Raw genomic sequence first — 61,589 nt, 5'->3', positions numbered from 1 at the left:
AAGGGGAGGGGAGGGGAGGGGAGGGGAGGGGAGGGGAGGGGAGGGGAAGGGAAGGGAAGGGAAGGGAGGCCAAGTGTGTCCCGTAGAGTTACTGTGTATTGGGGGGGCGCACAGGGGTGCCACGAATTGAGCTGCCTGCTCCTTCCAGATGCAAGGTTCTCACCTGGGTAGGTGAGAACGGGGTGAGACGGAGGAATCACGAGTGGGTGGCTGGATTAGTTCCTGATGTCCTCTGACTCCCTACAACTTCTTCAGCCCCGTTCTAACCCCCTTCCTCAGGCTTATAGGAAAGTGTGGAAGAGAGACACGGAGAGACTGAGCATAAGACTTTTTTGGAAGAAACATCAGTAAACGAAAATAGAATTACAATAAAAATAACGAGCCGGGCGCGGTGGCTCAAGCCTGTAATCCCAGCACTTTGGGAGGCCGAGATGGGCGGATCACGAGGTCAGGAGATCGAGACCATCCTGGCGAACACAGTGAAACCCCGTCTCTACTAAGAAATACAAAAAATAGCCGGGCGAGATGGCGGGCGCCTGTAGTCCCAGCTACTCGGGAGGCTGAGGCCGGAGAATGGCGTGAACCCGGGAGGCGGAGCTTGCAGTGAGCAGAGATCCGGCCACTGCACTCCAGCCTGGGCTACAGAGCGAGACTCCGTCTCAAAAAAAAAAAAAAAAAAAAAAAAAAAAAAAAAAAAAAAAAAAAATAACGAAAGCAATAAACTCTTGACCTCAGTCACAATCATTTTAGTTAACACGCCAGCTCTAATAACAAACACGAGACCGCAACCCCTCGGGCACCGCGGGGCGTGCAGGTCTGGGCGGGCGGCGCAGCCTCCCCTGGCGGCTGACCCCGGGAACGCCGGGAGAGCGGAGCCTCTTCCAGCGCTCACTTCGCGCTGGCTCCTGCGCTCGCCTGGCTGCTGGCGCGGGGAAGGGGCGGGGCCTGCCTGGGCTCCTCCCGGGTCGGAGCCCGGAGCCGGAGGGGGGCAGAGCGCGCCGGGCGCTGGTTAAAGAGGCGCGCGGAGGCGGGAGCGGCTCATACAGCTAGTGGAGCGCGGAGGAGCGGCGCGTGGAGAAGCGATCCACGTGTCTGCCCAGAGTCAAGTCCGGTGTTCCTCCCGTTCCTTACGCATCCGCGGTCCAGGGCGCCCCTTCAGCCCCCCTGGTTTTCGCCCACCCCGGGCCTCGTGAGTGGGGCCCCACGCAGCTCCCCGCGCTCCGTTGGCCAACTTGGCCGAGAAACTTTGTCCGGAGAGCGGTGCTTGCGGGGGGGAGTATCGGGCACTGCGCATGCGGAGCTCCAAATTCAAACAGCTGTTTTCAGAGGCTGGCGGGCGGGCGGACTGGGAGCAGCTGGGGCTAGGAGAGGCTTTCTCTAGGAGGCGGCTGCTGGGGAGCCATGGTGGACCGGGGCCCTCTGCTTACCTCGGCCATCATCTTCTACCTGGCCATCGGGGCGGCGATCTTCGAAGTGCTGGAGGAGCCACACTGGAAGGAGGCCAAGAAAAACTACTACACACAGAAGCTGCATCTGCTCAAGGAGTTCCCGTGCCTGGGTCAGGAGGGCCTGGACAAGATTCTAGAGGTCAGTCGCCGCCTGTACCCCCATATACATCTGAAGCTGGCTTGAACTTTAGGGGGCGCTGAAAGGAAGACCCCTTCACAGCTTTGGGTGACCCTCAGTCCCTGTGGAAGGTCCAGGGGGTGATGAGAGAGCATGTCTCATCATGGATCAGGCTTCGAGGATCCGTCGTTCACCCGAGGGACATGGGGGTCCCCCAAGCGCGGAGACTCTTTGGAACTTAGTTTGGCCGGAGATAAATTGGAGTTGATTCCCGGGTGAACTGGGCTCCATAGTGTTTCAGTGTGGGTGTGACGGTACCTCCCTCCTTGGAAAGAGGCTGTGGGGCGGATAAAGGCGTTTATCTTTCCCTGGAGACGCTCCCGGAGTCTGGGAGTCAAGCCTGGTGCCATCCCCTCGTGTCTTCACCTCCCCGCTCCAGGGCCAGTGCCAAGCCTGCTAGGCTTTTCTTAAGAAACGTGAACCCGGCAGAGCGGCGGGAGGGTCCCCCAGCCTGAGCCTGGGCAAAGTCTTCCCGCCCCCAGCAGGGTTCCGGAGAGGAGCTGGGGGCTCTGTGGGGCCCGAACCCACGGGATGAGGGGTGGTGCCTGGAATGCTGGGGACGCGCTCAGGCTTCCGGGAAGGCTTATCTCGCGGAGACATCCTTCAAGGGCTTGAAGTAAAACTTTGTGAAAGTAGCAGGTTGCACAAACGAATAATACCCGGGTAGTCCCTTTGCGAGTGGGGAGGAGAGAGTGTGCGGAATTGGGGTGGGTGGGGGACTTCCCTCCGTGCTGGCATTGGGAACCGCTTATCTTCTGGTGCACAGCCCAATGGGTGACATTGACCTCACTTAGGATAAAAGGGCTGCCTATCCTGGCTGAGACTTTGGGGCCAATTTGGGGACCGAGGCCCTCTACACCAGTTTCTCGAGGGCTCAGCTTCATCCACCAACTCTTCTTGGCCTGCTCTCCGGGTGCAGGGAATGACCAGGACCTGGGTGAAAGTTCTAGATTGCAGCAGGTGGGGAGTGGGGTAGATTGTCCAAGGTGTTCTATTGCTTTCAGGGTGAAAGATGCCAGAAAGGAGGTCTGATGAGCAACGTTTAGTCTACAGCGGCACCCCAATACTTTATGCCTATCTAATTGTCGCTCATTTTCCAGCCTCTGTTTCCCCATGTGAGAAATAGGAATGAGCCCATCCTCCTCATTCCTTATTTCTGCCGTGCACTTTTAGGTTGGAAGCATTTGGAAAACATCAAAACCTTGTCCCCAGATCGATGGGCATCATACAGATGAGCATATAGGTGTTTGCTGGCAGCAGTGTGTGGGGAGACTTGTCCTCTGAGGGGTCCCGTGGAAGGGGAGGTTTAGTCCAGTAGGCTTAGTGTTGGGTTTTAGTGGAGAATCTCTTGCCCTGTAGCAGTTTCCCGGGTAGAGGCAGTTGGGAGGTGATGGTGGGGAGGATAAGCTAAAGCAGGTGGTTGGTTGGTTTACCTCCTAGCGGCAGGAGTCCTGGCATGAAGAGTCTACACGGCTTCCTTCTGAGGGGCATCTACCCTGGGGGGGGGGTGTTATGGGGAGGGGGTCACTTTATGATTTCCCTTGAGGAAACAATTCCTCTAGAGAACAAGTTTTTGTTTAGTTTGTTACAGGGCTTTGTTTAGAGGGGGAAGAGGGCAGGCAAGGATGATAAAGCCTGGAGCTGCCCTCGAAGTGTTTCCCTCTAAGCTGTTGCTCCAGCACTGCAGGGGAAGGAAGGAAAGAATTCAAGGCTAAATGTGGGAAAATAAACTTCAAAACACAAGGAGAAGGGAAAGGCGGGGGCCGGGTGGTGGTGGGGTGGGTCCAGAGGTTAGGCAGCCGGGTGCAGCTGGTGGTCATAGTTTTGGAGGCTAGATGGCTTCTTAAGGTATTTGAACAAACAAAATGCCTCTTATTTAGCGATCCTGTTAAATCTGTCAACATTTACCTCCCCCCCCCCCCAAAAAAAAGTAATGGGCAGGTAATTTTTAGAAAAAGGATTTCGGCATCAAGCCAGTCTGCTTTGGAGATGATTATAGATTAGTTCTTGAACAAGGAAGGCCCTGTCCTCAACCCCGGCCAAAAAAACTCCCAAACCAACCCCAACTGGGTGAGTCCCCTCCCATCATAGGAAAAACCCAAGAAATGAAAATGGACAAGTGGAAGCATTTGCTGGCATCAGTTTTAATCTGCAGAAATCTGCCTTGCTCTGCTTTCTTGTGACTTGGGGTACTGCCTCAGGCCTCAGGATATTGGTTTGAGGAAAAAGGAAAACTCAAAAATCTTCTTTCCCATCTGGCTGCTTGGGCATTTTCCACCTGAGGCTCTGTGTTTTAGCTGGTTCTGAATCACCTTGGAATCATGAAGGAGCCCCTAGCTAGGAATTCCTGGGGTAGGACAAAGATTGTTGGAAGAGATGGGGTGCAGTCTGGGTTGGGATTTCTCTTACCCTGGAAGTTGTGTGTGCTCTTTCAAATGTGTGAGAAAGGGAGTTAAGTCACCTTTCTTTAGAAATACCCGCCGAATGTCAGGTTCTTCCTTCCCTCCGCTGTGGTTGAAGTGAGGTGCAGACTGACTTTCAAGTGCTCAGTGACCCGCCAGCCTGGGGCCACGTGATCATCCTCTTTCCTGCCTTCAGAACCATCTCGAACCCCTGCTCTCAAGCAAGATCTTTGGTGACTCATTCTCCAAACCTCTTCCTAAATTGCAGAAACTCTCACAAGGGAAGTTAACATTTACAGCAAACCTACTCTGTGTTGGGCATTGTGGGTGCTGTTATCCTCATTTTATGAGAGAGGGCACAGGCTGGTTTTGCTATCTGGCTTGGCCATTTACCCATCAAGCCATGTAACTTAACTTTGCCTTCCTTTCCTCATCTGCAAAATGAGTGTTTGGTGAGGCTCCAATAAAGTAGAAACATTAGGCAAGATGTCTATAAAAAGTGAACAGGTCTCCTGACCCTAGCATTTATTGAGGAAGGCAGCTTTACCTACCTGCCTTATTTCAGGTACTCTTTACAGTATGTATTCAAGTAAGCAAGCTGAAGCCCAGAGAAGATAGAGTGGCCACAGGGACACCACAGGAGGCACAGCCCGTGGGGCGGGACGGGGAGGGGGAATGACCAGGCAGTCTGCCCCAGGAGCTTGCACCTCCCTCTTGGGCCTGTGAAGATTGTTGCTCTGTGACTGAGCTTAGGAAATTGGTTCAGCTGGACGCTGATCTGCTGGAAAATTCTATTTTCTATTTCCCCTAGCACAGGGAATGGCATACAGGCGTCTCCTGTGTTGTTGCCTGGCTGACCCGGCCTCTGTTACTGAAGTAATGTATCAGTCCACCCCTCTGCACTTCTCATTTCAGAAGCCCCCAACCCCTACCCCACCGAAAAACAGTGGGGGTGGGACTGAAGGGGAGGAGTGACAGCCCTTCTCAGCCTTCTGCCTCTGGTGGTCAGTGATCAGAAACAGGAAGGATTTGAGAGCCACCATGCGCCAGACCACTTTGAATAAGCATTTTATATACATTCTTATTTTAATTTAATCTTGAAGACCACCCCATAAATGAGGAAAATTAGGGGAAAAGGTGATGTAACTTGTCTGGGATCACATAGAGCAGAGTCAGGTTTCAAATCTAAGTTTCATGTTTCAAAGTACATGGAAATTAGCAAGCATTTATTAAGCATCCACCATGTGCCAGACACTGGGCAAGACTCTCAGAATACAAAGAATTAGGCTGGGCTCGGAGCTGCTGGACAAAAGGATACATAAACCCACTGGGAACAAGACTGTGGGTGTGGGCTACGGCAGAGGTTTTCAGGAGGTCACTTACCGAGGGGCTGGTCCAGCCTGAGGGGTTAGGGAGGGCTCTCAGGAGATGATCTCAAGCCAGAGTGGGGTCTTGGATTAGAAAGAGCAGCTAGGAACCTGGGAGGTCAAAGCTGCAGTTAGCCTGGCTTGCACCACTGCACTCCAGCCTGGGCGACAGAGCAAGACCTTGTCTCAAAAAAGAAAGAAAGAAAAAAAAAAAAAACCTAACTGGGAAAGGAAGGGAGAAGAGACTCCTGACAGAAGACGGAGACTGGCCCTTTCTCCTAGCCTGGGGAAGGCAGACTGTGGCCTTCTTGCTGTGGCTCTAGAGAGTCCCTTGTCTCCTGGGGGTGGAGTAGGGTTGCCCTAGGTCCTGCCCTCTGTCTAGCATCCCAGACCAAAGTCCAGGTTTTGCTTGACTGCTCATATAGCTGACCTGTTCCCGGAAGCCTCTTGGATCCTACTGGCCTCCTTCCTTCCTAAGCTCCAAAGTGCTTTCTTGTGTTCTAAGGTTTTCCACATGTACCTCCTTTCATTTTCTGAACCCTTTGGACTGGTCTATACACACTCCAGTCCAAAGTAGTAAGGCTAGTTCCAATTTTGAGGTTCTGACACTCTTTTAACACCAATCCTGCTCCCCAGATTTGAAAAATAAAAACATGGAATATATGACAAAATTACATGTGACCGAAATATTTAGAATGGGGTATGCTGAATTTTTTGGAAAGCTGAGGGTTACTATGAACACCCTCTTTGTCTCAAGCCTTGTTGGAAATTGTAAAATGCACTGGTCCACTTCACTGCCTTTGTAAGTAAAGGGAACACAATAGCTCTTTTGGTTAGAGAGGATCTTGGAGGCCTCCACATCCTTGGGTCCGAGCTTGAGTTCTTACTGGCTAGAACTGCAGAAGTGGAAAGTGGATAAGCTGGTTTTTTGAGAGGAAATTGAAGAGGTCCCTTCCTAATGGCTTGTTTCTTATTTATGTTCCACTCGAAAGTTGAGGACAGCCAAAAAAAAAGCCTTAGTCTGCCTTAGTTAACTGCTCTGGTCAGAGTTTTTTAACAGTGAAAGTGAATGTTTATTAAATTGCTTTGAGAGTTTTACTAGAACCCTTAGGATGATTACAGATGGCACAGTAATAGAGAATTATGGAGGGCAGAAATTAGCAAGTGTTGAAAGTTTCCAGTGGGGGTGGGGGATGCAAAGGAGGTGATGATTGTTGCTTTTAAATATTTTCCTGGGGTTTTGCCCTATTTATAGTCTGGCGTTTAAAAGAAACACAATCCCCCGGTTTTGGATGTTGTGCTTGACTGGCCCTGACCTCGGGCCAAAGGCTTTCATCTTGAACTTGGCTGTTTGCTAGCAGATTGGGCTCAGCCTCTGAACTGTGTGTGTGGTTGGTGGTGGTGGGAAGAGGGAGAGAAGTGCAAAGTTTTGGGGAGCAGAGGAGCCAGACCCCTGAGTGGAGCCTCCAAGACAGTCTTTGTCCAAATTGGGATGCTGTATTTGCATGGTGCTGCAAGAACCAGTTGGCCAGAACTGGGGTGGTACAGAGAAGTGAGGTAGGAGACCATAGGAAAGCACACGAAATAGGTTTGCCTCCTTCCAATATTCCTTTTAGGGATTGGAGAAGATGGAAGCAAATCTCTTTGAAATTTCTTTGAGTCCCCAGGGACCTCTGGAATAATGCAGAAGAGCCCTTGCCTGTTCCGTTCTTCCCAAGGATGGCTGTACATGGAGACAGGATGTGCTGCCCTCGTTAGGGATCTTTCTCCAGCTGCCACTGCAGGGCCTTGGTGGTGTTGCTGAAGGAATCACCATCCAAGCAGTACGCCTGATGGTTGTGGGAGTGGCCTCTGAAGCCACACCATAGTTTGCTTAGAATAGTCTGTGGCACGTCGTAAATGCTAAGTGTTAGCTGCCATTTCTGCTATGCCCAGATATTCCTATGCTGCAATGGAGCAGTGTCTGCACAGGTGTCGTGGGCATCTCATTGGTATTACAAAGAATCAGGAAGATCTTCCTAGAATAGAGAGAATGTCAACTGAATTTTTTAAATGCAAAAAACACAGAAACATATAATTTACCATGTTAGCCACGGTTAAAAGCCCAGCTCAGCAGTATTAAGTAAATTTACAGTTATGAAACAGATCTCCAGAACTTTTTCATTTTGCAACACTGAAATTATACCCCCTTCAACAACAGTTCTTCTTCCCCCTCTCTACCCAGCCCCTGGTAACCACCATTCTACTTTCTGTTTCTGTGAACTTAACTACTTTAGATGTCTCCTAAGTGGAGTCATGTAGTCTTTCTTTTGCTTTGCACAGTGGTACAACCACTGTGAAAAATAGTATGGAGGCTAACATGGTGAAACCCCGTCTCTACTAAAAATACAAAAAACTAGCCGGGCGTGGTGGCGGGCGCCTGTAGTCCCAGCTACTCGGAGGCTGAGGCAGGAGAATGGCATAAACCCGGGAGGCGGAGCTTGCAGTGAGCCGAGATCGCGCCACTGCACTCCAGCCTGGGTGACACAGCGAGACTCCGTCTCAAAAAAAAAAAAAAAAAAAAAAAAAATAAAACTACTGAGTGATGCAGTGATCCTACTTCTGGGTGTGTATCAACCAAACTTCTAAAGAACTGGAAACGGGATGGGGATGGTGGCTGTCTCTTGCCCGTAGCCCTTGGGGAGGTGTTCTGCAGGATGGACCCACCAGGCTGTAGCCACAGGCCAGGGAGGTGAGAGTCACATGACTAAGCTCTTCTGTGTTGCCAAGGAATTTGAACTCCATCAAAGTTTTGCATTTTTCAAGTAGGGGAGGGAACAACATTTCAGAAAGTTTCCTCCACAGCCATTTACAGCATAAAAGAAGTGGAACATTCTACTCTAACGACTTTTCTGTGGGCTGATGCCTTCACTCTGTGGGTGTTCTGATAAGGACACCCCCTCCTTCCTCTCTCCTGCTGATGTGATGTAGTGTGGGTTTTCCCAGAAAGCCCGTAGAGCCTGCAGCCCCCAGAAAAACCCACTGACCTTCACACTCTAGTTTGAGCCCCACTGGGAGGTCCAGGTCTGGGTCCCTGGCCCAGCCAAAGACATTCCCTCTCCCGTTTGGTGACCTTCCCAGATTGCATCTTCGCTGTCCCTTTATGTAGAAGTGGGGGTGGTGTGCTCCAGCTGTAGCTCTGTTCAGCTGCCTAAGGCCTCTAGGTTTCTGGTGAGCCGTTATCCCAATCTCTGGACCTCAGAGACCTGGATGCAGTGGAGTTGGAAACACAGAAGGGGCCCTGCCTACTGGCTATCCTTTCTGCGCTTGGTGAAGCCTCAGATATTGGAGAGTCGTTAACCCTCTGGAGCTCGGTGCAGCTGAGGAAAGATAATTGGGCTGCAGTGGTAAAATGAGAGGAAATAACAGTCCGGAGTGCTCAGTGGTGGGTTGTAGATGGAAGAGGCTGGAGAGATGGGCAAAGGTTCAAGGGGCTGGGGGGATTCATTTTCTGTTTTCTGAGGCCTGTAGCCAAACTCCTTGGCCTGTGGAAGACCTGGCTCCAAACAAAACACAGCCCCTGCCCTCAGGGGGCCCCTAACCTGGAGGAAGAATAGTAAGGAGCTGTTACCAGATTGATGTTGGTAAGTGCACCTGGGGGCTCCAGGTGTGCACCAGGGCAAGAGATGAATTTTTACTCCTGCACTTAGAAGAAGGCAGGCTTGAAGGGTTGAAGGGTGAGTGGCATGGGCAGTAGCCCTGTGAGCATGCTGTGGAGTGCCTACCAGGTGTCTCCTTGAACCAGTTCTGTGGGCTAGGTATTGCTATTCCCATTGGACAGGAAACCAGAGGCCAGGTGACTTGCCTAGGTCTACACTGCTGGGTAGAGGACTGAGATTCAATCCCCCTTGTTGACTCCGAGCCTTCGATCTTGTCCGTAAGTGGAGGTGGAGCCAGGGGCTGGGAGCGACAGGCTTGGGCAACCAATAGTTACAAGCACTTACATGGCCCCAGGCTGTGGGAGCCACTGATGTGCATCATCTCATTGTATCATGGCAGCCACCCTTTGCAGTAGGTGCCATGATCAGCTCGACCTCACAGTAGAAGCAACAGAATGGACCATAGAGGTTGAATAACTTGTCTGAGGCTGCATAGCTAGGAAGTGGAAGGACGAGGTTTTGAACCCAGAGCTCACACTATGAACTATTCTCTTCTGTGTGAGGCTACCTTGAAGGTGGGAAAAGCAGGGAGCAAAGCATAGAGGCAAGAAAGTACAGGGCATATGTGGTGTCCTCAGAGTCTCAGGGTGCATGGCGCTAAGAGTTCAGGATACTGAGCTGTATGACCTCATTGAGCAAGTCATCTCATCTGCGAAATGGGGTAATAGTACAGTATGTCCCTCATGCCCATAGAATCTATGTTAACATGTTAACATGTTTAGCACAGGTAACAGGTGACCGGCTACGTATTAGCTGCTGTTCCTGTACCCAGTTCCTCTGTGTACTCTGTCCCTGACACCACCCTGCAGGACCCACCATGCAGTGAGCTCCTAATCTGGGGATGGGGACAAGGGAAGATGATAAAACCCATCAAGTTTCTCCTAGTGGAGTCAGTCACCCACTGTTTTCTATTTCCTGCAAATTAACCACCTAAAACTGTTGATGGTCAACACCTAAAAATAGGGATGGTTTCCTTCTTTCTCTGTTCTAGCAGGGCTCTGCTCAGGTCTGGCTTGTCCCAGGCCTTGGTTAAAACTTTTCTGGAGAATTCCTGGGACCAGATGGTCTCACGGGTGTTCTCCCTGGCTGATGGTTACCCAGGGTCTGGGATCAGAGCTGGGCCCTCACTCGGGGCAGATACTACCCGCCTCCCCTCTCATCTTCGATTGGCTTTGAAATGTGCATTCTTTTTCCTCTCCTCCATCTAAATATTTGGGTTTCCTGCTGAAATATTTAGGCAGGGATGTGTACTTATGACTGTTGTCACCTCCCGTGCCCCACTGTAATCTGGCTGCAGCTGCTTTGCTGGGCCCCTCCTGTGAGCGGGGATGCTGGCCCCCTGAGTCTGGGAGAGAAGCTGTGCAGGACAGCTGGTAGCAGGACCTGCTTCGCTCAGTGGTGTAGTCTCCAGTCCTATAGGGCTGCCAGGGGCCTTGTTGGCCACATTGGGTGGGGAGGACACAGCAGAGCCCCCTTCCATTTGTCCGAGTGCTTCCGTGCTTGGGGCTAGGGATAAGGAACCCTCATCTGAACTACTGTGTAGGAAAAAACTTATTCTAACCTGGGTTCTACTTTTACCTGTAAACTGGTTTATGCTGTGTGCCCCTGGCCAGATTTTCCCTCTCTGGACTCATCCATTCATTCAAAAAGGCTTAGAGTGCTTGTTAGGTCCAGCTAGACCGTTTGCAACCTTCGTGGGCAGTGGCCATGTCTTCCCAGCCCTGGGCCTGTGTTGCCAGGCCTGGCTCTCAGGATGCTCAGTGAGTGTGTGGATTTCAGTCCTGCTCCGTTTGTTGTGTCCGTCTGTCTGGCACTGTGCTCAGCTCAGGGGGATGCCAAAAGCTGTGTGTCCCTTTTGGTTGGAAGTCTAGTCAGTGTAGCCAAGCCTCTTGCAAGGTCACAGCCCAGTGAATGAAGCCAGGTGCCCCAGACCCGGACTCTGGTCCTTGGTCTCACAGGCTCTAAGTCGTGGAAGGAGTAGGGGTGCCATTATTTTATTTTTATTATTATTTTTTGAAACAGAGTCTCACTCTGTTGCCCAGGCTGGAGTGGAACCTGGTTAAGGACCAGCATTCAAGTCACACCTGGGATTTAATACCACCTCTCTGCCTTTACAAATTGTGAGCCCTTGAGCCCATTGCATCATCTGAAAATGGAACTAATTATACCCACCTTGCAAGAGGAAATGCCTGTAAGACTCACTCAGTGCAGCTTCCAGCTGGAGGCAGCCTTCAAGACCAGCTTATTATTATCCTCTCCCCTTTGATGGAGGGACTTTACAGAATAAACTGCTCTCCCTGCCTGAGTCTGTTTATCACCAGGAGCCCCCTCTTCTTCTTCCCCTACCCCCATCCCTTGTTCCATCAACTTTTCCCAAATTCCTTTCCCCTGTGAAATAAGGCCCAGGCAGCAGAGGTCAGCAAGAGCATATTGAGCAGGTCTGCCCTTGGTGCTGGAGGGGAGCCGTGGTTTTTGCTTTCAAGGAACTTGAGACAGAGCAAACCATCCAGTTGCTCATTCAGCACATCTTTTACTAAGCACATACTGTGTACCCAGACCTGTTGAAGGACTGCTCCAAGAGAATGAGCCCTGGTCCCTGCCTCTCTGTGGAAACCAGGAGGGCAAGTGGATGAGCTGGGGTGGGAGAAAAACCGCCTCCTGGCCCCTTCCTTGTGGAGACTTCTTTGATCTTCAGAGGCTTCTGAGAAGCGGAGTTGGCGGGGAGGCCCACAGCGTTTGCCGTGGAGAAGGGCAGCTCCCTAGCTGGGGGCACCTTTGGCATGACTGGAGCCTGCACCACTCCAGGGGGAAGGAGCAAAGTATTTGCGGGGTGTTGCCAGCAGCACCAGGTACACCACCCAGTCCTCTAAGACGCCTGCAGCTACACAGACTGTGCTCATGTGCACCCCAACCTGCCCTTACCACGGGTCTCTGCGGACCCATTCTTCTGAGACCTTCCTTCTATGACTTTGTGGGCCTGACTCTGGGAGGTCTGGCAGCCAAATGGATGCCATCCCCTTTGCTGGATGGGGACACCAAGGCCTGGTGAGGATTAGCTGGGGGCAGAACAATGTCTAGAACCAAGTTCAGCTTACTCTAACAGCACAGCCTACCCAGATCCAGGCCTTTCATCCCTGGGCCATTCTTACTTTATTTCTAATCCCTTTTAAAATGGCCTTTAGGCTGGGCACAGTGACTCACGCTTGTAATCCCAGCACTTTGGGAGGCCTGAGTGGGTGGATCAGGAGGTCAGGAGTTCAAGACCAGCCTGGCCAACACAGTGAAACCCTGTCTCTACTAAAAATACAAAAATTAGCTGGACGTGGTGGTGGGCACCTGAACTCGCAGCTACTCAGGAGACTGAGGCAGGAGAATTGCTTGAACCTGGGAGGCGGAGGTGGCAGTGAGCCGAAATTACGCCACTGCACTCTAGCCTGGGTGACAGAGCTAGACTCCGTCTCAAAAAAAAAAGGCCTTTAAGTTGAAAAAGCTCTTGATGGTATTTTGGGGTGCAGACTACTTCTACTTACACTAAACTGGCCTACCTGATTTCCTAACCTGCTCCAACACGCCCCTTCCTGTGATCTTGAGCACCAGCTTCCCCTCCCACTAGTTTCCCAGATAAGAGGCAAAAGTTGAAATTGTGTTGAACCCCAGGCTGGGAAAGGAGGATGTTTTTCTGGGCCAGCCAGGGCCTCAGGCAGAAAGGATGTGATGCCTGCCTGCTCCCCAGGGAGTCTCTCCAGCCCTGGACTTTGCTCCTCCTGCGTCTGCACCTAAGGAGCTGTTGGCTGGTTTCTCCAGCCTGTCTTGGAGGTTGGCAGGGGGTGGCTCATGCTCTGGGCACCAGTCGTGGCAGCAAGTCATAAAATGTGAGGCCGAGGGAGCTTAGTGGTTATTTAACTGGCCTCCAGCCTCCTGAGTCAAGGCCCAGACCTTGGGAGGTTATGTAACTTGCCCAAGGTTACTCTGCTCACCAGGGGTGGGGGAAGTACAATAAAGGAGCAATTAGAGCTAAGTGGGGCAATTAGGGAAGGCTTCTTGGAAGCTGTGCCCCAAAGAAAGGTGATTGCCACATCTCCTAGTAGGGTTCCCATCAGATCACTGCCCCAGCAGTCAGGGATCCTGATAGTGAGATCGTGATCTCAAAACTCAGAAGACCCTCCAACATCTCCTCTTTAGTTCTTAGACTAAACCAAAGCCCTGGCTGTGGCCCTGAGTGATTTGGACTCTCCAGCTTGTGTGTTCCCGCCTCTTTCTGGACCCCTGCCGTTGATCCCAGTCAGCCACACTACAGACAGGAAACTCCAGGGGCCAGCTTCCAACGGAGGAGATTCATTTTACACCCCTGCACACGAATAGTGTGTTTGTTTGTTTGTTTGTTTGTTTGAGACGGAGTCTCACTGCCGCCCAGGCTGGAGTGCAGTGGCCGGATCTCAGCTCACTGCAAGCTCCGCCTCCCGGGTTCCCGCCATTCTCCTGCCTCAGCCTCCCGAGTAGCTGGGACTACAGGCGCCCGTCACCGCGCCCGGCTAGTTTTTTATATTTTTTAGTAGAGACGGGGTTTCACCATGTTAGCCAGGATGGTCTCGATCTCCTGACCTCGTGATCCGCCCGTCTCGGCCTCCCAAAGTGCTGGGATTACAGGCTTGAGCCACCGCGCCCGGCAGTGTTTGTTTGTTTTTTGAGATGGAGTTTTGCTCTTGTTGCCCAGGCTAGAGTACAATGGTAGGCTCACTGCAATCTCCGCCTCCCGGGTTTAAGAGATTCTCCCGCCTCAGCCTCCCAAGGAGTAGCTGGGATTACAGGCATGCACCACCACACCCAGCTAATTTTGTATTTTTAGTAGAAACAGGGTTTCTCCATGTTGGTCAGGCTGGTCTCGAACTCCCAAACTCAGGTGATCTGCATACCTTGGCCTCCCAAAGTGCTGGGATTACAGGCGTGAGCCACCGCACCTGGCAGTGAGTTTCAACTTTTACAAAGAACTCGACGTTCGTATCCACTGATGACAGAAAGGACTTTGGGAGGTGGTAGCAAGGAGAGTCACACCAGCCCCGCATGTCAGCCATAATGGCAGCTGCCGTGGCCTACATTGTCTCGATTTCCCAACAACGCTAAGTGACAGGCACTGTGGGGAACCTAATTTTGCAAGGCAACCGAGGCAGAGGGTAACTTAGTCGAGGTCACAGAGCTAGTTAGTGGCTTGAACCCAGGCCCTCTGAGTCCAGAGCCAGAGCTTTGCAGTTGCCTCACGTAGAGGCTGTCGTGTCCTAAATTGCTGCCAGTCTTTCGAATCTTGCTAGGCTACAAGCTACTCCTTGAGACTGGGTTTTCCACACACACCTCATTCTCAGCACCCAGGAGGTGCCCCGTGCATGTGTTAGCTGGCCCCTTTGCTGCCCGGCTCTGCACTGTTCAGTCTTCTGAGTTCTGACCCCAAAGTACTGCTGTTTCCTGACCACATCGACCATATATAGTTTTTTTGTTACATTTTGTTTTGAGGCGGAGTCTCACTCTGTCACCCAGGCTGGGGTGCAGTGGTACGATCTCAGCTCACTGCAACCTCCACCTCCCAGGTTCAAGTGATTCTCCAGGCTCAGCCTCCTGAGTAGCTGGGATTACAGGTGCGCACCACCACGTCTGGCAATTTTTTTTTGTATTTTTAGTGGAGACACAGGTTCGCCATGTTGGCCAGGCTGGTCTCCAACTCCTGACCTCAGGTGATCTGGCCGCCTTGGCCTCCCAAGGTGCTGGGATTACAGGCGCGAGGCACCACGCCCAGCCCCATATATAGTTTTGTTTGACATTTTGGCTACATAAGTGGGTGCCACAGCTCAGAGGTGGGACTGTTAACTCAATCCCCAGCCCCTCCCCCACACCTATCCTGACAGCCCTAATAGGCCCCTGACTTTTGTTGAGTGCTTCTAACCCCTACTGCTTGACAGGTCTGTGGTCAGGGGACCCTGAGACTAAAATCCCCAAGGAAGAATCAGGTAGTGGAGATCTAATTGCCTCTTCGCTGTGTTTCTGTCTGACCTCCCAGTCAGCTAAACCCGTGCTGTGTCACATCCACCCGCTTTGTTTCCTAGGGTTAACCTCTAGCTGGACTCTGGTCTGCACCTTGGGAGGGTATCGCTTTAGTCTTGCCCACATGGTTTGGAACAGGTTATTCTGTAGCATGCCAAGGACTTCAGGGCGGGGCCCTGTATGGATGTTTACTTTGGCTTGGGTACCCTTTGTGTCTAATGCAAGGTTCCTGCTCCTCTCATGCCCCCGGTGCAGGAGGGAGGTAGGCACCTATTCACAGACTCTCTGGAGGAGAAAGACGTCCATCCCCTACCTTCCCTATCACTCCTGTTCAAATAAAATTCTCACCTCCCGGGCAGTGGAATGCATCCTGACAGTGTTAGCTTTGGAAGGGTGCCCTTCTCTTCTCAGCATCCCTGCCCCCTTCGGAGCAGCGAGTGGAAGGGCTGCTTCTCGCCAAGGGGATAAGTGCTGAGTGGGCGAAGCGGGGCGAGCCGAGGCAGTAGTGTCTTGTCAGCACCCCCCGGCCTAGCAGGAAAAGGGAGGGTGTTCTGATTAACAGCTTTTCAACACCCCACCTCCCCCATCTCCCAGACTCTAGCCTCAGCCCTGCAATCCACCCAAATGCATGGCCCAGAGAGTTGCACTCACCCACAGTTGGGGGACTAGAAGACAGCTGAGTCCTGGGCCAGCTCTGCTGATTTGCTGTGTGTTTAGTCCAGGTCACTGCACCTCTCTGAGCTGAGCACGTGTTCAATAAGGCCAAAAACACTTAGTAAGTGCCAGCTGTATGCCCATTGCTGGATTAAGGTTGTGGGAATGAATTACTGGACATCATTTCTGCGTTTGAGGTTGGTGGGGCCATACCGTGGTGGGAGCAGGTCACCATGCAATGCATATTATGGATTGAGTTGGGGTGGGGCATATTGTGAGGGCCCGTGTGCTTCAGGGTAGAAAAGTTCCTCTAGGCTTGGGCTGTTTAGGTGGCTCCCCTGACCCTGGCCTGGGGGTTACCTCCTTTCTAGCTCCATTACCCCCTAGGCTCCTCTGCCCTGGGTCAGAGGACATTGCACGGGGGCTGTTGCCTGGTCTCCACCCTTCTCTCCCCTCCCTCCCTCCCTGCAAGCCCTGGGTTTGTACCTGATTGGATCTAAAACCTAGCACCAAGCATGAGGGTAATTATTAATGAATGTCCTGAACCATGAAGCCGTGTTTCTCTCTCTCATTTGGCCTCTCTCCCAACAGCCCCCAAACCCAGAGGCAGCACCGACAGAGCCCCCCTCTGCCCTTCAGCCGGGCCCACCTCCTGGGAAACAATCTGGAAAACTGTCACTAGCCCCTGCAGTGGGCGTCCTGCCGGGCCAGATTCTCCCCCAAGCCAACAGATGTGCTGGGTGCTAACCATACCCCTCTGCCCATCATCCATGCAGTGCCCTCCTAGCTGTGCTGACCATACCCCTCTGCCCATCATCCATGCAGTGCCCTCCTAGCTGGTCACACTCTGCTCTGTTTAGACAGGTCAATAGGTTGCCTGGTGAAAGCGTGTGTCAGCATTGCTCTGGGAGTATGTCTGTCTAAACCCAGGGCAGGCTCCCACAGCCGAGGCAGGTACTTTTGGGTCCTGTTCTAGAAAGTTCCTGTCACCACCAACCACACTGGAAATTCAGAGTTCACAGAACTGAGTTTTGGCACAGCCTCTCTTTTTGGAATGCTCTGAGACTGAAAGCTGCTGCATGTGGTCAGACCCTCTATCTCCACCTACCCAGTGTTGGGGTTATTGTGTACACATCTTTATTTTTTTTGAGACAGAGTCTCTCACTGTCACCCAGGCTGGAGTGCAGTGGTACGATCTCAGCTCACTGCAACCTCCACCTCCCGGGTTCACATGATTCTCCTGCCTCAGCCTCCCGAGTAGCTGGGATTACAGGCGCACACCGCCACACCTGGCTAATTTTTTTGTATTTTTAGTAGAAACAGGGTTTCACTATGTTGTCCAGACTGGTCTGGAACTTCTGACCTCGTGATCTGCCCACCTCAGCCTCCCAAAGTGCTGGGATTATAGGCATGAGCCACCACACCCGGCCTATGTACACATCTTAAAATTTTCCCTAGACTCTAAGCTGCCTGAGGCCAGCTTCCCACCTGTGTATACACACTCTTACACTCCTCTTCCCCACTGCTCTGCACACAATTTAATCGGTGCTTACTGAATTGGTGGGCTCTGGCCTGTGGCATGGGAGACCCTTTGACAGGCTGGAATAGGGACCTGGTGCTTCCATTTGGTGTTTCTCAAAGTGGGCCTGAGGCATGAACCAGACTTCAAGTTATACAAAAGCGAGATGAGGGGGTGCGGAAAGCAGGGAGATGCAAGTTAAAGCGTGTGGTTCTCTCCGTTAGTATTGAGTCATAGAAACTCAATTTAAAAACAGAAGCCAGGCAGGGCTGAGCTGGGGAGACAGGATTATTGATGACTTTTTCTTTCTCTGCCTCTCACATTTTCTGTAATGTGCTCGTGTTGCTTTTATAACAAATAACTCAATTTTTTAAGGGATAAAATATATGCTTGTACCATTAGCCACTTCCACACTGGTTATTTTTAATGTATGAGGTATACAAACCTCTGGTTTTAGCAGAACATACTCTGAAAACCAGTATCACTTCTATAATCACTAAAAGTGTATAGCTGACCCTTCGTATCTGTGAGCTCCAAAGGACTGACTGTGGGACTTGAGCACTGCAGATATGGGTGTCCACAGGGGGTCTTGGAACCAATCCCCCCCCAAGGATACCAACCTGGGTTGGTTCCTGGGGACTGTAGTGAACACCTGACTGGGAGATGCTCTGGTCCTAGTTCATTCATGTCTTTCAAGCCTAGTTCGTTCTTGTCTTTTGAGTCTTTAAATTTAGATAGCAGACTGCTAGCTTCCTGCACAGCAGTGCTGTGGAATGCTTTGAGGAGAAGGACAAGAGAAACTAGGTGAGCCTTTGGTCTGCAGACCAAGTTGGAGATAGGATACCAGGACAGAGAGTCACCGAGAAGAGAGTGTGGCAGGGCCAGAAACACCCATCCGGCTATTCCCAGTGTTGATCCGTGTCCCACACAAAGGTGGTGTGGTCTGGGAGGGGAGTCCTGCAGAGGCCCATGGACGAGTGCAGCCTTGGACCCAGTGTGCTCTCAGCTCCACCCAGTCCCATGGGGGCCCAAGACTTGCCCTGTCCTTCAGATGAACGGAAAACACAAGCACAGGCAAGACTTGAAACAGCACAGGACTGTGTGTAATCCAAAGTCAGGAACGTGCTATGGACAGTGGCCCATGACATGGGTCATCCTGAGGGTCCCGGGGAGGCAGGCTCTGCCAAAGGAGGCTGCAGGTAGGATGTGCTTGATACAATCTTGGTACTAGTATGGTAGTCATTACCCACATGCCGCTATACAATTTTACCTTTTTGACTTGATATTACTAATCATTATGCCTGCTTACTTACATATTTTTTGAGACAGAATCTCTCACCCACGCTGGAGTGCAGTGTTGCCATCTTGGCTCACTGCTACCTCCGCTTCCTGGGTTCAAGCCATTCTCCTGCCTCAAGCCTCCTGAGTAGCTGGGATTACAGGCATGCACCACCACACCCGGCTAATTTTTGTATGTTTTGTAGGGACGGAGTTTCACCATGTTGGCTAGGCTGGTCTTGAACTCCTGACTTCAAGTGATCTGCGTACCTCAGCCTCCCAAAGTGCTGGGATTACAGGCCTGAGCCACCATGCCCAGGCTGCCTGCTTAATTACATTTTTTCTTTTCTTTTTTGAGACAGAGTTTTGCTCTCGTTGTCCAGGCTGGACTGCAATGGTATGATCTCAGCTCACCACAACGTCCATCTCCTGGGTTCAAGTGATTCTCCTGCCTCAGCCTCCAGAGTAGCTGGGACTATAGGCATTCGCCACCATGCCCGGCTAATTTTTGTATTTTTAGTAGAGATGGGGTTTCACCATGTTGGTCAGGCTGGTCTCGAACTCCTGACCTCATGTGATCCACCCACGTCGGCCTCCCAAAGTGCTAGGATTGTAGGTGTGAGCCACCGCGCCCAGCCTGCCTGCTTAATTTAAAATTAAAACTAATAAAATTCAATTTTAGTTCTCCAGTCACTGGCTCCATTTCCAGTGCTCAGTAGCCACAGGGGACCGCACAGATACAGAGCATTTCCATCATGGGAGAGTTCTCCTGGGCAGTGCTAGAGTATTGGGTCAGAAGCCGAGGTTTCTAATGCCACATCTGGCCTCCCTCTGTGCCTCGTCAGCTTTCGTTCCTGCTCTGGTCCTATCCACTGGAAAACTTGTAAGCACAGCCGAGGAGAGCGCACCCCCCGGACCAGCTGACAGAAAGCATGTAGTTTGTGCAAGCCGTGTGATTGCCTTGCCAGGTCAGTCCTCGTGGACTCAGATTGTTCAGCAGTGGCTCCCTAGGAGGTAGACCGGGCTGTAGAAAGAGAATCCTTTTTCATTGATCTCTGACTTGTTTCCTTATAGTCTCCAGATTCCTTCTAATGGCCTGCTCCAGCCCAGCCTCTCAGCCTCCCTACTCTGCAGGGAAGCACCAACTATCCCTCAGCCCTTATGGTTCATAATGTACACTGATCAGGTGATTTTACCAGCTAAGCAGGTATTTCTCTTCTTAAGGTGAAAACTATGTGTGTATCTTCTCACCACAAATCTAGAAAGAATGGAAGAAGGGGGTGGCTAAAATTTTCAGGAGTTTTCCAGGTTTTTTTTAGGGTCCATGGTGGGGGTTGCAGGCCAGGAAAGGTGGAATAGGGGAAGGGGAGGAGGGCCGAGCACTGTTTTTAGAGTGGGTGGAACAGCTGACTGGGAGATTGCTCTGGTTCCTTGTTCATTCATGTCTTTTGAGCCTCATTTCCATCTGTGTTTGGGCTTCTTGCCCTGCTTCATGCACCGTTACTTGGGCTTGAAAGGGGCATGGAGTGAGCCCCTGGAACTGTCCTGGCCTCGCTATTGGTTTGTTGGCTGCTTTCTCTGCCATCTTCTGCTGTCATGTACCTCTTTCCTGACTGCTGCCTGTCTATTGTTAAACTATGAGATTCTCCTGGGCAGGGTCTGTGTCTTGCACTTCCTTTATTTTGCCCAGTGCCTGGGCACATTGTTGGTGTTCAGCAAACACTTAATGAATCAGTTGACCCTGGTTTGAGCTGCATTGAGCAGCGGAAGTTTGTCCATGACTCTGGTCCCATCTTTGTTGAGTTAATAGGTTGGGTGGGTTGCCCTGTGCATGGGTCAGGGAGCTGGTGCCTGGCTAGATCTGGCATTTATGGCAGGTGTGCACAGCTACATTTTATGTGCCTCCAAAGAGGGACATGGCTCAGGGGTCCCTAGGGGGAGTGAAGGTGAAGAGAACCGCCTGTTCTACACCTTGCCCTCCTGTTCCCCTACCCTTCCTGGGAAGTAGCCAGGAGCCTAATTTTACACATGGCGAGAGGGCCAAGGGGCATGAAGAGTACAGGCTGCGTCCTGGCAGTCCACTGCTTGGACAGTTGTTTAGCTCTCAGCAGCCCAGGATGAAGGGCTCTTTTTCAGCAGGCTTGAGGGGAGATGGACCTCCCTGGGCAAGTCTGAGAAGTGGCTGCCCCTGTTACCACTCACTGAAAACCGTTCACAGGGGGACAGGATGCCGCTCCCTGTGTAAGACATAGAGCCTGCTCCCTGCCTGACTTAGAAACCTGGCACATTACTCTCCCTTCTTTCATTGTCCTCCCAGCCGCATACAGAGCACTCTTACCCCACAACCATGGTCATTTGTAAACACGAAGTTCATGCATCGAGAGCATCTCTAACTTGCCTGTGCACCTGCCTTCATGCTCTTCATCGAGCCTTTTGATCCATAACCTTGAGAATTGATGAGGAGGTGGCATCATTCCCATTTTACAGGTGAAGAAAGCACAGTCATGACTCCAGGCTAGGGAGGAGCCAGTGCTATACAGGCTTGTCTGTCAAATGTTCTTTCATTCCACCAGGAAGGCTGAGGCCTTGCCAGAGCCTGGTTGGGTGTTAGGGGTTAAACAGGCTTGGAAACGTCTGTGCTTAGAATCCCAGCCCTTGTGGAGCAGAGAAAGGATGTGTGTGTGTCTGAGGCGTGGCCTCGTTCCTTCTGCCCCTCGCATCTCACAATGGGGCTGTGTCTCAGACTGAAGAGTTTCCATTTCCTGTTGCCTGACTTCTCATCCTGGGCCCCGGGTTAGGGGAGTTGGAGGTTTTTCCAACCCTCTCCCCATCCCTTGCCTCAGCCTAGCCTCTCTGTACTAGGAGGGCCTGGCAGTACTTTTCCATACCTTCAGCACAAAATGGCTCTCTGTTTCTTAATCCCAGTCACGTCCCACGCCCCAGTTGGCTGGGGATGGATGGTTGGCGGGGGGAAATGCATACAGGGCAGAAGAGGCGGGATGACTGTGCTTCTGGCATACCTGGGTAGTGAGGGCAGGGGTAGTGCATGGTCAGGGGACACCAGCCCCGTGTATAGGTTCCCTCTTCTTTCCCACACTATCTGGGGATCATCTTTGAACTGCAACCCTGTGGCTTCCAAATGGGGGCCTTGGTGGCCAGAGCCCCTAGGGTAACTGATGTGGCCTGAGATCTGAGTCAGGGAGCCTGAACTTTAGGGTAATACTCCTAAATACTCCTTTTGCTTTTCTATTTAGTTATTTTATGAGACTGAGTCTCACTCTGTCACTCAGACTGGAGTACAGTGGTGTGATCTCGGCTCACTGCAACCTCCACCTCCCAGATTCAAGCAGTTCTCCCTGTTTCAGCCTCCTGAGTAGCTGGGACCACAGGCATGCACCACCACGCCCGGCTAATTTTTGCATTTTTAGTAGAGACGGGGTTGCACCATGTTGGTCAGGCTGGTCTCAAACTCCTGACCTCAGGTGATCCGCCCGCCTCAGCCTCCCAAAGTGCTGGGATTACAGGCATGAGCCACCGCTCCCAGCCTCCTTTGCATTTTGCCCAGTGATTTTGAGGTTGTTGGGCATTGAGATCTTGCTCTTGTCTCTAATCATGACTCAGTCTTCTGGTGGGGTTTGCGTTCGGGATGTGGGGGTCATAATGGCAGAAAGCCCCCTCCCACCCTGCAAAGAATGCCATCCATCCCAAGATGTCTGTGCTGGTTTGCTGGTAGTTTCTTGTACAATTTATTCCAGAGAGGATGGAGGCCAGCTGTTGTCTGTCTCCAGACGCAGACTGAACCAAAGGAAATGGGCTTGGACTGCAGCCGGAGGGATTTAGGTTAGAGTCAGACAATAAGGAAGGATTTTGGGACAGGTGGTTGGCTCTCAGGAGGATCCTGCAGGGGGCTTTGAGAAGAAGGATGGGGGCAAGATCATGCTCAGAGGCCATGGTGGATGAGCAAACCAGCTCCTCGAATGAGCTCCTTGGGGTCCCGGTTTGAGTGGGAAGGGGAATGTTGTGTATTAAGCAGGCAGGGAGCATACTTCATAGGGGGAGAGAAACCCAGCGGCCCCACCCTTGGTACAGGATTAATCCCATCTCCTGGTTCCTCATGGGCTTTTCTTTTTTAATTAATGAAGAGGTTTACAGTTTAACCACTTGATAATCTTAAATTATAATAAATGGGTAGCGTTAATCATCTCTTATCAGAACCTCAGCCCTCAAGGATGGCAGTTACTTATTACCCGAAGCTGCCAGCCACAGGCATGGGGTGGGGGAGGAGGGAAGAGCAGGTGAGGAGGCCCCTGGGTTGGGGAATTTGCTAGGTTTGTCAGGGGAATTCTGAGAGGCGAGAGGTGTGGTGGCATCAGCTCCAACTGTGTTCAAGGGTACAGATGTAACCTAGAGAGACAAATGTGGCACAGGGGTCAGATGCCAGCTTCCTCCCAGGGAGGTAGGAGTCTGGCGGTATTGGCAGTGGTGAGCCTTGTCCTTAGAGCCCCCGGCAAGGGGGGCCAGGGCAGGCAGATGTGTCCAGGGGAACAGGACTGGCAGCCACCAGGACTAAGGAGCTTCATGGATCGGAGCATCCTTCCTTTCCGCTGCTGGGAGGGCAGGAAAGCAGCAGCATGCATGGGGAGAGCTGGGGCCATCAGGCCTTCAGACACCCAGACATCCCTCAGCTCCTCCCCACCCCTCCTCACCCACCTGCCTCCTTCCTCTGGAATCCTGATGGTTCCAGAGTCCGCAGGGGAACTGACTCACCAGGGCTAGAACCTTCCGGGGGCTTTGGGTTTGCAGACAGGTGGTGTAGGGAGGAGGCCCCAGGGCCTGGAAATGGTCATCAACCCGCACTGTACCTGCATCTGTCTGGGCTCCCTGCGTTCTCCAGTGGAGCCAGAGCCCACCGTCCTGCCTTGGAAGGCAGGCACACGTCTTGGAGACTCAGTCATTCATCTGGCAAATACTTGAGCACCTACTAGAGCTAGGCTCTGTTCTGTGATTAAGGAATGCATGAGTCTCTCCTTGTAGGGCTCATGATCTATTTAGGGTAGATAACTAGGAAGCCAGAGAAACAGATGCCTAGTAGAATGTCAGGTAGTGATCAGTGCAGTGAGGTGAGGAGCGGGAGCGGGACTGAGGCTTAGTGTTTCAGGTGTCATGATCTCTTTGAGGAGGAGACATTGAGATGAAACTTGGTTGAAGTGAGAGTGAGCTGCAGGAAGGCACCTGCAAAGCACAGGGGGGTGGAGAACTGCTGAGCCGGAGGGACTGGCCCATGCCCAGGAGGTGGTAAATGAAGGAAAGCATTGCTATCAACACCTAGCCCAACTCCCCAGCTCTGAAGGCCACGTTCAGTGGACACAGACCCTCAGAATGGAGGCATCCTCCCCAAGCCCCTTCTTCTATTCACAGATCAATAATAGTCACATTTACTTTCCTTCCCAGTGCTCATTTCTGGAACACGCCCCATGTGCCCAGCACTGAGCCGTTCATCATTTTTTGTAATCAACACAGTGAAGCCGTGATTCTTGTTTTCCAGATACAGACCATTAAGCTCAGAGACATGATAAGACATGCCCCACCCACTAGTGGATGCTGGAGTCAGGGTTTGGAACCCAGAAGTGACCATTCCCCTCTGCCATCTCCCCGTACTGCTCACAGAGCCCATGCATGATTTTTGTGTGGAGGGACTGGTCAGCCCAGCTTGTGTGCCAGTGTAGACCTGGGTTTGGGAGGACAGGAATCAGGCAAGCACGCGAGGGGCAGCCGAGCGGCCCGTGAACTGTACCTCCCTCAGGTCATTGGCCTGGGATGGGGAGCTGGTGAGTCAGCAGTTCCCATGGCCTCCTTTCTGGCCTGCTCCAAGGACTGTTTTTAGAAACCTTGAGTGGCTGGTGGCTTCCTGTGGCTGCTCCTTGACCCCACCTCAAGGTCAGGGTAAATCTGAGGCATCTGCAGGGGAATGGGGTAGGGAGCGTAGGCACTTGCTTACCCTAACTCGTAGTCAGGTCAGATCCGTGGGTGTGACCACACAGCACAGCCCTTTATCTCTGCTATGTCACCAGTGTCTACCTGCACCTTCCCTGCTGTGCTTTGGTTGGTGTTTCTCAGCCCACTTCCGGGTGGGGAGTGGAAGGCTGATTGTTCTGTGGACGGGGCCTCACCTGCTCTGTGCTCGGTCACCAGCTTGCTGTGTGGCTTCACCATCTTTCTAGCCTCTCTGTAGATTCCTCATCTACAGAATGGGAATAGTGTATCCATTTTGCCTGGTTTCCCTTCAGGGTCTTAGGTCTCAGATGAGACAGTGGTAGAGGAGTTATGGGTGAGAGGTACTTGATGAATGTGGGGCTTTGGTGCGGAGATGCTGACTCAGGCCCTCGTTAGCCAAGTCAGGGAGGAGTGAGCCAGGCCTGAGAGCTCTGCTGGCTTCCCTGGAAAGGACAATGGGCCAGGGGCCCAATCCAAGTGCAGGGGCTTGGGTTAGAGCTGCCTAACCCCACCTTAGAAGGAAAGCCTCTCCCTAGTGACCCACAGCCTTATGGAGGAATGGGGGAGGCTGCTCTGCCCAGCTGGACAGGCTCAAGGGGTCCCAGCTGAAACTGTTTCCTGCCCCTGCTGACACTGTTGTCCCACTAATTGGGAGACACCTCTTGGCATCAGTCAGGGCAGAGAGGCATCAGACACCCCTGGGATCTGAACTCTGGGAAGAGAAGGGGACAAAGTCACAAATCCAGGCCTCAGTGTCCCAGATAGGGCAGAGACACCAACACAGTACCACAGACCTGGGCCCCAGCCACCCTGGGCAGGGCAGTGGTTGTGAATTGGGGTAGAGAAGCTGCAGGTAGATGAAGGATGCCCCTCTTGTCATTTAAGCCTCCCTGGACACATTCTACCTTCCCTGAGAAGATGAGGCAGGGATAGATTTCGAGAGCTGATCTCAGAGGGTCATCTGCTACCTCTGGGAGGGAGGGGGGCTCTTTCCTGCTCCCCAGGGCCACTTCTCAGGCACACAGCGGTGTTGTGGGACCAGGAAGGGGCCCTCGAGGTCCCCTGTGTCTGCCCACACAGGAATTTCCACGGTCAGTCACTGATCAGCCCAGCCATCCAGGTGCCTGAGAGCACATGCTGACATTCCATCTGAGCTCGGGCCCCACCAGTCCTTCACTGCTTGCCTTAGCCAAACCTGCAACCTCAGGTCAGCTCTGCCCTGGGCTTGCTCTCACAGGAGGGATGCTCAGCTGCCCCCTGCCCCGGGGGATTACCGTCCCAGCCTGAGAACAATGCGGACAGGGTCACCTGCCTTGTTTTCTTTGTTCCTCCCAGTGAGGACAGGGCTCCCAGGCCTGTGAAAGTCGGAAGTCCAGAGGTTTCTGCTGAAAACCTGCTCCCATCTGGCAGGGGCTTGCCCTCTTGAGCGTGAGACCTAGCAGCGCCTCTGGGCTCTGCAGAGACTGCTGAGAGATGGCCCAGGAGGGTGGGCTGGGGGAAGCCCAAAGGTGGACAAGAGGACAGTTCCGCTTGTATGCATGCACAGCCAGCCTCGTGCTGATGTCAGGAGTGGGGCCGCACTCAAGTCCCTAACAAGGAGGGAGAATGGATTGGATCTAGGGCAGTGCTTTTGAAACCTGGCTGAACATAAGATTAGAATCACCTGGGGGAGCTTTGAAGCATCCTGGTTAACAGTTCAGGCCCCAGACTATTTCTTTCAACATCTCTAGGGGCAGGACCCGGGCAGGAGTATTTTTCCAAGCTCTCTCAGATGATCTCAGTTTGCAGTCCAGGTTAAAATAGTAGTATGGTGACCGATGAGCTAAATCCTGAGGATAGAAATGCACTTTCTTGAATGTACTGTGGAGGGAGGAGGTAGGCGAGGTATCACCTGCCCAGGCAGGGGGACTCCAGTAGTCATAGTCCAACCTCCTCATTTTACGGAGAAGTGGGCAGGCAAAGCAATCAAAGATTCTTGGAGGATCTCAAGATGGTACTGGCAGAGCTGAGCCAAGCCTGGGTCTTTAGGCCCTGTGCCGACGTCCTAGCACAGCAAAGCCACCAGCCATTGATTTGGCCTGCCTGCCTTCTTCTCAAATGTGATCAATACTCCAGACAGATATCAGAGCAAATCTGAGAAAACAGATAAGCAACCACAAGTTAACAAAGTCCGCTCTGCAACAGCCCAGCTCTGGTCTTGGAGGAGATGGGTGCGGCCCTGCTGCCTTTGGACCAGTATCTGCTCCTTCCCTGGGAGAGACAAAGCTCAGGCGAGCTGGACTGGCTGCTGGTGCAGGTATCAGGGTGGCACCACTGGGCCCTTGCCAATGTCTTGCTTGTAAACTACAGCTGCCCTCTGAGCCACACCCTGGTCACCTGACCCGGGGCGAGAGGCAGTGAGGAAAATACCAAGAATTCCTTCTCTCTGCCCTGCATACTCCATTTTAGACAGGAAGATGGAGAAGGCCTGAGCCTCCCTCCCCCTGTCAACTTCCACTAGGGCAGCGCCTGCATATTAGAATCAACTTCTGGAGCTTTTTAAAAGCCGTGCCAGGTCAACAGAATATCTGTGGCTGGGGACCAGGCATAGCATTTATTTGACCTCCAAGGGGATCCGCTGAGCAGCCTGTACTGCAAGGCACTGCCCATGTCTTGCTTCATGGTCACACTGGGTGGGGGCTGGGAGCGAGCTGGACTAGAGTTCCGAGAAGCTGCCATCTAACACGTCCTGGCCTCAGCCCCACCTGGGGAGGTACCCGGCGGCTGCCAGGGTGATGGCGGGGAAGCGGTGAAGACAGGATGGGACCAATGGTGGCATTTCTTTCCCTCAGCAGTCCTGCCCAACTTGCTTGGTTGGACGGGAAACTGGCCAGGGTGACTGTGAGCCTCTGGGGGGCAGAGGCCAGGAGAGATGGGGCTTCTGAGGGATGGGGTGGGGCATCTTGGGCTTGCCCGTTTCCCTCCGCCCCTGACTCCCAGCCATCAGGTGGCCAGGGAATATCTCTGGAGCCACAGTCCCTTCCTCCATGTGGCCTGAGGAGGATCAGGCTGAAAATCGACAGTTTTCTCTGTTAAAATGGGGAAATGGGAAGAGGTGGCAGTTGTGAAGAAGGTTAGGGACAGTGTTCTCACCCTTTCCTGTCTTCCAGGCACAAGACTTGAAACCCCTAGTCCTTCTCTACCGCTTGTCTGGGACGTGCCAGCCCCTCTGCTTCAGCTTTGGGGGTGAGCACCTTTGCTTCTGGGTCTCAGATCTCTGCAGGGTCTTGTTCCTGACGGACACACATGTGAATCACAGTATTGACTGCAGATACATTTATCCAGTGCTTACTGTGTCCTAGGTGCTTTTCATATGTGCAGAGTAGGTGTTATTTTGCGGACAGAGGAAGTAAGGCTGAGAGGCTAAGTTATTTACCCAGAGGTTTGTTGCCAACCATCGAGAGACCCCTCTGATTCAAATCCAGGTTGGTTCCACCTTTTCCATGAGCACAGGTCTGCATTTGAAAGATGGCCCTGTGGCTTCCTGGATAGAGCTCAGCCTGAGCTGCAGCGGCCCTGCTGCCAGTGGGATTGATTGAGTGTCCTCAGAGAGGAGGGGCTTCGGGATTCAGTAAGGAAAGTGGTCAGCCTGAGAACAACGCGGGCAGGGTCACCGGCCTTGTTTTCTTTGTTCCTCCTACTGAGGACAGGGCTCCCAGGCCTGTGAAAGTCAGAAGCCCAGAGGTTTCTGCTGAAAACCTGCTCCCATCTGGCAGGTTTTAGCTGGAAGTAGATGTGCAATTTCTACTGACTCTTCCGTTCCTTTGCCTGCTCTCGGTACATCCACTGCCCTCGTGGAGTTTCCCGAGGGAGTTTTCCGAGGGAGTTTCCTCCCTGCAGGAAGGACAGTCCCAGCCACCTGAGGGACCTCTCCCCCTCCACTGCTGATTACTCTCCCGTGTTGAACTCTCTCCTCTGGGCTCTTGTCTGCCTCCCTCACCTTGCCCCTTCCCCAGCTCCTGGCCCCCTGCCCTCTCCTCTCAGCCTGGTGGTCCCCGCCTCTTCAACCCAAGACCAGTTGGATGCTGGTGGTTTCAGCAGCCCTGTGAGCCCCGCTGCTGCTGGGGTCTGTGCCTCTTCTTCCTGCCCTCTTGTTCTTCAGGCCTCCACCTTGTTTAACTGATGAATTCAGTTAAAAGCCAACTGCAGAATGATGCTGGAAGTGGTTGGGGCTGGAGGGGCACTAGAGGACAAGTGAGTTGAGGCCAGGGAATATACCCTTATTTATTTAAATGTATTTATTCACTCATTCAATAAATATTTGTTGAATAGCTACTGTGTGCTAGGCAGTGCTCTAAGTTTGGGGAATACATCAGTGGAACACAAAACAAATAAAAGGCCCTGTCCCCACGAAGCTGACACTCTAGGGGAGTCTGCATGTCTGTGGATATTGCCTGGTAGGCCCTTTCACTTGTACCTAGAAGCCCACCTGCGTGCCTTTTCCCCCATCTCTAGATAGTGCAGAGGTCAGGAGCCATCTGGGCCCTCCTCCCAGCTCCACGACTAACTAGCTCTGTGACCTTGGGCAAATGCTTCTGTTTCCTCATCTGTACGATGGGGGTAGTAATAGTATCTACTTTAGAGGGTATTGACATTTTGTGAGATAAGTGAAGTGCTTAGATTTAGGTGCCTGTCTTCATAAGTGCTTAAATATCAATGTATTATTTATGAAATAAGAATGAATAAGCCATGCCTACATCCCTTACAAGGTGGCTGGGAGGGGAAGTGAGAGGAATGATAGGTTTCTTTCTGTACTGCCAAGCACCGTGCATGTAAGGAGATCAGCTCTATTTTCCTTTCCAGGGCCTGATTTTACTGTCCCTCCAGAGGGGCAAGTGAGCTTTGACACAGTGAATTAAGAACTGATGGCCGGGCGCGGTGGCTCATGCCTTGTAATCCCAGCACTTTGGGAGGCGGAGGCAGGTGGATCACCCGAGGTCAGGAGTTTGAGACCAGCCTGACCAACATGGAGAAACCTCGTCTCTACTAAAAATACAAAATTAGCTGGGCGTGGTGGCACGTGCCTATAGTCCCAGCTACTTGAGATGCTGAGGCAGGAGAATCGCTTGAACCCAGGAGGCTGAGGCTGCAGTGAGCTGAGATTGTACCACTGCACTCTAGCCTGGGTGACAGAGTGAGACTCTATCGCAAAAAAAAAAAAAAAAAAAAAAGGAAAAAAAGAAGGGAAAAGAAAAAAGAATTGATGCAGCTGGGAATGGTAAAGAAGGGTTGGCCCATGAACCCATGAACCACTGACAATCCAGGAGTCTAGCAGAGGCTGGAATTGAGGAAGATTGTTAAGGCTGCATCCTGCAGAGCAAGAAAGAATCCTGTGATCCTAAAGCGATGGCGGCTGCAGAGCTGGAGGCAGGGCCCGGAGTAGCTCTATGGGTTCCAGATAGCTGTGATCCCAACAGGCTAACATCTGGACTTTGGTTTCCCTTACCCCACCCCGTAGAGGGGAAGTGCCCACCTTGCCCTACCTGCCCATGTCTGAAGGTGGGCAGCATGTCCCAGAGTCCCAGTCTAGATCCCTCTCTCCAGGAAGGGGAAGCCCCACCACTGCCCAGGGAAGCCTCAGATCCTTGGGAGATGAGGGGATGTCTAGGAATCCAGATTACTCAGTCAGCACAGCGAGCGCCTGGGAAGGTAGGGTTGGGGCAGCTGGCCGTCTGAAGCTCTGGGCAAGGGCACACATGGCTGTTTCCTCGCTGGAGCAACAGAATGAGGGCTGGTCAGAGTGGCTGAACTGGTTTTAGGGGACTGTTTTTTCAGCTGGTGGGAAGGGGGTGGAAGTATGCACAGGCCTTTTTCCTGTGGCCTTGATGGGGACAGGAGATAGGAGAACAGCAGTTAGGACCCAGATGGGCCTGGGTTCTAGTCCTGGCTTCATTGTTTTTAGCACGTAACCCCTCTAAGCCTCAAATCCTCAGTTGCAAAGTGGAAAAAATTATAGTATCTTCCCAGCAGGATTCTGTCCTCACTAAATGAGCTAAAGGCACATAAAATGCTAAGCCCAACTCTTGACACATAGGAAGCCCTCTGTAAATCACAGCTGCTTTATGACGGTGACAGAGGCAGGGAACTCTACTCCGTTCCCAAACAAGAGCTGGGCCTGGGCTGTGTGCAGGCTCCCCTTTTCCCGTCACTCTCCAGGCTTGTATGGAAAATGAAAATATTGTCTCGTGTGAATTTGGGAGCCAAGTTAAAGAATCCAGCCAGTGAACAGGGGCCACCTCCTCCCGTGAAAGCTGTTTCCCTAACCCCGAGGACGGGACGCCTTGTCTGACAGGGTGTTTACCTGGCTCTCCTACGTCCCTCCCCCTAACCCAGTGATGGCCTCAGTCCTGGGTCAGCTTTTCTGTTCTAGAAGACCAATTAAAGCCCCCCCTCTTCCTGCATAATCCCAACCATGGTCACTGAGGTATCCACAGATACACATGGTGGGAATAGGGAGCTGGCACCCCAGATTCACATCCAGACCTCAGCTCCCTGAGCCCGGCTTTCCTCTTCTGCCAAGTGATGCCTGGCAGAATGACAGGAAGAGCCAGTTAGGTAACGTGTGTAAAAGCCCCGGCGAGGGGTGTCTGACATACAGCAGCCCTAGTACCGCTTCTCTCCACTAGCACTTGGATAGAGCCAGAGCATCTCCCATCACCCATTAGAATAAACATATGAGGAGGTCTGATATTCTGTCCATTCACTGCAGTATCCTCACTGCCTAGAACAGTGCCTGGCACATGCAACATTCCTCCTTAGAAAGCATTTCCAGACACTTCCAAAAGGCACTACCACCCCAGTGGAGAACCCCTGTTCCAGACATACCTTCCACAACACCCTTGATGGATGCTGGCTACCCCGGTCTAAATACTTTGCATTATCAGAAATTGATTACTACAAGGAGTAGCTCTTTGTAGACTCATTATCCAAAACAGCCACCCCATCTCGCCTTTGACTTTTGGCCTGTTGGATAGCATATCGTGTGAAGTCTGACACCCAGAATGAAACAAGGTGCCCCATATGTGGCCTGACCCTGCAAGGAACAGTGGGCTTGTTACCTCCCAGCCCTGGATAGACCTGGAGTTGACATAGCCTGAGATTGCATTTACTTTTCTTGTGACAGCCATCCTAGTGTTTGTTGATTCATGGTCAGCTAATATCCAGGGACTTTTCCCTTCAATCCTTTACCAGTCTTTTCCAATCCAAAGTGTAAGACTTAAACATTTAAGCAGATACTTGTATGTTGTTGATTTTGGCCCCTATATCCAGCCAGATGATTTTGAATCTTGATACTACCATTGCTGTGTGTTAGCTATCTTCCCATCCCATCCTTATCCCCAATTTTGCATCCACGGCACATTGGATTGGTAAGCCATCTCTGTCCTCATTGTGCTGTGGTTTAAAATATTGAAGAAAGCCAGGCCTTAAGCATGATGGTGGAGACAGTCTGGGTTGATAATGATCAATACCTCCCGGGGTTGTTTGTCTGCCTTTGAATGGACCCAATTAATCCTGGCTCCACTGACATTGCTGTGTCTTGTCCACATGAGTTTCTTTAAGCCCATCTGTTAGCTGCCTTGCTGATATCTAGATGGATTCCATTCCACAGAACTTCAAGGCTTTGCAACCCCTTTGAAAAGGAGATGCACTTAGCTGAGCATGACTTGTTCTGGGCAAATCTGTGCTAGTTTCTAGTGCCCACCACTTCCTCTTCTGCATGTTCCAAACATTCTCCTCTCCCCATTTTGAGGTTTGCAAGAGTTCAGGTTTGTTTTCTGAATTTCTAGAATCCACCTTTTTCCTTTTTGTGAAAAATGGGAACAGCTTGTCTTCCAACATCTTTCCTGTTCCCCATGATCCCATGGGGGATGACCAGAGGTGGTGCTGCAGACTCACCTTTGGTCAGTGATTCAATTATCATTTCAAGATGTTCTTGTACGTTCTTATATACTCTTTTCTTGTAGGCCAGTCCCGCTGAAGATCGATATCTGAGATAACAAAGGTAGATGCCAAAGGAGAGCTGAGTGGTTCCGCTTTCTCTGCCATCTGTTTAACATTAACGTGACCCTGGTACTTCCTCATTCTCTTGCTCCAAACAGATTTGATGTTTTCGGAAACCCATTGGATGGTCCTTAGTATTTGTTTTAGCTCTGCTTTTGGCCTGTTAGTATCTGAATGTCCTTTAGCCATTTCACATTGAAATGGTCTGGCCAGCTAGACAGAGAGCTCTCTGAGGGTAGGGGCTGCCTTGGCCAGAGTTGGATGCGATGGTCCCCACTTTCCACTTTGATGCTGCACAGCCTTCCCAGCCTTGGAGATGCTATGAAATGCCAGAGGAGGCAGGGCAGTGAGCAGTGTGGTTTGATGGTCTGACAGACAAACATGCCGTCATGGAACATTCTTTGCAGAGTGTGCAGATCCACTTACACAGGCCAGCTGCTGCTCTGCAAATTGCACATTCCTTCAGAACAACCCACCCATACCCTTTTTCCCACCAAACCTCAATCATGCCCTGGGTAGGTTAGAAACAAGGTTTTTCTGTCTCCCTCTGTTTCTATCCCTCACTCTTCTGTCTCTTCTTTCTCAGTCCTTGGTTTTTATAGGGAGTTTGGCTGAATGCCTAGCTTCTGGTCTGGATGGCCTACCCATCCTCAGCCCTTCCATGGGGGGGCCTGAGCCCCACGGAGCCCCAGATTTAGAGCCTCTTCTTAGGCGGCTTCTGGAGTCCAGGCCCTGCCAGCTGATAAAGCCCCATAGATAGGTTGAGGCCAGTGGTGATGGCAGAGTTAGGGCCTTGTCAGATGGAAACAGGTTTGCCGCTGTCAGTATTGCAGGAGTAGATAAGTTCCCCACACCTCTGCCCCACCGCCCCCTGCAGTCTCCAGGGGGACATCCCATCCCCAGGTGGCCTCTCACTTGCTATCCACAGTTACTGGAAGCTCTTTGGGGATTGATAGCACAATTATGAGTCACCCTGAAATATACTCACCTTCTGATCTGTCCCTTCCCAGAGAGTTGCTCAGTCCAGGGTAGAGAGAGAAAGGGCTACAGGGAAGGGAGGGAAGTGAGAGCCGGTAGGGAAGAGGGTAGAGTCCTAGGCTGGTGGAAAGGAGGACCTGCTGATTTGCACGCCCTCTGAGGACAAGTCAACAGGGCACTGAGCTGACCTCAGCAGGTATCCTACAGTGGGCTGAAGGGTATATGGGAGGCCCCTCCCCAGCCAACCCCAAACAAGGACCTGGTCTCTGCAGATAGAACACCCTCCATGGAGGGCTGGGTGGGGCACAGGGGACCTCCTTGTGTGTGTCTGCCTCACATATGCTTTTTTTGGGAGGCAGAATAATCTAGTGCAGTGGTTCTCAAAGTGTGGTCCCTGTCCATAGCATCACCTGGGAACGTGTTTAGAAGTGTTCCTTCTTGACCTCCTAAATAAGAAACTCGGGGTAGTAGGGGCCAGCAGTCTGTTGAACAAGATTTCCAGGTGATCCTGGTGCATGCTAGTAAGTTGGAGAATCATTGACTCAGTGAAAGAATGAACTCTGGAGCCAGATTGCCTGGGTTCATATCTTTACCTTGGGCAAATCAGGTAACCTCTCTGATTCTCTATACAATGTTTCATCTGTAACATGGAGACACTGCCACCTTCTTATTGTGATGATTAAATGAGAATGCTTACAAGGAGTTTAGTGCAGTTCTGTCAGTCAGCATCTGTTAAGTGTGGCTTCAGCTCTGACCTTTACTATTTCTCATTGTAGGTGGTATCTGATGCTGCAGGACAGGGTGTGGCCATCACAGGGAACCAGACCTTCAACAACTGGAACTGGCCCAATGCAATGATTTTTGCAGCGACTGTCATCACCACCATTGGTAAGTCTTCTGGGACCTGTAGGACACATACATCCATGTCCTAGCTCCTCAGAACCTTTCTAGAAACCCAACTCTGGTCACTCAGCCCTATTGGGGCTATAATCAGGCCAGTTGCAGGCTATTCTTTTGATACTTTCTTAGGGATTTAGTAAGTCCTTGGTAGCTGATCATGCCTGGGAAGGTTTCCATGAGTCTCAACCTGGGCTCTTTGAGCAGAAACAGTGACACAGCCTCATGGCCAGAGCCATGCAAGAGATTAACCAGATTGCTCATTGCAGAAACCCAGATCATGACTACTTACCAAGCTGGGTGTCTGTTTCATTTCTCAGGCTGCATAGCCAACCAGTCCAGAAGTTTGGCTCAAAATGCAGCTTCTTCTCTTTCACCATTCTGTGAGCTTGACTGGGCTCAGCTGGCCAGTTCTTGCTTGGGCTCCCAATGCAGTGGCAGTCAACCAATGGCTGGGCTGGAATCCTCTGAAAGCCAAACTCATCTGATGGCCCAGATGGCTCCTCCCATCACAGGTTTGACAGCTGATGCTGGCTGTTGGCTGGGAGCTCATCTGGGGATGAAAACACAAGGCCTCTGCATGTGTTTTCTACCTGCATGTGGGAACCAAGGCGAAAAGCAGCAGGCTTCTTAGACCTCACCTGTCCAGCATCACTTCCACTGCCTAGACTGCTTCTGTTGTGAAGCCACTAAAGCTCAGATTCCAAGGGAAGAGGATTAGACGACACGTTGGTGTGAGTAGTTGCATAAGAAGGAAGGGAATTGAGGATGGCTATCTTTGGAGACCATCTACCACAGTGCTTCTGGGGAATCTACACAGACAGCATGTCTTGTAACTTGCACAGTGGTACCATATGGACTAATGGAAGACCTGTTGACCAGGCTTAGTCCCTGCCTTCAGGGAGCTCCTTGTATGGAGGAGATACAGCTCATGTCATCATAATTGCTTTATCAATGATCATGATCAGAGTATGATCAAGGGAAATGTCATTACTTAAGTACTGATAATAGATCAGTATCAGTTTATCTTAGAGAATGGGCTGTGTGTGTGCTGGAAGCAAGGCCCATTGGTTCGACCACCCCTCCTGTTCTTGGCCTCACTCTCTCCTTCCTCAGGATATGGCAATGTGGCTCCCAAGACCCCTGCTGGTCGCCTCTTCTGTGTCTTCTATGGTCTCTTCGGGGTGCCGCTCTGCCTGACGTGGATCAGTGCCCTGGGCAAGTTCTTCGGGGGACGCGCCAAGAGACTAGGGCAGTTCCTTACCAAGAGAGGCGTGAGTCTGGTATGTCCCCTACCCTGGGTGTTGGGCAGAGATGGGGGAACCATGACAGGTGAGGGGAGGACAGGAAGGCTCCAGGAATTGGACCAGGGATGTAAGGACAGATGGCAAGAGGGTAGTTTCACAGCTCCTTGCCCTCCTGGGTCAGGCTGGGTACCCAGCTAGGCTCTCTTCTAGCTGACTCCCTAGCCCTCCGGGTGCCTTTGCTGGGTTTCCAAGTCTCCACTGTTGTCTGACTTGGCCTTCTGCTCCCCATCAGCGGAAGGCGCAGATCACGTGCACAGTCATCTTCATCGTGTGGGGCGTCCTGGTCCACCTGGTGATACCACCCTTCGTGTTCATGGTGACCGAGGGGTGGAACTACATCGAGGGCCTCTACTACTCCTTCATCACCATCTCCACCATTGGCTTCGGTGACTTTGTGGCCGGTGAGTCCCTGCCCCAGCCTCCCACCTCTTTTTCTGCTTCTTTGGTTTCAGCGCAGCAGACCTATGTTGGGGGTGCCCGTGGTAGGGTTCCATGTTCTGGGCACTTCTCTTACCCAGCGGGATTGTCAACCCACTCTGCCAGTTGCAAGAGGAAACCAAGACCCGGAGTGATGGCAGAAGACTCTTTTCTCTCTGGTTCCCTTTCTCAGACATGACTTTTTTCCTCCTCCTTTCCTGTCTGCTCAGTCTCTGATCTCCTCTCCCTCTGTTCTCCCATGACTCCTGAGCTTGGCTTCATGGAGGGCTTGCAAGTAGGGCCTTCTGCCTGCATGGTTGATACCTGTTACCCAGGGAGCCCCTGAGCCCACCAGCACCCCCTCCACACCCTCAGCAGCCTTTCATCTTTCACAAGAGCTGAGGGAGCTGTCCTGGAGGCATGGCTCAGAGGCCTGGGGCTTTGTTCCTGCTATAGCAAGCTTAAAGACAAGGGAGGCCTTCTCCCCAGCTGCCCTGCCCCCAGCCCTGACACTCCCTCCTACTCCTCCCCTGCTTAATCCAGGGAAGCGATGAGGTTCTTTGGCCCCTTTGTCTGAAGGCCTGTCACCAGCTGGCCCCAGCCATGCACACATTTGTGTTTGTGGCCTGCACAGCATCTTGGTTCTTAATCTTCTTGACACCCTGTTTGACCCTGTTGACCCAGCGACCTCAACTTCTGCTCCAGAGGCCTCTGTTCTCTACCCCCTCCCTTTTGCCCAGAGGGCAGTGGGAGACCACTAGCCTTGTACTTGACGTATGTGGCATCTGGGAGCAGTTGGCTGAGTTGGGGGAGGAACAGGAAAGAGAGGCACAAACACTCCCCTGACCCTAGCAAGTCTGGGCCTGCTGTCCTGGGCAGTACATTTGGACAAGGCACAACCCTGTCATTGTCCAGCCCTTGAGGCCCAGAGCAGGCTAAGGAGATGCCTCTGGTATTAGGGAAGTACAGATGTACATTTAGCCATACTTTCTCAGCACCAGCAAGACACCAAACCCGGCCTCAGCTTTCTCATCTGTAAAATTAGTAAAAATAATAACTATTCATGAGTGTTGAGGGTAGGGCCTGGCTATATCAGTGTGTGCCCCTATTACTGTCATCATGAAACTCTGCTTGTGATTGAGAGCCTTGAGCAGGATTAACAGAACCACTCAGGGCACCTGCTATCTGAGCTCGGTCAGAGGAGGAGAACCGACCCGGTAACAGCACCTAGAGGAACCTCTAGTCTGATGAAAGAGGTAGCCCCCTTCCTCCAGGACCCTTCTGTAAGTTGCTCTTGTATCTAGTCGAGGGGGCAAATGGAATATGGGTCAACATGCCTGTACATGTAGTCGTAAAAGACATTTCAAATAATCCTGGAGTGTAGAAGAACCTTCAGAGCTGTAGAGGGTAATCCAGGAAGGCTCCCTGCAACAGGAGGGGGATGTGGAGCAGACAGAACCCTCCTCCAGGTCAAGGGAGAGCTGATTTGAGGAAGCCAGAAGGAGGAAGTCAGGAAGGCAGACCAGACCTTCAAGGAAAATAAAAATGGTTCAATGGTTCAAAGTATTTCCTGCCAGGGTAGGTGCTTCCTGGGTCATCCTGACCTAACCACCAGCCTTGTTTGTAATCCACCAGTGTGAGTCTAGCCCCAGCTTGGAGGGTGCTGGGGGCTCCCTTGTGTAATATCCATCTTTTCAGTTTTTAAGTGAACTGTACCATATACACAGAACAGCTGGGGATGGTAGAAGAATCAACAGAAAGGCAAATAAATACTCATGAACTATTTCTTGACCTGTGTGTTGGTTACATTGCCAGTCCCCCAAAACCCCTTTAGCTTCCTTCAAAGAGTCACTGTCTTGACTTTTTTTTTTTTTTTTTTTTTGAGACGGAGTCTGTGTCTGCTGCCCAGGCTAGAGTGGCAGTGGTGTGATCTTGGCTCACTGCAACCTCCGCCTCCCAGGTTCAGGCCTCCTGAATAGCTGGGATTACAGGTGCCTGCCACCATACCCGGCTAATTGTTGTATTGTTAGTGGAGACGGGGTTTCACCATGTTGGTCAGGCTGGTCTCAAACTCCTGACCTCAAGTGATCCACCTGCCTTGACCTCCCAAAGTGCTGGGATTGCAGACGTGAGCCACCGTGCCTGGGCTGTCTTGACTTTTTGTAGTTGAGGAAACCGAGACTCAGAGACAGGCTGGATACTGGGATGGGGTCATGAATGACAGTGGGCCCAAGCCCTTCGGGAAGATGGGATAGTCCAGGGTCTAGAACAGGCCCCTTTCTATCCCACTGCACCCCTGTCCTGTGCTCTGGCCTGACTCCTGCTCAGATCACACAGCATTGACCATTGCACATTTCCCGGGCCCTGCTAACTCTCTGACCTCTGGACTGCCTGTCTGCTCAGGTGTGAACCCCAGCGCCAACTACCACGCCCTGTACCGCTACTTCGTGGAGCTCTGGATCTACTTGGGGCTGGCCTGGCTGTCCCTTTTTGTCAACTGGAAGGTGAGCATGTTTGTGGAAGTCCATAAAGCCATTAAGAAGCGGCGGCGACGACGGAAGGAGTCCTTTGAGAGCTCCCCACACTCCCGGAAGGCCTTGCAAGTGAAGGGAAGCGCAGCCTCCAAGGACGTCAACATCTTCAGCTTTCTTTCCAAGAAGGAAGAGACCTACAACGACCTCATCAAGCAGATCGGGAAGAAGGCCATGAAGACAAGCGGGGGTGGGGAGACGGGCCCCGGCCCAGGGCTGGGGCCTCAAGGGGGTGGGCTCCCAGCACTGCCCCCTTCCCTGGCGCCCCTGGTGGTCTACTCCAAGAACCGGGTGCCCACCTTGGAAGAGGTGTCACAGACACTGAGGAGCAAAGGCCACGTATCAAGGCCCCCAGATGAGGAGGCTGTGGCACGGGCCCCTGAAGACAGCTCCCCTGCCCCCGAGGTGTTCATGAACCAGCTGGACCGCATCAGCGAGGAATGTGAGCCATGGGACGCCCAGGACTACCACCCACTCATCTTCCAGGACGCCAGCATCACCTTCGTGAACGCGGAGGCTGGCCTCTCGGACGAGGAGACCTCCAAGTCCTCGCTAGAGGACAACTTGGCAGGGGAGGAGAGCCCCCAGCAGGGGGCCGAAGCCAAGGCACCCCTGAACATGGGCGAGTTCCCCTCCTCCGACGAGTCCACCTTCACCAGCACTGAGTCTGAGCTCTCCGTGCCTTACGAACAGCTAATGAATGAGTACAATAAGGCTAACAGCCCCAAGGGCACGTGAGGCGGGGCCGGCTCCCCACCCCACCTTTGACGGCCTCTTCCCCCCTCACCCTGGGGTGTCCCGAGATGGCCAGAACCCCTGGCCCTGGTTGGGGGGCAGCCTTGGAACTGGGGAGTGGGGGCCAGGGGCCTTCCTAACCTTCCATCATTCCCAGTTGGATGCATGCCCAGGACAGGGCCTCTGTTATCCAGCTGATCCACACTCTGGCTGTGGGGGCGTCTGTCCTGAGCTTGGCTGGTGTATCTCACAATGCAAAGACATGCAGGCTGGTGGGACAGGTGGGCAGGACTGACCCTGAGGAGGCCTTGCTCGCATGGTCTTCACCCCACCATTTGCTGGAGTGTCACACGGTTCTCTGAGGCCCAGGGCCTCAGCTGTTTAAGTTTACTGGCATTATTGAGCTCGACATTTGGAGCGGGAGCTCTGAAGTGTCTGGGGAGGTACCGCTGTGTGTGGGGTCAGGCGTTTCCGTGCTTTCTGTACCTCCGCAGGAGCACCGCCATCCCAGCTGTGGGCCTGCTGGTCAGGTGGGGCACCTACTACAAACTGTAGTGGGGTGGAGGCTGCTGGAGGTAGGAGTGAGGAGATGCGGGCAGGGGCTCAAACAGTCCTGACTCACAGGACCTGGAAACAAGTCCCATGTGGGCCTGGGGCCTGGGGTCCTCATCCTGCTTGTTGGTCTACTCAGGCCCAGCCCAAAGCCGTGTTCCCTGTCTCAGGTCAAGCAGTGGCAGACACAAGGCTTTCTGTGGGCCCCCGAGTGGTAGGAGGGAGAGTGGCAGGGTTACTGGAAGCCGGGACTGCTAGGGCTGGTGGCCAGGGAGCTGCAAGAGTGAGGCTCAGCTCTGGCTGGTTCTGCCCTGACCCCTCCTGCCCGCCGGAGAACTGCACACCCCGCCCCCTGGCCTGAGGAGCTGCACTCCCCATCCTGCTGTCTTCTCCTTCCCTGTGCCCTGAACAAGGACCTCACTGCCCACTTCCCCCTCCCACCAGCCCCCTTGGGCCAGGCAGGGTGAGGCCAAATTGCTGTTGGCCCACAAATGAGCAATGGTCAAATATGTGAATCAAGCTCCTCTCTCTAGCTACTGTTTGATGTGCATGTGTGTGTGTGCGGTGCGTGTGTGCGCGCGCACGCACGCCTGTGCACCCGTGTGTGTGTTTAAGGAAAGGAAAGGATTTGGGCTGGGGAGCAAAAGGTAATGTGAAAACTGTTGGACTCTCTGGTGAGGGTGGGCGGGACTTGCTGCTACTGGAGTTCTTGGCTTCTCCATGATGTGCCCCCTGGGGCTGGCCCACTGTGTCCTGAATGTTTTTGTTATTTTTTGTTTTATGTTTTTAAACTGCTGTTTTTATATACCTGGAATCTGTTGTTGGCTGCAGAGCCAGCGGTTAAAGAGCAGGGTCGTCAGGATTGGGAGGTCCAGTGTCTGCCCTCCTGCTGTGCAACTCAAGTTGGGCCTTTCTTGGTGACGTCATCCAAGGCCATGATGTCAAGGGCCATGTCCCCAAGCAGAGGTGGAGAAGGGACACTGAGGTGAGCAAAGGCAGGAAGGGGCATCCACTGCAGGTGACTGGAGGCCGGGCAGGAGGCAAGTCATCAGAGCCGCCCAGCCGCCTTCACTCTCTGCCCTCTGCCCCACTACGGTGGGGTGGTGAGGCCAGAGCCCACCTCCCCAACATGTGAAGACCGTGATGGGCATGTGCCCACACTCCCACTTCTCTAGCCGTTTGCAGAGGCTGCTGCCCGGCAGGGGCCTGAAAAGGAACAGCCTCGTATTTTTCTGTGAAATGTTTTAATGAACTCATGTTGTTGCTGGTTGTCCTGGCATTGCACACACTGTACATACTGGCAATATTGTCAAATGTAATTTATTTTAACATTTTTACAATAAAACATGAGGTGGACAGGCCAGCTCGGTGCGTGCTGTGTGGGGGGCAGATTAGAGAGGGGTCGGCTTCTGGTATCTGAGCAGCAGGGGAGCCTGGGCGCATCCACAGAGGATAAGGAGGACTCAGGACTGACTGATAAGAGGATTGGATGGTCTGGAGGGGAGAAAAGAATGAAAAGGGGTGAAGAGAACAGGCAGAGGCAGGCCTCTGTGGGGAGGTAAGGATGCGGGAGGAACATTGCAGTAGAGGTTTGAGAATCAGGAAGGAGTCGGAGGAGCAAGGGGAGAGGCAGGAGTGATCATGGCAAACGCATGTCACTCACCACTTTGTCAGGCACTAAATGCTTGCACTGAATAATGTGTGAGTGGACTCATTTGACCTGGCAAGAGCACTGAGGGGGGCAGTACCTCTCCATTTTATAGACGACGAAACAGGCACAGAGAGGTTGCGTTGTGCAAAAATCTCAGTGAAAATGGTGAACCTAGATTCAAACCCAGGCAGCCCAACTCCTGTCCCCTCCACCACCGTGATGAGATGAAAGAGACTACCTGTGGTTTTGTGGCACACCCAGCATCTCTGGAAAGGGCTCCTGTCTCCAGGTAGGTGGACCAGAGAACTTTAGCGAAGCTCAGGCCTTCTCAACTCAAGGGGTGGGCAGGAGATGTAGAGCCTGAGCGTGGGCACTGTGGACTGGGAAGAATGTGAAGGAAGAATGGAGCCAGGCTCAGCTGGGCATCTGTCTCCATCTGTCTAAAGGGAGGCTTTGTCAGGCTTCAACTGTTTGGGGACTGGCCCCTTCTATGACCGTTCAGGGCTCAGCACCACACAGGATGATTTCTGAGTTCATTGGAAAAAAATAAAAGGCTTTCAGGAGCGAACCACATTTTTCATGAGGGCATGGATGTGTTTACAAAGGATTATATGTATTTACCAGCCAATTCTGTAATGACACCATCCCTCCCTCTGCCAACATCACTCCCTCTTGCCCTCTCTCTGCTCCCCACAACCCATCTCCTGCCCCCATCACAAGACAGGTCCAAGGTTCTCTGGTTTTGCTTTAATCACATTCAGCCTCAAGGCAATAACAGTTCCATAACACTGTAAGCCCCACCTTTATTCAGCACTTGGCCTGTTCACAAACCCCATTGACAAACAGAGCCCAGGTTATTTGGCCCATCTACAGTTGAGACGAGAGCTTAGGGAGCATGACTGCCGAAGGGCACTGGACCGAGGCACAGCTTTGCAGAGCTGTGCTCACAGATGGTAAAGCACAGACCCAAGACTGGGTGGAGGTGTGGCCTTGGGTTACTGTGGCCAGGGTTAGGAGCTTTCTGAGTAAGAGGTGGGAGGTGGGTCAACAGCTAAAGCAAAGGGTGGGGCCCAGGAGGCCTCGAGTTCCCCAGGGGTCATGAGCAGGGGAGGGGTGCCATGTGGGGGCATGGGGAACATCCCATCACAGTCTGGGGAGCTATAGGGTGGATGGGAGTGGGGGCAGTGGAGGAGGCTGGCGAGTGGGTCCCAGATGGGTGGGAAGTCACTGGAGATGACACTAGCAGGGAAAGCCTTCTGTTGAAGTCATTGATGTTTTGTTGTTGTTACTGTTGTTTGAGACCGAGTTTCACTCTGTTGCCCAGGCTGGAGCGCAGTGGCATGATCTCAGTTCACTGCAGCCTCTGCCTCCCGGGTTCAAGTGATTCTCTTGCCTCAGCTTCCCAAGTAGCTGGGACTACAAGTGTGGGCCCCCACACCTGGCTAAATTTTGTGTTTTTAAATAGAGGCAGGGTTTCACTATGTTGGCCAGGCTAGTCTTGAACACCTGACCTCAGGTGATCCGCCCGCCTCGGCCTCCCAAAGTGCTGGGATTACAGGCATGAGCCACCATGCCTGGCCGTCATTGCTGTATTTCTAATGCAGGGCAGGGAGAATTGGATTGGTGAGATCTGCCGACTTGCTGGGGTCCTTGTGGGGGCAGCACTCCTCCTTCCACAGGCTCCATTCCCAGCAGGCTTCTCCGCTGTCCTAGTAAACCAGCACTAGCTCTCCACCAGCACCACCTGGACTCTCCATCATTTGTTCCACTAATGTTTACTGAGCACCTACTATGTACCATTATCCTCATTTTACAATGAGGACATTGAGGCAAATATAGGATTTTTTCCAAGCTGAAACAACTATTAACTGGCAGCAAAGCAGCTTCCCTGACTTGCATTCTCATTCCTCGTTCTACCCTCTAAGTTTCTGATCTGACGGGAGACATCCTCAGAGAACCCAGAGTCTGATGGAGGTGGGAGACAGCGTCTCCCTTCAAGGAGTCTAATCTGAGCGGGAGGAGAGCACAGAAGGACCCTGGGGTCCCAGCTGGGCCTCTTATCTCCTCCATGATCCTGGAGGAGGCATTTAGCTCCCTGCCAGAGGTGATGAAGAGAAACCAGGATGTTTGGGTTTCACCTCCCGACTGGAAAGGACCAGGCAAGATCATCAGCCACGACTGCATCTGAAGCTCTCACAAGCCTGGGGTAGAGTGGCGGGGAAGGACAGCCAGGCTGGGTTGCACAGCTCTGGGTGGGGCCTCCAGAAATGAGGCTCCTGAGGTTTGATCTCAGCTCTGCCATTCATCTCTCCATTCTTGAAATAATAGGTTCCCAGTTTCCAAATACATGCACAACTGGTCCAGGAACCAATGACAACTCGTGAATTGCCAGGATGTGTTTAACAGTGAAAACCCCTCCCTAAAATCTCTGTCCCGTCTATCCATCGTGGCCCCATCACCAGGGTCCAGGCCGCCCGGCCCCTCACCTGAATCTCCCACAACAGCATGGGGCCTGCCACCTGGTAGGGGGTCCAAAGATATTTGTTGAATGAATGAATGAGCCCCATCAGCTGGATTCCGTCTCTAATACTGACTCCCTTTCACCTGGCCATTACTGGCGCCAGCAGCCTAAACTCAAACCGGGCCCGTTTCTCTTCTGTTTTAAACTCAGGGGCTCCCCATTGCTCTTCCACCCCCTACCTCTCTCTCCAGCCTCCTGTCACTCCTTTCCCACCTCTCTGGGCTCCAGCCACTTTGCCCTTGCTGTTTCCTCTGCCCTGATGCCCTTCCTCTCTCTCTCCTGGGTAAGTCCTGAGACCTAGTGGGATTAGATATGGACGTCAGCTTCTCTGGCAAGACTTCCACAACTACCTGGAGCCCTCCCGGATTCTGAGCCAGGTGCTCCTCCTCTGTGCTCCAGAGGCCCTCCCTCAGCAAGCTGCCTCTGTCCCACCGAGCTGCTCCGATGTTGTTCCAGCTCCCTGCCTCCTGGTCTCATGCCTCCTCCCCTGACTGGGAGCCACTAAAGGGCACAGGGAGTAGTTTGTTCACCTTCAGATTCCCGGGAGCCCAGAGTGCAGAGGGGCCCAGCTTTTCCATGTTTACTAAATGGAGGGTAAATGAACTAGAGTCCTGGCCCCTCCCACTGGTAATTCAATCCCTCTCTTCCTGGGGCAGAGGCCAAATCAGGGAGCAAGGCATGCTCCAGGAGGGCGAGTCCCCACAAGGCCAGGTGGATGATCTTGAGGGCCCTTGTCGCAGACTGAGTTGGCCTGGTGAGTCACCTTATCTTGTGCCAAGTCACCTGAATCTGCAGGGCAGGACTGGAATACAGCACACCTTATTTCTCCCCACCCCAGGGAGCACTGTCATTAGCACCCCCTTTTCCAGTTGCCCCACCTCCCCATCTTCACCTCTTACTGTTCCCAGGTGATTCCGGGAGCTGGGCCTCCCATCCCAGCAGCTCCCCCGTCCCCAAGGTTCCCTCAGGAATATCTCTGCTCCCAGCAATCCTGCACACCAGGCCCAGCCTCCCAGTTCATAAAGCCCTTTCACACCCATTCCTGGGTAGGATTACTCAACAGCAGGGAGCCAGGTGCAATATTTTACAGGCCTCAATTTAAGGGCCTTTTCCAAATGAGGTAATAAATGTTTTGGTTTGATTTTCCAGGAAAGCAAGGCCTAAGGCTAGAACTGGGAGATGGTCAGAAGAAGTAGCAGAAAGGGATGTAGAGATAAACATGGGGAAAGAGGAATAAGGCCATACATGTTCATTTTAGAGCTGGTTCAACTGTGGGCAACTGGGGCTTAATCCCACTAGACCTCCCCTGAAAAACCTATAGAATACACCTCAGATTTGGCCATCTGAAGGACAGGGACCTTCTGCATTTATCCACCAATTCCACCCTTTTTGTCTAAGGATGGCCCCAGGGAAATTCATCCCCAGCCTCCTCTCATACATGTGGATGTAACAGGCAGTATTATCAAAAGATGACTACGATAGTATCTCCCCACTCACATTCTTATCTGCAAAATGAACCGACCGCTCCTCAAGGGGAAGAGGAAGCGGAGTCTGTTCCCCTTGAATGTGGGCTGCCCCCATGACTGTTTCAGTCGATGGAATATGGCAGAAGTGACTCCTGTGATTTCTGAACCCATGTATTAAGAAGTCGTGGCAGCTTCCACTTTGGGGCTCTGGCGGAAGCTAGCCGCAATGTAAGAAATCCAAGTACCTTGAGACTCACACTGTGAAGAAGCCCAAACTAGCCCATGGAGATGCCACATGGAGAGAGAATTGGCCCCACTGAGGCGCCATCTTGAACACTGCAGACCCAGCTGATGCCATACAGAGTGGAGCCCAGCCAGCCCGCAGATTGCAGAATCATGACCAAAAAAGAATGATTGCTTTCATAATCCTGAAAGTTTGGGAGTGGTTTATTACACAGCAATAGATAATTAGAACACTGGCTGAGCTCGCCTTGAGCTACGTGACCTTTGCCGGGCTTTGGAGAAAGCTTGGAGGTAGAAAGGTAGACACCTGGCACTTTGAGGTGGCACTACAGCAGTGGTGAAATGCCAAGTGGGCTGAGGGATTGGACCACCTGGCACAAATAGCATCTACTACCTGGAGACGAAAACTCTTTGGCCTTGAACACAGTAATTGGCAGAACTAAGACCATATGCCAGCAGGTCTTCTAACCCTTCACCCGGGGCTCTTTTCCTTATGCAACATCAAAGTTCGTACCTTCCAGATATCAAAGCCCCTTCTACTTTAGGGTCTCTAGTTCTCCCTGCTATGTTTAAACGGTATTGGGGGAGCCTGGGGTCTGCTACGATCCAGCTGCATGACCTTAATGGCCATATCTATCATTGACAGGATGCTTACAGGCACTGCCCAGGATACTTTATTATGCACATGATCTCATGTAATCCCACAACAGTGTTATTACCCCATTTGGAAGCTGAGGCTCACAGTGGTTATACAACAGCTAGAGGTGGAGTCTGGGTTCTAACCTAAGGATCCAGGGCCTGTGCTACTAACTACCATGTAAGCTGGCCAGGGCAAAGCTCTCCCGCTCAAGGACAAGAGTGTACAGAGAGGGTGTCCTGGCTCCAGCTCCAGTCACTCCCCAGAGTCTGCCCTCCTCATCTCCAAGACCAGTGAGGTGGACCAACCAACCCTGCAGGAACTACTCAAGAATCACCAGGGGATTCCTGGGCTTCACCTTGGGAAGATTCTGATTCAGAAGGTCCGGGGTAAAGCCCAGAAATACCCAGGTTCTGGGAACACCTGGCTGGAGATCTCAAACAAAGGTCAGGTCTCTCCAAGCTTCCCGCATCGCTGCCAATCCACCCCCACCTGTTTTCATTCTGCATTGAAATCTGTGTTGACATTAATTATGTAAAATTTCCTCCTCCTTCTTTGATTCCTTCACCTGCGGCTCTGGCCAGCTGAGCTGCTCTGTTGACATCACACATTATTTAACTCAGATGACTTGTATTTGTTGAGTCTCTCAAAGGTTGCCTAGAACACCTGATGTTGGTGACTGAGGGCAAATGAACAAGCTACCTGGCAGTCAGGCCTGGAGTAGTCAGACTCCTGCCTCTTTCTATCAGCTCAGATTCCCGCCCTCAACAGTTCACTCCAGGGGAAATTTTCTGACCCAGTGGCCTGGAGCCCATTTATACTGGCTCATGGGAGCTGGTGGTTAACTTTTGGAAATTTTGCAAGCTGGTTGTTAAACCACAACCACTATTAAAAATTAATTAAAAAATAAATTATATAAATATGCAATTAGATGGTATTAAGAACAAAGGTCATAAGTACATAAAATTCATCACTTCCTAGCTATTTTGCATCTTACTATTACCCATGCTTTTGAGGTGATTATTCGTCTTCCACAGGTATACGGAAATACTATATAATGATAAGTTATTGTGTTTCTCTTTCCAACTTGACATTTTGTGACACCATATTGGTAGCTCAAAATTGCCCATAGTACAAGCATTTACACCGTGGAAATGGGCAAACACTACCAATTAGGGATCTCTGCTCTCCAGAGAACCAGATGTTAAACATTCATCAGCACATCACTGCACTGACCTCCTCTGGAATGATTTGCAGGCTGGGGAGGGTAGGGGAGAGTGAGGTTTTGTCTGTCCTGGAAAGGAAGAAGCAGTCTCTGGATTTCAGGGAGAGTGTAATTCATGAAGTGGTCACTTGCACTCCCTTGAGCCCCTCAGACCATTGCTGATTAGGGATGAAGATTCGAGGCCTGTAGGAGCTAACTGCAGGGGTAATGAGTGGGCAAAGTCTATGTGTGCTTGCCCCCTGAATGTACAAAGAAGCTCTTGGGTCATGGTCCAAACTGGAGGCTTAAAGGGACTTCTGCCTTCAGCTAGAGTTCTGAGACTGCCCAGAGCCTAGTCCAGGAACTGCCTTGCACTCTGCTGAACTGCACTGAGGCTTCAGACAAGTCTCCACGTCCTGGGTCTCTTTATAGTTAAAGGGGAGACCCTCTCAGCAAAGACTAGGTGCTGGCAACTGGATGAAAGCTATCAAGTGCGTCAGATTCAGACTAAGGCTTTGCAAAGATCATATCACTGAGCAGAAACACACAGCCGGACACATAGGATACTGTGCCTGAGGCAAGGAGGGGACACAGGAGGGAATCTAAGGTCTTCTAGAAGTTCCCTGCCCTCGAGTGAAGAGGAAGAGATGACTCCACACAGGATGTCCATGGCCCCAGTCAGAAGTGACTGCTACAGAGATCCAGGGCCCCTCAGTCTCACCCCACAAGCCAGTCATAGTACAGCCCCGTCCCATCAGGGCAGGCATCATCCTGCAGACCATCAGGCCTGCTCTGGGTATTTGAGCCACATGTGGTGCTCTCCCTCTAACAATTATGGCTCTTAATTGAGCACCTACTTTTTGACAGGCTCTGTGCCTGGCACTGTAAAAGGGAACCCCAGGAAAAGGTTCCTCTTTCTTTCGTTCTATTCCACTCTCATACTCGTGTGTGTGTGTGTGTGTGTGTGCGCGCGTGTGTGTGTGCGCGCGTGTGTGTGTCTGTGTGTGTGTGGTGTGTGTGTTTCTGTTTGTGACAGGAGGTTGAGGAAGGGATTGTGCAGGGTTGGAATCAGGGATCCTTAATGACCCACACAGAACTACAGTGTGTTAGTTCAGGTTCTCCAAGAAGCAGATGCCACGGCTGGATTAAACCATAGAGGACTGCATTGAGGGAAACACCTATGAGAGGCTGGGAACGCTGCCTGACCGTCACAGCCCAGGGCCTGTGAGAGGGAGGAGCTTAGGTGGAAGCAGTCTAGACTGCCACACGGGCTAAGGAAAGTTAGGCAAGGCTGTTGGGGAGTGCTAGAGCCAAACGCGGCACAGACAAGTCTCCTGGGAATTGGCCTGCCTTGCTATTCCTGCTGCACTCCGTTCCTGGCAGGGAGCAGGCCATGGACGGGGCACAAACTTGGCGATGGATTGGAGGCCACAGGGGAGACACCTTTCAACCCCAGGACTTTCAAGGGGATGCTGGGCCCTCTCCTGGGTTTCCTTGAGATTTCCTGCTGTATGCTAATCACACACTCTCTTCTTTCCTTGAGCTAGTGAAAGTGGTCACTGTGGAAAGTGTCCTCACTGTATCATCCCCAACTCTCAGCCCCAGAGACCATGACCTACTGTCCAGGAGAGGCACCTCAAGACGTGCATGAGAAGTCTTTTCTTCAAGTCCCTCTTCCACTGGATGGCCTGGTTCTACACTAACCATCTAGAAAGATTCACTTGGTCATCCTCGCCCTCCCAGGTTTTCTTGTCTGCTCTTCTCTGCCTGGCAGGTAACTTCACATTTGTGGCTGCTAACTTGTTCTCTAGATGTTTTATGGGTGTCTGTCCCATCTTCCCAGTGAGAGGGGAGGGGAGGGGTTGTACTTGGACTGCCTCAAATTCCAGGCTTGGCCCTTTCCTAGCTAATGACTCAGGCAAGTCACTTCACCTAACTGAGCCTCTATTTCTTCACTGGAAAAAATGGGGATTCTAACCTACCTCAAGGGTGAGAGCGTATGGCACCTCATTTCAAATACTTCCCAGGCCCTCTCATTGGTCTGTCTTGGTTCAGGTTTCCTCTCCTGGTCAGCTTTGCCAAGGTGGGTCACATGGTTCAAAGACAGCTACCTAGGCTGACCTGTCTTCAGCAGGGTTTGTGGGTAGGGAAAGCATCTCAAATATATCTACCACACTCACCACCTTCTCTCCCTCCTACTCCACATTAATTCATGGATGCCTTCAACAAATATTTACCAAGTATTTTCAGAAATCGCACTGAGAGTTTGAAAGCAGAGGAACCAGGCCTAGACTTGTGACTTTGGGGAAGGCATTGCCCCTTTATGGGCCTCAGTGTCCTCTGTAAGATGATGGAGGCCACATTTCAACTACATCAAAGGTTCTCAACCCTGGGAGAACATCAGAATCATCTAGAGAGTTTTAAAATAAAGTGCTGAAAGCCAACCTCACCCCCACCCCTACTCCTGCAAAGACTGTGGTTTCGTTGGCTGGAGTGGGGTCTAGATGACACACTTAAAAAAAACCTAGTTGATTTGAATATGCATCCAGGATTGAGGACCATTGGGTTAAAGGTGAATAATTAGATTGTTGCTAATAATTCAATGGCTAAAGTGGTGCTTAGCCTGCAAGAGGTGCTTGAAGGAATGAATTCCCTTCAGCTATAACATTCTGTTCTTAGTTGAGGGGGTACTGGGGAGCTCCAGTTGAACAAAAATGAAGAGTTTTCTCAAAACCAAAAAGACACTGGAGGAAGGAGGAACACTACCAGTTAAGGAGGAATCTTAAAGTGGTTCTTCCTTAGAAATAGTCCAAGCTGGATTCTCTAACTCTTTTGATATCGCCAGTGTGGGAGCCTGGAGGCTGGAGGACTGGAGCCTGGAGCCTGGAGGCAACAGGGATGTGGCTTGAGGGTCTGAAATCTGGCATGAGATCCCCCTACTCAATAGCCCTGTGACCTCGGCAAGTCAATGAGTGGCCAGATTTTCACCTACAAGCCAGGAATACATATTTCTCCTTCACTAGATTTTGGGAAGATTGAGAGAAATAAAGGATTGGAAAGCACTACGGGAATGTAAGAGGTTATTCCTATTACGCCGAATCCCTGGTAAATCCCAGATATATGGCTGCCTGGAGTTTCCCTAAGGGAGCAGGAGAGAGAAGGAACTAAATTGTCCAGATCTGACTTGGAAAGTGACAGCTGTCCAGTCAGTTCTCCCTGGAACTTCAGGGAGTCACCCATTCCCAGGAGGGAAGGAATGACGATAATGTACATACTGCCCCACTTAATCACCTCCCAAAGTCCATACCTCTTAATAGTGTTGCATTGAGGATTAAGTTTCAGCATGAACTTTGGAGTGGATACTGTCAATTAAACCTTAGCACATGGCAAGAGAGGAAGAGACAGGAGCCAGGCCTTGGTTCTCCAGGGATTTGTATCTTAACATTGACCTTCACCTTTTATAACTAGTAGGTTCCGTGGCACTCAAAGAGCCTTGACCCGTCTAGGCAAAGGGAACATGCAAAAGCCTATAGGTGCAAAAGACCCTGCTGTGCTCCTCACTTTGCCCCCAATATCCAACAACACCCCACTGAGGTATTGAATTCCCAGTCATTGAAAGTGCTCAGGCAAAGCGTAAGTGTCTACCTATGGAAATGTTGACAAGTTGATCTCAAAGGCCTGGCTCAACCATGTGATTCCGAATTTCCACAATGAGTGGTGAGAGCGGTATTTTAAGATTGTTTTTTCTCCTTCTTGGCACCCGGTGCCCCATGCCTGACACTTGGTCCCTGGCAAGGAAGCCTGTATTCCTGGGGATGGGAGTGGAGCAGTGCAGTAAACAAAGAGTACGAGAAAGTTCCTTCTGCCCCCTCCCCACCTCAGTGCACACACATCCCTGTGGTGGGAGAGCGGTGGGGGTGTGGAAACAATGGGAACCTATGAGTCATGGGGATAATGCAAGGCAGGATAATGTTTCTCCAAAAAGGCTCCCTCCAGCCATGTCCGGAGGAGCTGACGTAGGCAGCTGACAGGCTGTGACATCTGAAATGACCCCTAATTCTGGCAGTCACTTGCCTTGCTGTGAATGACCTAGGTTTTCTTTTTATCTTTTAATTCAATTTTTATTTTTAGCAAAATGATATATAAAAATACCTTCAGAAAGTCAAATAATACTACCTGGATTACAATGGAAAACAGCAGTTGCCTGCCTCACCCTTCCCCAACTCCAGTCCCCAGAGGCGACCTCTTTTGGACTTTCAAGTTATTTCTTTTTATTTTTCTAAATATCATCTGACTGCTTTTTCTTATCCCATGATTATTTTTCTTATCCCATTTAGTTAGTATGGACTCTCTTCCTACAACAAAAGACGAGGATTATCCCCTCTCCACTCCAACATACATCCTTTGCCTATCCTCCCAATATAGCAAGAGCTCAACCTATGCTTACATCTCAATTTGGTGTTTACATTATTACAAATGCATAAATATTACATAAGGTGCTTAAGTTGCACTTTCTTTCTTACATGACATTTTGTTTTCCATGTTTTTTCTTTGTTTGCTTGGTTTTGTATGTTCCTAGCACAAATAGCTCCCAAACTCCCTGCTATCATTATAAAGCTCCTTTCAAACAGGTTATCTCTTAGTCCCATTTGTTTGTTCTTGCCAACATCTCTTCCAGGATTGACCATCTTTCTGCTCCTGGCTGGATGGTTGCTCTCTAGGCGTGCTGCATCCTATCACCATGAAGCATTGCTTCCCCATTAATTGGGAATTTCCTTTGCCTTCACCCTACATGGGAGTCCCTGTTTTTTGAATCCAACGCCATCTGTCTTTTCTTGTTTACTTCCTTGCTTGGTGAAATGCTTCCTTCAATCATTTCCTGAGAAATGGTGAAAGGAAGGTAAACTTTTTGAGACCTTGTATGTCTAAAAAGATCTTTATTTTACCTTCAAGCTTGGTTGACAGTTTGGCTGGGTATCTAAATCTAGGCTTGAAATTTTTTTTCTTCAAAATTTTGAGTTTTTTCCTTTGTCTTTCAGCTTCCTTTATGGCTGTGGAGAAGTTCAGTGACATGCTAATCCCTGGGCCTTCAGATATGGCTGGGTTTTTTTGTTTGTTTGTTTTTGTTTTGTTTTTTGTCTCTCTCTCTCTGTAAATTCTTTAGAATCTCTTTATTTCCAGTGCATTGGTTGGTATATTTTTCCATTCACCATGCAGGTCCTTAAAGCTCTCCTTCAATCTAGAAGCACATGCCTTGTGCTCCTTTCTGGGTCTATTAAGTTCTATCTTTTTGAGTGGGACCACTTGGATTGGTCTTCTGGTTTTCTAATCTTTACTTTTTGTCTTCTTATCCTACTTTCAAGAGGATTTTCTCATCTTTATTTCTCACCCTCTAACAGATTTTTTAAAATTCTACTTTATTTTCATTTTGTTTCTTTTTTTCTTCTTAACTTTTTATTAAGAGAATTGCAAATATACAGAAAAGCTGAAAAAATAGTATACTTAAATGATACTTAATATAAACAATACTTCAATAAAATAGTACTTTTCCCCTCTACCTAGGTTAGTGCTGTTCAATAGAAATACAATGTGAGCCATGTATGTAATTTTAAACTCTCTAGTAGCCACATTAACAAAGTAAAAAGAACCAGGTGAAATTAACTTAAAAATATATATTATTTATTTCAAAATATTATTTCACCATGAAAGGAATATAAAATTATTAATGAGATATTTTACATTCATTTTCTGTACTAAGCCTTTAAAAGCTAGCATGTGGCCGGGCGCGGTGGCTCAAGCCTGTAATCCCAGCACTTTGGGAGGCCGAGGCGGGCGGATCACGAGGTCAGGAGATCGAGACCATCCTGGCTAACATGGTGAAACCCCGTCTCTACTAAAAATACAAAAAACTAGCCGGGCGTGGTGGCGGGCGCCTGTAGTCCCAGCTACTCGGAGGCTGAGGCAGGAGAATGGCCTGAACCTGGGAGGCGGAGCTTGCAGTGAGCCGAGATCGCGCCACGGCACTCCAGCCTGGGTGACACAGCGCGAGACTCCGTCTCAAAAAAAAAAAAAAAAAAAAAAGCTAGCATGTGTTTTGTAATCACAGTATATCTCAGTTCAGATGATGTCAAGAATTAGTAGCCACAAGTGACTAGTGACTAGTAGCTACTGTATTAGTGTGAAACAAGAAGGAACAATCAATTACCTATCTATATACTGCATGTATACTTTGGCAGAACTATTTCAAAGAAATTTATAGACTACATTTTTTATTTCAACAGTTTTTAGGGTTCAAATGGCTTTTGGTTACATGGATGAACTATACAGTGGTAAATTCTGAGATTTTAGTGCACGCTAGAACACATTATTCTTGATTGTTAAATACTTTAGTCTGCAGATCCTAAGATTAAGGACATTCTGCTACATCATCATACCACTATTATCACACCTAAGAAAATTAACAATGATTTTCTAATATCTTTAAAATCCATATTTAAATTTTCTAAATTGTGCCCAAATTATCTTTTGTAACTGGTCTGTGTGAACTGGGATCTTATCTGGTTCCATTCGGTTGTTAGTTCCCCTCAGTCTTTCTAAAATCTATCATAGTCTTCCTATCTTTTTGTTGCCCCATAGCATTGCCTTTTTTTTTTTTTTTTTGAGATGGAGTTTCACTCTTGTCACCCAGGCTGGAGTGCAATGACGTGATCTCAGCTCACTGCAACCTTCACCTCCCAGGTTCAAGCGATTCTCCAGCCTCAGTCCCCAGAGTAACTGGGATTTCAGGTACACGCCACCACGCCTGGCTAATTTTTTGTATTTTTAGTAGAGATGGGGTTTCGCCATGTTGGCCAGGCTGGTCTCCAACTTCTGACCTCAGGTGATCCATCCACCTCGGCCTGCCAAAGTGTTGGGATTATAGGTGTGAGCCACCATACCTGGCCCGGCGTTGACTTTTTAAAGATCTAGGCAAATTTTTTGTTTGTTTGTTTGTTTGTTTGAGACATAGTCTCTGTCGACCAGGCTGGAGTGCAGTGGCGCAATCTCGGCTCACTACAACCTCCACCTCTTGGGTTCAAGCAATTCTCTTGCCTCAGCCTCCCGAATAGCTGGGATTACAGACATGTGCCACCACACAGGGCTAATTTTTGTATTTTTAGTAGAGACGGGGTTTCACCATGTTGTTCAGGCTGGTCTTGAACTCCTGACCTCAGGTGATCTGCCCACCTTGGCCTCCTAAAGTGTTGGGATTACAGGCATGAGCCACCGCGCCCAGCCCATAATTTTAATTTTCAAGAATGTTTCCTATTTTGTGAACATTACTTTTTCTCATAGCATCTTTTTCTTTATTCAAAGGTTGTGGTATTTTTCTGAGAATATTATATCAAAGAGACAAAAGATATATTTGTATATACATATTCTGTTTTCTTTTTTTTTTCTTTGAGACAGTGTCTTGCTGTGTCACCCAGCTGGAGTGTAATGGTTTGATCTCGGCTCACTGCAACCTCCGCCTCCCAGGTTCAAACGATTCTCCTGCCTCAGCCTCCCAAGTAGCTAGGACTCCAGGTGCATGCCACCACACTCGGCTAATTTTTTGTATTTTTAGTAGAGACAGGGTTTGGCTGTGTCAGCCAGGGTGGTCTCGATCTCCTAACCTTGTGATCTGCCCGCCTTGGCCTCCCAAGTATTCCGTTTTTATGTACCATCTCTGAGTATTTAAAACAATTTTTTTCTTGTTTATTTTGATTTCTCTTTTTCATAGTGAAGCCTCTCTTACAATACCTAGTGATACTTGGTTGTCCATTGGTATTTAAGGCTGAAGCTCTGATTACAGTTGACCCTTGAACAACATGGGGGCTAGGGTTGAACGCGCATGTTATTAGACAGTGTGGTAAGAGGGTGTGATCCCCTTTCTATAAGTTTACCCTATAGTCACATTCACACCTGTGCAGGATAAGGGGTGTACAAGAACACTCATGTATAACTTTTGTCTTCCCCAAAACTTACCTACTGATAGGCTACTGTTGACGGGAAACCTTACTGATAACATAAACAATCAATTAATATGTATTTTGTGTGTTATATATGACATATGCCGTATTCCAATAATAAAGCAAGCTAGAGAAAAGAGAATGCTATTAAGAAAAACATGAGGAAGGGAAAATATGTTTACTATTTATTTATTTTATTTTTTGAGACTGAGTCTCACTCTGAGTGCAGTGGCGCGATCTCAGCTCACTGCAACCTCTGCCTCCCGGGTTCAAGCAATTCCTTGCCTCAGCCTCCCGAGTAGCTGGGATTACAGGCACAAGCCACCACACCTGGCTAATTTTTGTATTTTTAGTAGAGACGGGGTTTCACCATCTTAGCCAAGCTGGTCTGGAACTCCTAACCTCATGATCCACCCACCTCGGCCTTCCAAAGTGCTAGGATTACAGATGTGAGCCACTGTGCCCAGCCTGTTTACTATTTATTAAGTGGAAGTGGATCATCATAATGAGTTCATCCTGGTCATCTTCACAATGAGTAGGATGAGGAGGAGGAAGACATGGGGCTGGTCTTGCTGTCTCAGAGGTGGAAGAAGATCCGTGTATAAGTGGACCTGCACAGTTCAACCCATGTTGTTCAAAGGTTGGCTGTATGTGAACAGGGCTGGTGCCCAATAAAGTTGGTGGCCAGCCAACTTTTTCATTGAGAACCCCCTACATGTCAGCATCTGTAGGTCCTTTCTCTTGGGTCAATTTCCCAGTAATTTGCTGAGTCCCCCAAATTTGCTCAGAGATATAAACCAGTTCCGATGTCCTGATGCTGAGTGGGGAAAGGCTTGGAGAAACTACTTTCACTGTGCAGACTTGCACTTAATTTCTAGCCTCACCTGTGTTAACCTCTCTATAAGCCAGCCCATTTTCTGCTATTGTGGAGAAGGATTTGCAAGAAGTAGGAGGGGATCTGGGGCTCTCATTGCTTCTTTACACACTTTCAGCTAGTCCCTCTCAGCCCTCCACCCTGGCACCCGCTTCTGAGGTATCCAGTGTTTCCAAGCGCTGAGCCATTGGAGGCTCCCTAAGCTCGAAGCTCGAATCTCAAAGAAGCCTGCTTCTCATTGCCATCCTGACCATCCTCCCACCTCCAGGCCAGGCAGCTAGTGTGCAACTGCTTCTGGGGAGTGAGTAACTGTCCTTCCTCTTTTCAGTTTCCAGAATTTTGCTGACCCCACCCACAACTTCACTTTTCTTGTCCTTGTGGGTTATGCCTTCTCAGTATGATCTGAGTAGGGTTTTAGGAGACAGCAGAGACCAAAAGCAGTCAGTCCTCTATGCAATGGCCCAGTCACTGGTGGTGAAAATTCTCTGTAGGTGAAAAAGAAACATTGAAGAGATCCTACATCCAAATTCCAACCCCATTAAGAGATCCAGAGACCTGGGAGAAGCTTGAGGAGTCTGGCTGCCTGCTGATCCCTGCTAAGGAATGACCCTTAAAAGCTCTGCTGTGTGGCCTGGTTGCTAGGGGATGGGAATCCAGGTTCTCAATTTCGACCAAAACTCTAGAGTTCTGAGACGGCCCCTTTGCCCCAGGCCAGCTCCTACATTACCCCATCACATCTCCAGACCCCAGCACAACACTTGGGGTCTGATGACCTGCTTGACATCCCCCAACCCCTATCTCTAGCCCCTGCCTTCTAGGGCCTGACCTCCCTAAACTTGCCTCTCTCTTTTATTTTCTCCTTTTAATGTTATTTTTTCACTTTCAGTACCTATCCTTCTCCCTTTTTTCTCTGCCCACTTGTTTCTCCCCTTTCCTTTCCCCCATTCCCTCTCTCTCTTGCTCTCTCTCCCTCTCCTTCCATCCATCCATGCCTGACTTCTTCCTTTGGTACATCAGGATCTTTTCCACCAACACCAGTGGTTTTCAGTCAGGATTGATTCACCCACACTCCCAGGAGATATTTGGCACCCTGGGGGAGGGAGTAGGGGTGCTACTTGCATCTCATGGGTCGAGCCCAGGGATGCTGCTAAACATCCTACGATGCCCAGGTCAGCCCCCTGCAAACAAAGGATTTTCCAGCCCCAAATGTCAATAGTGCTGAAGTTGGGAAACCCTCCTCTACCGTAGCACCTACTTCACCCCCATCTATAACTCTTCTCAGATAAAACAAGCATGGAGAGCAGGGGCCCCAAAAGAGAGCCATTGCCAGCGAAGTCTAGGATGAGCTGCCCAGACAGCCCACAGGGCACAAGCCCCCAGAATCTGCTGGTGTTGGTTGTTTTGACTTTCTCAGAGTCAGACAATCTGGGGGAAAGAGCTCCTAAACCACCCCAACTGCTGCTGCCAGCTGGTTACATGACTATGGGGACCAGCCCCGGTGCTGGCTCAGGAACAGGTCATAAAAACACAGCCAGCCCACCGCCCACTCCAGACTGGTCTCTCCCACAGTGACAAGGGTGGCAGCGGTAGCCTCTGACAAGTGTGAGGCATGGAAACCTGCCTCATCTCGAGCCTGTCCTACCAGCCTGCTGGGAACCCTCCTAGAACCCAGCATGTGGTGTGATGGGGCCTGCCTACCTTCCATGATTGCAACCCTACACTACCAAAGCCTCTGCAGGTTGACTCGACTTCCTGAAGTTGGCAGGAATAGGGGTGGATTATGGAGCAAGATGGGGCCTGGCCCTGTTGAATTCAGTGAAGCAGGCTAGGGCAGCTCAAGGAGGAGAAGAAGCTTGGAGAGCCCTGGCTCCCAACTTCACCTTCAAACCCCAGGTCATCCCCTGTGGCAGAGGCTACTTGTTGCCTCCTACTACCCATTCTCCTATTCTTACATAGTAATTGAATTTGTAGCTGGCTCCCTAGCTAAAGACTACATTTCTCAGACTCCCTTGCAGCTATGTATGTGGTCACATGACTGAGTTATGTCCCAGTGAGATATAAGCAGACATGGCATGTGCAACCTCTGGATCGTGCCTTTAAAAGGAAGAGAAGTGCAAATGTGATGGCAGGAGCTGAAACAATCACTCTGGACCATGTGAAACAGAAGTGATATGCCGAAGGTGGCCGTGCAACAAGGCAGAAGGCATGTGGCTTCCCCCATCATTGAGCTGCCATGTTGTGGACCATCTACTCAGACGTTTACATGAGAGAGAAACCAAAGTGTTTCTTGTTTAAGTCTCTGTATTTTGGGGTCTCTTTTTATAGCAGCCTATTTTGTGTCCTAATAAAAATAGCTCCTCAGTGAAGCCTTATGTGACACCCTCCCAGTCTAGACAAAGTAGGTGTCACTTCTTGCACCCCCAACTGGACGCTTTTCAGATGAGAAAACAATGACCCAAGTTCACATTTACAGTTCATTTATAATGGAGCTGAGGCTTGAAGCCAGGTTTAGAGCATTGGCCTGAATGAAGACCAAGGTTCCTTCACTTTCTAACATTCTAGGGTTCTCTGTAACCCATTAATCAAAGGGTATGGCAGGCACAGAGACCTTACTGGAGGCACTCATCTCATCAGAGGCAATGGTCTTCCCCACTCTAAGCTCTCTGGCCACACTGACCTTTCAGTTCTAAAAACCAGCCATACCCTGTTTTGCCTCAGGGCCTTTACATGAGCTGTTCCACTGCCTAAAATATGCTTCTCTCCTCTTTTCACCAAGGTGACCTTTTCAAAATGCAACTCAAGCGACACTTCTTCAGGAAAATCTTACCTGTCAGTCCCACTAGCCTGAAAGCTCCAAGAGGGCAGAGACCAGGTCTGGCTTTTACTTATTGTTTGATCCCTAATGCCTGGCATGGTGCCACAAATGAATGAATGAATCCACCTGAAAGGCCAGGGCTGTAACCCCACCTGGAGCTTGGGAAATAGCTGGGCTGACCTCCTAAGGTGCCTTCCAAACCCAGGAGTACAGTCTACCAGGAGTGATGTTGTAATCCATGCCTTACCCAGGGGAAAACTCTCATCCAAGGTTCAGGAAGCTCCTAGAGAGGTGCCTCAGAAGCTTTCATATGTATGTGAATAACCAGTCTCTGATTCAGTAGATCTGGGTTGGCCCAAGATTCTGCATTTCTAAGACGCATGAACCACACTTGCGGGTAGCATAGCCCTCGAGGGCCCCAGATTCCCTCTAGGAGTCCATCTGTCCCCTTCCCTGCTCTGCTCTGCCTCTCATCTGTGAAATCTGTTTTTCCAGAAGGAGCTCCCAGTCTCAGCCAGGAAGGTTCTGGGGCTTCCTGTACAATGGAACGCGCGGCTCAGCACGCCACCTTCTTCTTTGCCCCAGAGCCTGGCTCTTCAGTCTGGGGAGGTAGGTCTTTCATCCTATTAGCCTCCCAGGACAGCATCCAAGATCAAGGCCCAATCTGTCCACCCCAGAGGCGCCACACCACAAACCTGACAACTGTACCCTGGATGCCCTGCCCTTGCTGCCAGCCACCACCTCCTACCCTCTCAAGGCCAATTCTCCGTCTTGGCACTGGTGGCTGCTGTGACACTCTTGGACCGGCGCCACCCCTTTAACTTTGTGTTTTTCCAGGGTTAATTGACTTTAACACACAAAGGCTGTGTGTGTAGGAAGGTTATATCAGAAAAGAGAACATAGGGCTTGTCCACAGAGGTCCCCTTGTTGCATGGTGTGTGTATGTGTGTGCTGTGTGTCTGTCTGCCCATGGGGTCCTCAGTGTTGACATCTGGGTGTGCCTGTGTGTCTTCCTGGGGCTCTGACTCTAGTGCTCTGAGCTCTGGATTGGGGTGTGTGTGGCATTGGGAGGGGAAGACAGGAAGGAAGGGCTGGGGCACCAGCAGCTTCATCCCTGGGCTTCTCCTTTTGCCTTTACTGAATAAACATCTTGTTTGTCCACCAGACAGGCAGCATAGCCCTAGGGCATACACACCTTCCGCTGCCCCCCAGGGCTCAGGACTGGTCAGACCTGCACAGGAAGTCTGGCTGAACCATAATCCAGGCGTGGGAAATGCCAAGGCAAGAGGCACCACGCCAGGCCTGGACACCCGCCTTCCACCCCCACCCTGTTGATGGGACCAGGCAGCGCTCAGAGCCAAGCCTCCTCACCGCGCTACCCCCACCTCCCTTGTGCCGTCTAGGAGCACAGTGGGGCCACTTCAGAGCAAAATCTCATCTGTGAAATCTGTCTTTCCAGAAGGAGCTCCCAGTCTCAGACAGGAAGGTTCTGGGGCTCCCTGTAAAATGGAACCCAAGGCTCAGCACGCCATCTTCTTCTTTGCTAGAGTCACCTGTGACCAGGTGGAGGGCAGCGGCCCCAGCAGCCTCACAATCCAAATCCCACCACACAGGGCCGTCTAGCAAAGCCAGGGCAGCTGCACGAGAGAGTGAGCTCCACGTCACTGGCAGTGTGACTGTCCCTGAGGGATAGGTGATCTTGCCACTTGAGCCTTAGGGGTTAGAGATGTCAGTGCTTCATCCCTCTGCCTCTGGACTGGATTGCAAGGAAGGGAATCAGTCTTGAGTTTAAAGAGTGCTATAAAAGTTGATTTTGGAGCTTCTCTGCTTCCCTAGATCACTCATGAATTCCTCCTTTCTTCCACCCTCATTTGAACAGTGTTAATTCTTCTGCTTTCCATAATGCTTATGAATGAATTGGGGTGTCCCTTTTCTTGCAACAGAAAGCGACGGGTCATGCAAGTGGCAAAAACGATAGTTTCCAAATATTGTTGGACCAGAACCTATTTAGGGTCCCTCGTGCCCAGACCCTTGACCCTCCCCAGCACAGAGGCCCAAACAGAACCATGGGGCGGAAACTTGGAGGGTGCTAAATCCTGTTGGCGCCCAGGTCTCTGGGAGTTAAGACAAGCGTGTGTGTGAGGCGGGTGCGAGGGTGGGGG

At 51.0% G+C, this 61,589-nt stretch overlaps 1 protein-coding gene across 1 annotated transcript; it reads left to right on the top strand.

Moving 5' to 3' along the window:
- The first annotated feature begins 852 nt into the window (after positions 1–852).
- Positions 853–41,388, top strand: KCNK5 (potassium two pore domain channel subfamily K member 5). Its single transcript, XM_025382916.1, has 5 exons — positions 853–1,587; positions 34,363–34,474; positions 35,600–35,766; positions 36,023–36,191; positions 38,611–41,388. Exons 1-5 carry the CDS (start codon positions 1,402–1,404, stop codon positions 39,474–39,476), a joined length of 1,500 nt encoding a protein of 499 aa, XP_025238701.1. The 5' UTR covers positions 853–1,401; the 3' UTR covers positions 39,477–41,388.
- The last annotated feature ends 20,201 nt before the right edge of the window (positions 41,389–61,589 follow it).

This window comes from Theropithecus gelada, chromosome 4 (assembly GCF_003255815.1).
Source record: "Theropithecus gelada isolate Dixy chromosome 4, Tgel_1.0, whole genome shotgun sequence".
Taxonomy (NCBI): Eukaryota; Metazoa; Chordata; class Mammalia; order Primates; family Cercopithecidae; genus Theropithecus; species Theropithecus gelada.
Note: the sequence above shows the minus strand (reverse complement) of the source record. Positions and strands in the feature narration are given on the sequence as shown.

Bases quoted from the DNA above. Each gene is read 5' to 3' on its own strand.
- KCNK5 (XM_025382916.1), top strand. From the start codon at position 1,402: ATGGTGGACCGGGGCCCTCTGCTTACCTCGGCCATCATCTTCTACCTG. The intron at 1,588-34,362 runs GTCAGTCGCCGC...TTCTCATTGTAG, and splicing joins GCCTGGACAAGATTCTAGAG to GTGGTATCTGATGCTGCAGG. The intron at 34,475-35,599 runs GTAAGTCTTCTG...CTCCTTCCTCAG, and splicing joins GACTGTCATCACCACCATTG to GATATGGCAATGTGGCTCCC.